Consider the following 72,089-nt stretch of genomic DNA (forward strand, 5'->3'; position numbering starts at 1 on the left):
TTTATATCATATTTAAAAAAAATTAAAATTATATAAACATATTTTTAATATAATATATATTATAATATATTAAAAATTTATATTATTATAAAGAAATGAACTTAATTTTTTTTATAAAATATAATGAATAATTAAATATATCGGTGATTTTATATATTTAATTGTGTTTATAATGTTCGAGAGTGAATCATGGTGAAATCGGAGCGGGGACACAAATATCATCTCGACCCATCCCCGATCAACTACCAGTCAAACCGGAAAAAAATCTCCCTAAATGGGATAATTCGATTTAGTTACCGCGGAACAGTTTCAAATTATCATCTTTAGGCCGGCCAAGGGTGAGATGAGCTATATTAGGCCCTAAAAAACGGTTTTACTTTAGAAACATTGATAAAATATTTAACCAATTAAATATATTATTTTTATTAATTTAAATACAAAATATTATATATTATTATATATTTTAATATAACATAGTTAAATAAAAAAATTTAATAGGAACCACAAACTTTGGGACCGGACTTGAATCTACCACAGTAAGAGTTATGAGTTATTTTTAAACAACAATTTAATGTGTTTGAAAATGAGTATCTATAAGTTTTATGTTATAACCAAAATAAATAAAACTAGCATTTAGCCCGTGCATTTGCACGAGTAATAATATAAAAAACCGTGAAAATAATTGCGGATAACATTTTTAATTTTATTTTTAACCGTTTTAAATTTATGGGTGAGTCAACACATAATCCGACCCAAGTATCCATTTACTCCACATTATTATATATTAGTTAGTTAAAAAGTTGAACTTATATTAATATTAAAACGTCCTGCATTTATCAAATTTGGTGTTTGAATTTAATATATAAAGTCTTTGTACCATAGTTGGTTAAAGAGTTGTACTTGTTTTGTTAGGTTGCAAGTTCGAAACATACCTCTAGCATTTTTTATTTTATTTTTAATCGTTTTAAATTTAAAAACGGGTAAACCCACAATCCGACCCAAGTATCCAAATTAACCACAGCTTTCGACCCGGCAATCCGGACACTTTAAAAATTAAGCATCATTATATATATATATAGATTAGTTAGTTGCAAAGTTGAACTTATATTAATGTTAAAACGTCCCGCGTTTATCAAATTTGGTGTTGAATTTAAAATATAAAGTCTTTGTAGCCTAGTTGGTTAAAGAGTTGTACTCGTTTTGTTAGGTTACAAGTTCGAAACATACCTCTAGCATTTTTAATTTTATTTTTAACCGTTTTAAATTTAAAAACGGGTAAACCCACAATCCGACCCAAGTATCCAAATTAACCACAGCTCTCGACCCGGCAATCCGGACACTTTAAAAATTAAGCATCATTATATATATATAGATTATAATATTAATAGTGTGATTATACTTCTTTATCATTTTAATATTCAATATTAATAGTGTTAATGACATGGTATGGGAAAGAGTTTGATTAATTGCCTTAAATTCTTTAATTAAGAAAATATTGATCTTATTTATTTAAGAAATAAAAGTATTTTATTTAAATAAATCAAAACATAAATATAAAAGTATAAAACTCATTAAGTAACTCAAATGATCAGAATAATTAATAAGATAAATATCAAATTTATATAAAACTTAAAATCAAACTAGCCTTATAACTTTAAGACTTTTAAATCATTACAAATCTATGAGTCTCAATTATATCAACTTCAATTATTGACACCCTCCTTATAAAATGATTGAATAGTATAAAGAATAATGTGCACAATTATTTTATAATTAAAGTATTTAAATCATCACCCTCACCCAAATCCATAACAATACAAATTATCAAATAAGTTTAATCTAATGACTAAATAACTTTAATGAACAAATAAAAATAAAAATAAATTTAACTATTAACCATATATATATATAATATAATGAGAAATGATTTACGCAATGAAAATATAATGAGTAAGATCACGAAATTTGACATGATCTGTAATAAATAAAAAAATTTATGTCTAAAAAGAATTGTAATAAAAAAAAGGTAATGTTCGGGAAAATGACCATATTCGAGAAATTTTTATCGAGAATATGACTATATTTTTTCTTTCTTTTTCATACACAAGTGATAAACGATGTCAGATTCGTGATTTTGTTTTTCAACTTCGTTACCCTGTAACACGACTCGTATAAATTAATACCTGGTTTCAACCAACCGAGTAACCATTGCTAAGAGTAAATGAATCGAGTTAGTAAAATAAACTAAATTAAGATCAATATTTTATTGCTGTGATTGACAAAAGCTAAATAGAGTATTATGAAGAAATGAATTAAAAAACTAACAGTGAAGGCGAATCCAAAGCTTCAAATCACTGAAAATGGTGATCCTGCCGCCATAGATCGATCCATCTCTCTGCTTGCTTGGGTCCATAGCACATTCTGTCTCAAGTAACTACCAAAACTACACAGTTCATCTATCTAGCCATGGAAAAATCATCAGATCTCTCTTTCTTTCTTTCATTCTCTCTCTTTCAGTGAGCTCAAATCCAGTATTGCTATGACCTAACCGGATCATTAATCATAACCTTATGTCTGGTGAGATTCTTTGTTATCGCTTCATTTGTATAATCGCACTCTCGAATTTCTTCATTAATCCGAAAACTGCATCATCTTCATTGTGATTTTTGCTCTGTTTATCATAAACTTATCTGAAACTCGTTTTTCAAGCCATTGATGAGCTTTAGAGGTAAAAATTAGAACAGACACTAGAATCGTAACTGTTGTCAACAAAAATCTGATTGTAATATGGATCTTAGAGTTGCTATTATAGAAATTTTGTTGAGTTTGTTTATGTAAGTATTTGATTTTGTGATATGATTAGGTTCATAGCTGGAAGTTTGATTCTATGACTGAACTTATTATATTGATTTGATTTGATTTATAATTTAACTAGAGGAGATTGAATTCAATAAGATTATTGATGAATATAGTTTTCTTTCTCTAAATGAAAAAATAACATAAACATTATCGTTTGTTATAGTTTCTATGAATGAGAAGTTTGATTCAGACTTCGATTCATCGTTCATGAATGCTGCTTAAGTTGTTCTTGTCATATTCCAGCATTGAGAGGCTTCTGCAAAGGAGGTAATTTTTACATGATTCTGTAACTGTTGTTGTTTGAAGTAAAAACAAAATTTCCCTCATTTGGCTCTTTTTACCCATTTTGTGAAATAGATTTTACCTTATAAAGCTGATTTTGAGATAAAGAAACTGATTTTGGATCAAACTAGAAATATCATAAGAGAAGAATCGCTTCAAAATCAGCTAATTAATCTATTTCTTTTCTCAGATCAACATTTTGAAGAATGATATATAGGAACAGCAAATAAGAAGTAGTCATGGTTCTTGAACAAACAAGCTGAATCTCAATGGGTTCATTTTCCCCTTCCTGTGAAATTGTTGAAGTCAATGATGAACAGATGCACCAAATTATTAAGCTTGGTTCCAATAAGAGCTTGGAAGATGATATCAATAAGATTTTTGAGGCAATCAGCCTCAAAGTTTCAACGAAGGATCAAATACTGAATCATTCCGTCTCGAGTCCCATAAGTAAAGATTCTTTACAGAAATCATTCAGATCAGGTTTCCCTCCTTCACCAGATACTAGGCCTTCTTTGAAACATGCACTTAGAAGGCAATGCATTTCTCAAGCATCAGAAATGGCTGCGATCAAACGGTTGTCAAGTCCAATATGTTCTCCTCGGATTTCAGAAGCCAGTAGGATTACAAGTTTATACAAGTCAGTTGTAGTTGAAGCTGATACATTATTATCAGAGACAAAACCGAAAAGTGAGGAAAACAATGTAGCAACTGAGAAGAACATGTCTGAATCAGTACCAGTTCAGAGTCTTCTAAAATCAAAGACAGATTCGAAGGAGAAAAAACATTTATCTGTTTCGTCAGTTCACACGAGCTTACCTCCAAAACCGAGGCAGAAAGGAAATTTACAAGAAGAGGCTAATGTTTCATCTACATTAATCAAGGCCAATAATAAGGGTAGTAGACCAGCCAGAAAGGTTTTACGTGTGGCTAGACCAGTCTCGGCAAAACGTCCTATCATCAAGAAAGATTTGAAACCGAAGATGATTACCACTAACCCCAATCCAAACAAAGGGGAATTGCTTTGCCAAAAATGCCAATGTGCCTTAGCAAATCAGAAGAAGGAAGATGTGAAACACTTGGGCTTGGAAGATCATAAGAAAGTGAACCAGAATGCAAGCATAGAAAATAGTGATGATTTCCATGATAACAACCGGGATGAAGAAGAAGAAGAGAGTAATATGAGCAGTTCAATTAACACAACAGGAAGGCCACACATGTCGAAAAACATAAAATGGGAAGCAATCAAGCATGTTAGAAAGCTGCGAGGAGGATTAGGACTGAAACACTTCAATCTCTTAAAGAAACTCGGTTCTGGAGATATTGGGACAGTTTATCTTGCTGAATTGATCGGTACTAACTGCTTGTTTGCTATAAAAGTCATGGATAATGATTATTTGGCTAGAAGAAAGAAAATGGTAAGGGCCATTAGTGAAAGAGAAATATTGAAGATGTTAGATCACCCGTTTCTTCCCACTCTGTATGCAGAGTTTGTTTCAGATAATCTATCCTGCTTAGTTATGGAGTACTGTCCCGGAGGTGATTTACATGTTCTAAGACAGAAGCAGCCTGGAAGATATTTTCCCGAAGCTTCTGCGAGGTAAATGATATCATTATTGAACATGAAACTTTTTCTTATAGACAAACATATACTTTTTTAAATCTAATGTCAATAATAAATCTAATCATTTTCAACAAATCATAGGATGTGTTTTGAATGATTCTAATTTCAAATCTCTATAAGAATTGACATTGAACTAGAATTCAAATCTCATTCTAAGCAATATATACTTGGTTGTAATTACATAAGCATTTAAAATCTTGATTCAATTCCTTGGTGTAAGTCTTTAAAAAATCAACATAATTGGAATTGCCCCCAACAATTCCAAACAATGTTAGTTCACCTCACACCAAACACTCCCTTATGATGTGTTTGTACAAGGAAAATTAGAATTGACATTAAATTACAATTTAATTCCTATATCTGGGAAAATCCTTGAATTCAAATCTCATTCTAAGCAATATATACTTGTTTTAACTACATAAGCATTTAAAATCTTGATTCAATTCCTTGGTTTAAGTCTTTAATAAATAACATAATTGGAATTGCCCCCAACAATTCCAACCAATGTTAGTTCACCTCAAACCAAACACCGGCTTTGTTTGCACAAGAAAAATTAGAATTGACATCGAATTATTACAATTAGAATTGACATTAAATTACAATTCAATTCCTATGTTTGGAAAATCTTAAAATTCAAATCTTATTCTAAGCAATTATACTTGTTTTAACTACATAAGCATTTAAAATATTGATTCAATTCCTTTCGTTTAAGTCTTTACAAAATAACATAATTGGAATTGCCCCCAACAATTCCAACCAATGTTAGTTCACCTCAAACCAAACACTTTTGGTTGTGTTTGGACAAGGAAATTAGAATTGACATTGAATTACAATTCAATTCCTATATTTGGAAATTTGGTAGAATTTAAGTGGAATTTAAAGTAAAATATATATAATTGTTTTAATCCATAATACTTCAAATTCTAAATTCAATCCCTTATTTTAAGTTCTTAAATAGACAACATAATTTGAATCGCTCCACCAATTCTAATTCCAATGTCAATTCACCTCTAATCAAACACACTTAAGATTTTTCATTGAATGGTTCTATAAACAATAAACTTATGAATGTTTTTTTTTGTTTTTTTTATCTCTTGGTTTGTATCAACTTTATCGTATTTTTCACAATGTCGCCATATTCGTCGATGGTGTGACTAGTTAAAAGTTATATAAAGAGATATTAAAGGATAACTTTTTATTCACTTCAATGATGTATTGCTTTACTAATAGTAATCCATTTGTAAGAAGATGAAAATTTTAACTATATTCTTCTTCACCAATTTTGGTTCAATTTAAAAATGTATTATTATTATTCATTGTTTTAATAAAACATTTTGTACTTGTCCAGGTTTTACGTTGCTGAGGTTCTCCTTGCTTTGGAATACCTCCATGTGCTTGGTGTCATCTACCGAGATTTAAAACCAGAAAATATATTAGTAAGTGAAGATGGTCACATAATGCTGACAGATTTCGATCTTTCGTTTAGATGTGAAGTGAACCCGACCCTCTTAGAGTTTCCTTCTTCATATAAACAACCCCCGAGAATCTCCAACGCATGCACCGGTTCCAACTGCATCGACCCATTCTGCGTAAGACCATCATGCGAAGTGTCATGCTTTGGTCCCTGGCTATTACCAAAATCCAACAAAGTAAAAAACTCAAAACCCGAGTTGCCACAGTTAGTGGCTGAGCCAACCGATGCTCGTTCTAACTCATTTGTAGGTACCCATGAATACTTAGCACCTGAAATCATCAAAGGAGATGGCCATGGAAGTGCAGTTGATTGGTGGACTTTTGGGATATTGATTTACGAGCTTTTATATGGGAAGACACCATTTAAAGGGCTGGGAAACGAAGAAACATTAGCTAATGTTGTTTTCGAGAGCCTCGAGTTTCCTGAAACTCCAATGGTGAGTTTTCATGCTAGGGAACTCATACGTGGGCTGTTAGTAAAGGAACCTGAGAATAGGCTTGGATTTGAGAGAGGAGCTGCAGAGTTGAAGAAACATCCTTTCTTTGATGGATTGAATTGGGCTTTAATAAGATGCGCTATACCACCTCAATTGCCCGAGTTCTATAATGTAGGAGTTGTGAATGTGACTACTACTTCTCAGGAAGGAAACTCGGAATTCGAGTTGTTTTAGGTGGAAAATGAATGCGATTTTGGAGGAGGATGAAAAGAGGTATCGAAAAAGGTATTCATTTTACCTTGTCATTGTAAGTTTCACATTTTCTATGAAGAAAGATTTGAGAAAATTTCATTGATCAAGTTTAACATCTAATTGGCTTGTGTCACAACTCACAATAGGAACCACCTCAAAATGCTTAAATTTTCGAGGTCAGGACGGTGAGATGTTATACTAGTCTTCTTCCGATAAAAATGTTTGGTCTCGAGAGAAAGAAAAGTCACTATTAAATTAATGTTTGTGTTCAAATTTTGTATATAAATCTATTGGTATGTTACCTTTTGGGTTTTGAGAATACGGTTTAGGAGGAGAAATAAATTGAGAGAAAAACATAGAAACTAGACAATATTTTAATCTTTTATTACTATTGCTTTAATTTGGTTAGCATATAAATTGATAATAATACACTCGTACTCTTTTATGTTTGGGAAATATTGATGTTTCTTTTATATATTTATTTTCCTATATTTCTACTTTTTTAAACTTTTTTTTCATCATTTTAATATATTTTTGACTGAAGTGGGTTAAGTTTTGAAAAAAAAAATATATTTATTTATTAGTACTTTTAAAAATATAATTTATTATTAAGTCTAATTTAATATTAAATTAAGTAACAAGTCTTCCAAATTTTAATTTCTTAATTTGTCTATTATAGATTGAATCTGGGATGGATATATGGAGAGAGTCCACTCAGAATTTATTTTTATTTAAAACATAAATGTTTCGTAATTTTTTTAGTTTAATACACTATTTTTTTATTTTTTTTAAAAGATAAACTTACCTTTATCTATTTTCATTTTATACATAATTTTATCGTTATGATTTTAAGTCCAACCTAACTCGGATTCCAATCCGTACCTAAATTTCCCAAAGAAAAAAATATCTACCCGATTTAATATAGAAGGTTTATTACTCTATATATATATATATATTTATTATATATTTTCACTTTATTTGTCAAAATATAAATTCATTTGAATAATATTTGTTTATTATTTAGAAACAAAAGAGTAATAATAATTAAATATCTATAATATATAATTTTATTAATACACAATTATAATATTGCAATGAATTATAATTAAAATGTTATAATTAAATATAAATATATAATAATAATAATAAATGTAAAAATATATTTGAAAAATAAGATTTAAGAGATATACATGAAATATTGTTGGTTAGCTTCAAGTTAATACCACATATAATTATATATTATTAGGGGTGTGTATTAGGGGTGTGTATTATCTCACATTTATACATGAGTAATTATATAAGTGGATTTTTTTTAAGAGAGTACGTGTCATGAATGGATTAAAAATAAAAAATAGAAAGGGAGAATTTCCAAATTTTTATTTACTCATAAAATGACCCATAAAACTTTATTTACTTTTTATTTATCTCTATTTTTTCTATTTAAAAAAAATCATTCTCAACAATGTTTTTTTTATATTTCTCATTTACTTATTTAAAAATGAAGTATAAATTATAGTTGTATATATATATTTTTCAAATTTTGTAGTTGACTTGTCTCTTCAAATTTTTTAATTCTCTTATTTATTTAGAGATTTAAATTGTTTTCACTTAATCATTTTTTATAATAAAAGTGTTCAAATTTTAAATTGTATTATGATTATCATTTTTTAAACTAATTTATCACATCTAAAAATAAAAATATTTACAAATGTTTTAGACATACTTTTTTTTAATTTAATAATTTTGTGAGATCTACTAATTTCAAATGGTCTAAGGTGACTGAATTGTGCGATGTTAAAGATTTGAGAAAATTAAAAAAATATAGATGATTTACAAAAATGTGTGATGTTAAAAGAAAGATTTGAAATAATAATAATAAAAAAAAGATAAATATGATATTTTTCATTAAAGAAAACTAAAAAAAAAATGAGTTTTTTAATTAAGCTAGACATGCCCTGTACTTGATTTTAAATAAAGGAAACACAATAATTAAAAAGACATTCATTTACATCTTTAATCTTTTAATGCGCTTTCAAAAAAGTTCAAGTAACTTCTTCCTATGAGATTTTTTGCAAAGACTCTAATTCTGTTCAGGGTTGCCGTCACAATATCCCTCAATACCTCGTATAGAGATATCTCTATAAGAAGCTCTCGCATCCTTCTCTGTTATAAAACGACCTAACTTTGTATACAATGTGTAAGAAAAAACAAAAAAATCATGAAAGATAATTAATTTTATTTATTTTTACAAATATATTAAATAAACTAAAAATAATCCTACTTCATAGTAAAAACAACTCAAGTACTTACCCCCCAAATAACAATGAGTTCATTTATCATTATACTCTACACTATAGTAAATTAAAACATTGATGGAGTATCTTATGATTATAGTAACAACAATAACATACCCTAACCAAATGAGGCCTAGAAACATACTAAGAGTTTGCAAGTCATTAGCTTAAGAACATTATCATTTACTACAAACAAACAACACCTTAATTGAGTTTGCATCCATCAACATACTATATATTAACACTTTTCTTCATCTTTAAAGTCACCATTAGCAATGTCACTTTCCCTCCAAATTAGGGACCTTTGGCCTTGGACTTTGACTTGAATACACCAAAATCTTATGAAGAGGCCTCTCAATGGTCATTTCTTTTCTAGCTTGCAGCCTGATATGTAGAGTCGACATAAGAATTTTATAGCAAAACAAGGTAAATATCGACCCGGATGAGGGAAAAAAAGTAAAAGTGTGTGAAGGATACATACACATTTTCACATTGTGTTGGGCTCCTTGGCCTTTTACCATTGTCGGCAGCAGTTTTGGTATTTGGCTCGCTCAGAACCGGTTCTTTGTTCTCTAGTTGTGTTTCACACATTATAGCTTTACCATTGTCGGCAGCAGTTTTGGTATTTGGCTCGCTCAGAACCGGTTCTTTGTTCTCTAATTGTGTTTCACACATTATAGCTTTACCATTGTCGGCAGCAGTTTGGGTATTTGGCTCGCTCAGAACTGGTTCTTTGTTCTCTAGTTGTGTTTCACACATTATAGCTTTACCATTATCGGCAGCAGTTTGGGTATTTGGCTCGCTCGGAACCGGTTCTTTGCTCTCTAGTTGTGTTTCACACTTTATAGCTTTACAAAATGAAAAAAGCAAGAACATCATTCATCTCATAATAATGCACACTTTATGATGACAAAAAACGATAAGATCTGTGAATAAATACCCATTTGAAGATTCTCCTCGGTGAGAGCTATAGGCTGATGTTGTTCATTTAAGTGCAATGCTCCTGTTGAAATTTAAATATAAATAACAACAAGTACAAATAGTTGGAAATTTTTCTTTCAAAACATTTATCTTCAGATAAGGAATAGTATCAAAACAGGGTCAATTTCAAAAAGAAAAAATAAATGAAAACTGACTTTTATGCAAGCAAATTGTTGGACTAATTCAACATGTTTATACTTTATACATGTATATGTTAATTAATTGTATACAAACCATTTGAAAACACTTTTTTGGAGCTGGGTCTGGCTTGATGATTGAATTCAGGTAATTTGTTCAACACTTAGTATAACAATATATATTTGAAGTCGCATTTGCGAAAACGCTATTAAAACAAACTTTAATATTTAAAAACAAAATTGTACAATGGCACATGGGGTTAGGTCACAAAACTATATAAATATTCTAGTATATCTCGTTATGCAATTAGAGACAAAATCTAAAGGGATTATAGGTATTGGCTTGGAAGACCTAAACCTCTACATCTTTACAAAACTGTTGGTCTGATTATGAATTTAGGTAAGCTTATGCAACTTTGGTTGTATTTCACATAAGCAACATGCTTGAAAATCCAGACTTGCTAAAAAAATAAACTCGTTTGCAACTATTTGAAAAATAATCTTACCATTTTTAAGTGAATCATATGCTGACTTTGCTGCGTTGACTTCAGCCTGTTTTTTGCTTTTCGCAGCTACCCCTTGATACATTTTTCCATCTACTAACACCGTTGCAAGGAAAGTAGGCGCGTGACCTGGACCACAACTTGTAGTCGTATAACTTGGACTCAAGAAGCCTCTTTTGTGAGCCAATTCTTGCAAGGCATTTTTATGAAGAACAAAATCATCCTGTAAATTCCACATCAAATAACTTAAAAGTAAGACAAGAACGTTACAAACTGTGTGATAGGAAATATCAAATCAATCTGAAAGAATAACCTTCTGATCTTCATTTAATGAAATTTGGTCGAAAGCAATCTTTGCTGCATCATTTTGAGCTTCTTTTAGAGTGACGAAAAAATTTGTACTCTCGTAACACTGTCCACCAACAGTAACCTTACACTTGAAACGACTAGCATGTTGAGGACCTTGACGCTCAAATGAATATCCAGGCAAATCTATATTTTTCTTTTGAGCATATATTTGTAGTCGATGTTTGTACCAATGGTGTCCATCTGTAATCAAAATGTTCAAATAAATCATATTACGGTTAGAAGAATGAGATGCAGTATAGCAATTAGTTAGAGTTTAAATCAAATAGGTAGAAGATTGAAAACAGTTTACTATTGGATTAAGAAATACAAGCTTTTACATTCTACACAATGCTCTTAATCAATAAAGAGTGAATAAAATAGATAATGGTTTCTAGATAGTTTTTGCAGTTCTAATAAATCATCACATATCCCAAGCCCGTGTATCAACTAGTGAATACATATATGTAAACAAACTGCAAATTGCTACAAGGAAATACATGAATTCATCACAACCTTGAGACTTCTTGTTGCGTTTTACTCCTGAAGGGATAAGAAGACTTTGAGTCACATTTCCCGTGTGTTCTTGTATAGTCAATTCAGCTTCCAATCCATTTTGTGAAGCAGGGAGAGCTGCAAAATTAATAATAAGGATAATGCCAAAATATGACCAGAAAAAATCTCCAATCTTAGCATTTTTCATTTAGCTTGTTAATGTTCACTCCAATGAAGACCACAAAGACAAACTAGGACTAAAACATATTATAAAGTATTATTATGTTAATTTTAAAAAACCTTTAACACAAATTTTGCAAACAAATAGAGTTATCGTGAAAAATAGAGTTACACAAAATGGAATTTTGTTGCATAAATCGTGATATACGAATCAAATATACACAGTGCAAGAAATGAGCTAAGCCAAATGTATTACAAAAGATACATAAAAGTAAAATTGTGCAAAAAAAAGTTAATTATTATAAACAAATATCCCAATCTCAAATATCATTAAACTTTTACCTTCTACAGAATGCTCTTAACCAATAAATCTTGAATAAAATAGATGGTTTATGGATAGTTTTTTCAATTTTATTAAATCATCATATATCTCAAACCCGAGTATCAAACTACAGAATACCACGCAATATGTAAACAAGCTGCAAATTGCTACAAGGAAAGACGTGAATTCATTCAAATATTCTAACCTAGAGACTTTTTGTTGTATTTTACTCCTGAAGGGGTTAAGAGGAATTTGCATCACATTTCCCGTGTATGCTTGTATATTCATTCAATTCAGCTTCCAATCTATATTGTGAAGCAGTGAGAAATGCAAAAACAATACAAAGGAAATCGTAAAGATGTCAAAATATAACCATAAAAAATCTCCAACCTTATCTATTATGTAAATTTTGAGACGAGTTATCATAAGAATCAGTTAATAATTTATTACAAACTCAGTTCTTCTAGGCTTAACATATGAATTTATTTCATATTATCAATAGAACAACCATATACAAGAGTAACAAAACTAATCAAGAATACCAATTGTACCCTTAATTTAAGCGTGTGTATTTGATTCATCTCCTAACTAATGCATAACAGGATACTTTGCATCTTCAAGAAAATTTCGACTCAATTTTATCCACCATTAAGTCACATTACATCTCCATTAATTAACCATGGAACAAGAACTAACTCCCCAAACAAGTGATGACAGGTTTATTCGAGAAAAAAAAAGGATAGAGAAACTAACCATCTCATTCAAAATGCCAAGAAAATGATTAGCAAAATCTGGTATAAGGACTCAATAGTAATATTACTAGATTAGGGTTAGCCTGTTTTGCTGTTTCTAATTGAACCTTGGAAAAGAGGTATTTCTTCTACCTTCTTTGCTATCTTCTCTAACTTAATTCTTCAATTCTCCTTCTTCCAAGTAGAGTTCAAGTATACTACACAAAATTCATAATAAAAAACTAAACCCAGAATCAAATTCCTAAGATATCAATGGAAGACATGAATGGACATTTACTTGAATCAACAGAATAAGTGTATACCAGAAGACAAAGAATTATCATTCGCTTCAGAGTTAGAACCGGAATCAGATAAATGATTCAAAGCAACCTCAGCGGCGCTATCCTGAGCTGCTTTAATAGTTCGGCAAGGAGTGGAAGATTGAAAGCTAACGCCGTTAACGGTGATAGTGGTGGTGAAACACGAGTTGTGATCTGGACCATCCTTTGAATTCGAATACTCTGGAAGTTTCCATAGGTTCTGTTGACAGAATTGATGAAGCTTAGATTTGTACATTTTGGATTTCTTCTTCTTCTTATAGAACCAGTGAAAGTGATAATGAATGGCGAAAAAGAAACCCTTCACGGGTTGGTTGTAACATGATTTGTGGCTGTGTGAAAAAAATAAATAAATTAAATTTACAATTAAGTAAAGAGAAATTAAAAGTATTGTAGATTTCAACTTTTATATAATGGTTTTTTATTTTAAAAATGTTTTTTTTAAGGTTTATAAATGAATTCTTTTATGTTGTTTATGTGATGTGGTGATAGAACTTGGCCTGTTAATCATTATTATTAATTATTATTTGAGTTACATTTAATGAATACAAATTTATTAATTATTATTTGAGTTACATTTAATGAATACAAATTTATTTGAGCATCCGCAGTGCAGACCTCTGCCCTCTTATTTTGTCAAATCTATATTCCACCTCAACAAAAAGCGGGCACATATTGTACTTGGGCAAAACACTCCAATGCTTCTGCCCGCCCTCTTATCTAAATAATTTAAAGGTGTTTTAAATAAATAACTAATTTATACTATTATATTATATGAAAATTTAAGAATTTAAACTTTAAAACGTGTTAATATAATTAATAAAAAAATATTAATTTATTTAAAATATATATTTATTAATTAAATATATAAGTAATTTAATTTAAAATATTTTTATAATTTAAAATATATAAATTTGAAAATATATAACTAATATTCCTATATTATTGGAAAATTTGAAAATATATAATTAATATTTCTATATTATACTAAAATATTTTTATAATTTAAAATATATTATAATATTATTATAATTTAATATATAATTAATATTATTATAATTTAATATATAATTAATATTCTATTTTATAGTAAAAGTTTAGAATATATATTTATTTAATGTTATTATAATGTTACTTAAAAAAAAATAGTAGAAAAAAATATTATAATTAAATATATAACTAATATTCCTATATTATATAATATATTATATTATATAATTATGAAAAAGTCAGAAAAGGGCATGACCGGCATAGAGGGCACTGCCTTCTTTTTCCTTTTATCTACAATTCAAAAAATAAAAAAAACCAATGACCTGCCATTTTCCACGCTGTCCGATGCGGGCACAGGTCATACGCTGGAGATGCTCTTAGTTCCTTAAGTGTGGTAATCATTCAAAAATTAATAAATTCATTACTTTTATAATCATTTTTAAATAGAAAGCGCGACTTGGGGTTGCAACTATCTGTCTCCGTCAGCGTGAAAAAATAAATTAAACGCGCGCATCTTTGACTTCAAACTCTAACATTCCCCTTTCTTTCTTACGTCATTCTTCATTCCGCTTATCCTAGCAGCCTTCCTTCAGTTCGTCTTCCTTTGTTCTCTGTTCACCGTTCATCTTTCTTTCGCTTCGCTCACGCAATTCATCTTACTTTCGTTTCAGTATGCCCGATCAAACCCTAACAACCTTCGGTTCGTCTTCCTTTCGTTCTCCGTTCTCCATTTGATTTCTGTTATTCGTTGGATTTCTGTTATCCCTTTCGCGCTTCAAAATGGTAAACTTATCATCCTTTACTTCAGTGCGATATTAAGTCTAAGTTGTCAAGTTAACTTGAAGTAGTCTAACTTAAGACTATGTGATTTTAGGATTCATATAAACAAATAGTCACATATAATGCTAACAAAATACAAAGCTAATGAAAAAAAAACGGATCGAAAAAGAAAGCGAACTTATTCGTTTCGTTTTCTTTGCATTAGCTTCGTTTTTCTTAGCATCATATGTGACTATTTGTTTATCTGAATCATAAAATCATATAGTTGCAAGTTAGACTATATCAAGTTAACCTGACAAGTTAGACTCAATGTCGCACTAAAATAAGAATGACGAGTTTACCATTTTGAAGCGCACAGAACGGAGAATGAAAATTGAACGGAAAAAGGAAAATGGAGAATGAAAATTGAACGGAAAAAAGGAGAATAGGGAATGGAAGGAAGACAAACTTAAGGTTGTTAGGGTTTGATCGGGCAGGCTGAAGCTGAAGGAAGATGAATCGTACGGGTTGAAGCAGAAGGAAGATGAACGGAGAATAGAGAACAGAAGAAAGACGACCTGAAGGCTGTTAGGGTTGTATCCGATGTTGTTCTAAAAAAATATACTAAGAAAAAATAATAATATAATTTTCTTTGCTCTCCATGTAAGTATTATCATTCCTAGGGATGGAAAAATTACCGATATTAAATGTATATCGAAAATACTGTACCGTAAAATATCGATATTTTTGGTATACCGAAAAAAGGTAAGGTATGGTACCGATATCGAAATTATTGGTAAGATAAATGTATGAAATTTTTAAAATTTTGGTATATCGAAATATGCCGAAATACCAAAATAATATTTATAAATTAAAAAACATATATTATATATTAGGAAATAAATAAAATTGATATTAATTTAATTACCTAATCATAATATTTGGAAATCAAATCAAAATATAATTATATTGTAATATAATTTAATATATGCAATCTCTATATATTATATTTTATAATTTATAAAAATAATTTTATTTCACTGTAAAGTGTGATTTTTTTCAAAACAAACCTAATAGAGTCTAATATGTTGTCGAGTTCATTATAAAATACAAAATATGACTCGAAAAAGAGTAAGAATAACTTTAAAACCAAAACTCCTAAACAAAGTAAGAGTATATTTTGGGAATACTGTGAAAATAAGACAAGAGAGTTGGTTGATGGAAGAATACAACCAATCGAGGTATGCAAGTACTGTCAAGTTGAGATTTCATCCATTTTTGAAAGTATTAGTGGGTTGAAAAACCACTTATTAAAAATGTGTAAGTTGAGTGCACTATATAAAACAAGTAGAGCATGTAGATGTGATAAAAGTCAAACTATATTTATGAACGAGACGATAGTGATAAAAGTCAAACTATATGAGAAGATGCTTTGTGTTTTGTGCTATATTTCCTAAGGATGCTGAAATTGGAAAGGAGATGTTAATCCAATTGTGGATGGCCCATGGTTTAATTCCTACAGATAAGAACCAAGAAGTGGAAGATGTTGGGAATACAATTTGAAGCACCTGTGTTGGAGATCCTTTTTTCAAGACGAGAAATTAAATTGGTCAGGATGTTATGAAATATGTAAGATGCACGATCTTGTCCAATTTGTTATGAAAGATGAATATTATAGTTTGGATGCTAATAGCTCAAATGATGGTTTAAAACGAGAAATTCGTCATGTAACGACAATGTTTGATGAATTTGTCAAAACACCAGTTCGTTCTCTTAAGAAAATTGGAGGGTTGCAAACGCTAATGTTCAATGACAGAGATGTTGATGAAAATGTGCAGATTTCTTTGAGTGTCTTGAAGAAGGAACATCCGACTTTACGCGTCCTTGAACTGAGCTACTATGCGCAATATCAAGATTTGCATTACCTGGGATGTCTAAAACATCTGAGATATTTAGACATTTTCGGTAATGATATTGAACATTGCATCTCATTTTAAGGACACGTAAAGTCGAAAGTTCCTTCAAGAGACTCAAACAAATCTGCTTTCCATAAACATTTCCACCATTGAGCATTAGTGATTGCAACCCTCCAATTTTCTTAAGAGAACAAACTGATATTTTGAAAAATTCAACAACCCTTGCCGATATATGACGAATTTCTCGCTTTAAACCATAACTTGAGTTATTAGCATTCAACGTATAACATTCATCTTTCATAATAGATTGGGCAACATCGTGCATATTACATATTTCATAACATTCAGACCAATTTAATTTCTCTCCATCATACACTGATTAGAGCTGCTTCAGCCATGGTGGTTTCTCTCTCAAATGAAATCTGAGAATCAAAGTTGAAATCAATCCATACAAAATGGCCGCACTTTGTGACAAAAATAAAATAAAATAAAATAAGATCTATTTGCAAGTGGCTTGTAGATTAAACGAAAATTATATTGCAATGTATAAAAATTTGAAATCCGGACATATAATCAATTTACTTAAATGCTCCGTTCATAAAATAAAAATGAAATCATTTAAGCAAAAGAAAAGCAAATCCCCTTTCTAAGACTCATATGGTTCGAAATTCGTCTTCCATTATAATCAAATATATCCCTAAATACATGCAATTCAAAAACTATTAATTACAAAAATAATTTGAATGAAATGAGTAATCCATTAAGGTAACTAATGTGTAAGGTGAGTCCAAAAGTCAAGAATAAATGGAATAGGTCGATACATTATTTTTGTTTAATTTGTTAAGGTAAAAAGTTAAAATTACCCTATTAACTCGTTAACTGGTTAAATACTTTTTTTTTTTTTTAAGAAAATTAGGTTTACAATAATGTAAGACATCAATTTTTTCAATACATTAATTTTCACGTGTACATTTGTGTTTAGTTCAATTTGTTCACTAAACTTGTATAATTGTCTCAAATAACTTTTTTTCACAAAGAAAATATTTCACAATCATATATTAATTTTATCTTTTATTAATTATTTCATTTTTATTTTCATTGTGTCTAATGAAATACCTATAATTTAGGTAAAAATAAAATGATTACAATTGACTTGTAACAACCAAATAACTATAAATGTTATTCTTTGAATTTAAGTGGGAACCATGGGTATCATGCAAGTTTTTTTTAATTAAAAAAAACTATAAATGTTATCGTATATAGTTAACCTTTGTATATGATGTTAAACATTTCTTGTGACTTACAAAAACAATGTTACTAATATGTAGCACATTTTGTAAATCAAATTGAAATGGAGTTTAGGGACCAAATTTATAATTTGTATGATTAGTCATTTTGCAATAGGTTTTAACAATTACAAATAAAATTAATACGAATTTTACAACTTTTCTTTACAACCTTGTTTTTTTTTTTTTTTTTTTTTTTTTTTTTATAAAAATGGCCTTGGTGTAAAGTTATTTTGAACCCATGAATCTATTGGCTTAAGTTTTTGCGCTCCACCAAGAGTTTCTTGGTCATCTTTCATTTCATTTCATTTCTAGTTACTTTTCATGTGGACAAATATTAGTCTAAACTAAAGTTTTCTAACTCACAATAAAACTTTAAGGACCTAACTGAATATAAAAATAAATTTTAGAAACATGTAAAAAAACGAGATTTTGTTTTAACGATTTCAAACGTGTTATTAACTTATTATCGTCATTCATAACTAAATAAATAAAAGATTCACGTCACTAATTTAATATCTTTTATCATCAGGTTTCCACTTATATTCCATTATATATATTCACAGTATAATAACATATGTTATATAATCTTTTGCATCAGGAATCTTCGGTTAAAAGATTTGTTCGCAACAGTTAAAAGTCAAATGTTCTATAAAAGGATTTGAGCTAACCAGGTCAAGAAGTGGGTATCAAACGAGGTCTGAGAAGAATTAATTTACTAACATATACATTAGGTGAAGGCTAAATCAATTAAAACATGGAAGACCCAATCCGCTAATTACTTTTTCATTTGGAGAAGTCCAATAGCAAGCTAGTGATTGACGATTTTCAGAAGAAAAAAAACATAAAAAAATGTCAGGTGACCACGAATCTACGAGGAATATAACTATAACAACCTCAAGAGACATAACCAAAGGTGAAATTCCAATTTTAAAATTATTTCTAAGCTCTCGGAAAATTTAAGAGAATTAACTAGAGTTATTTTAAAAGGTAAAGTTGCTTCCATTAGCTCCTAAGCATTGTAAGAGTGTGAGTTGATGGGTATAAAAGAAAAAGTGATGTTGTCATTTCTCATGTGTAACCAATCCTTTAATCTTGATCGAAATCTCTTTTATTCGCGTTCGAAAATGCACAATATTTTCTTTTCCCGGTTTCTTAAAGATAAAATTGGGTGCCAACTCTAAAAAGGTCAAAGATAGTTTAATTGATACCATTTTAAATTTTATTTCGGTTCCTCAAATCATTTCATACAAGACGAATTTTAAGAAAGTCATACTCTCGTTTTGTTTTACGAGGTTCAAGAGGAAGGTGAAACCACATGATTTAATGAAATCAACATTAAATTAGACTTTAGTTTAGCCTATCATTTTGGTTCTTCATCCCAATCGGGATTCGAGAGGAAAGATAAGTTATGAGGCGAAAACTATTTAATCGAATAAACGTTTTAAGAAGTCGACCATTTTTAGACGTTATAATGGTAAATAAAAGTAAATCAAAAAGTTGGCTTAACCAAAATGGAACCAATTCATTTGTAACTTTCCTTCAATATGTGTTTTTAGGTAAAAAAAACTTCGAATATTTAACTATATTTTCAAGGTTGTTCGCATTTTTCTTTTATCTCCATGGTGTTGTGTTCATGTTAGTGTTGTGTTCATGTTTGAGAACGTTTGACCTTAATAGCATAACTTTAATATCTTAGTCAAATTCACTGCTAGTTTGAAATCACCATGAAATGTCACGATAATCTGGTCCGCAAGCCGTCCATGCGAAACTTTGTTATGGGAGTCTATTGGAACCTGCAACACAACACAATTCAGTTTTACAGAATAACTCAAGATCTTAGAGGTTGATCAATATAAATATTCAACTCAAGCTCCAACTAAAATGGAATCCAATTCATTTGTATCTTTTTTTCCATCTATGTTTTCACTTGTATGGAAAGGTTTTAAAAATAATTGAGTGATCTTGAGTACTTAAAAACACATAAAAAATTAAAAAATACAAGTTAATAGAACTAAAAAATATTGGTAAGCTCTCTTATTGGTAACATTAGAAAAGCTCTCTTATGAGTTCCTGGCTTCAGACCTACTTTCTGTTCTAGCAACGGCGACACGTGTTTCCCAATCCTGAAACAGACAATTCGGAACACATGGGCTAGTCAACGACGAAGTTGAAGTCATTGTTTCCGGAAATTGAAGACATACTCTAATCCAGTTCTTCTACCAAACTTAGTTGAAATGGACTAGAATTTGATAAAAATGTGAAATAATTTTAGATTAAAAAACTGATTGAAATTTGAGTTTTTCTCTATTACGAGTTGAAAAGATGAGTATACCCTTGATAGAGTATTCAAGAAAAACTGTAATTTTTTACATTTGAAGTTATTTAAAAGCTCAAATTTCCTGATTTTCAAACTATTGTATAGCTGAAATGAAAACTGAAATAATATATGACTCTTGTTTTAAAATCAAAATTGAGAATTATGTGTAACTCATGGAAAATATTTTATTGGATGATATTTTGAATTTACACACTTAAAGTTAGATGATAGAAGTTTGGTTTATGTTTAGAATGAAAATCAAATTTAAAATGACAAAAAAACTTCAATGCTTTTTCTTTACAACTATCATGTTTTTCTTAAAAAATACCAAACATCCTTATTCATTTGTAGCTGAAAAGATGTAAAAAATTAGGGTAACTTATAAATACTAAATTGAAGAAAATTATATTAAAAAAACCCTAATATCAGTATGCTGTCTTGTTGATGTTCAACAACAAGACAGCCTGCTGTGATATTTTGTTTAAGAAAAAAGCTTAACAATCTTTTGTTATTTGGAGCTAAAATTTTGTTATATTGCAGTTAAAATATCAAAGAATATTATGTAAATAATTATGGTCACTTACTTGTTAAGGCCAAATTGAATAAAATGAGTTGCAAATTTGACAAAATACTAAAATTTCATATTTTTTGGAATTTCAAAAAATTGATTTTTCTTTGTCTTTTCTTGATCACTTTCATCTATCTTACCTAATAATAGGATATTAGAAATGTCTATGGAAATACTTTTTGATTCCCATTTTAATTTAGGTATAAAAATGATGTGGATGTATTTTCATATATTTTTGTTCACACCAATCGTTGCTTCCACTAAATACTTCTCATTATAAAACAATGAGATGAAAACGCAGAGAGTAGCAAAGGAGAAAACAGAGGACTAACAATGAGATGAAAACGGAATGATATTGCCTACTCAACTTTTACTCTTCAATATTCCAAATTTGCTTTCTTGATTTGAATTGGAGCTTGCTTGATGTTTATTTGAAAACTTCTTATTTTATTTTGGGAAAAAACTTATTTTGTGTTAAAAGTGATTTATTTGGATTAAGAGAGTGCATTATATGTTTTTTTTTGTCTGTGTTTTGAACTACACAATAGATAGCTAAGAATATTCAACATCGGACACTAAATATATTGCATTTAAATATAAATAATTGTGCAGCTCAAAGGAGGATTAGTGTTACGTGAAAATGATTATTTCTAAGGTATTACCCTACATGTCTATAGATACTCCCTCCAGACTACCATTTGCTGATTATCACTTCCTGAAATTGACTCTTCTTCTCCTTCTTCTATTCCTCCTTACATAACTAGGGTTCAAATGAATCATCTCGCCTTTGTTTTAGGGATAAAAAAAGAATGAATATTGTGTACAAGCCTTTAACGATTTGTTTAGTTGCATTTAAGCTTCTCCCCTTCGAGTTCTTGCTTCAGTGTTTCAACCCTTTTCCAACATATCCATGTCCTCCTGTTAGTTTGATCATACACACATACATACCATATTAACAAAACAACAAATAAGATCAAAACAAGTTGATTGAATATTGAAGAATCAATCACCTTCTGAAGCAATTCCAGCCTCTTTTTCATCTGCGAAAACATGAATTGTAATACTCTAATGAGGATCTATTAAGCTTGAACTATTAATTAATGGATGATATATATGTTTAACTAATAACCTAACAAGCAATGGGAATGAGAAAATCAAATGAACAGAAGAATTGAGAAGATTAATTCTCACCTTGTTTAATTCCTTGTTTAAGATCTTTTGCTCTACATACCAAATTTGGTTATGTGGCCAGTAAGCTCCGCTCTCTTCGTGTTTATTTTCCAATAGATTATTTACTCTGAACATCAAGTAAACAAGAAATAAGAAACCAATAGATTACAAAACGAATATAATTATTTAGGTACTACCTCTTTGATGAGTCTTCTACTCCTTTAAGTTATCACTGTATGCTTGACCCTGAAATAGGATAAATTCTTCCAACTCTCTCTCTATATATATATACCATTCAAAAAAACAAATAAACAATTGAAAGTCACAATCAAATTGATGAAAGAGGAGAAGAAAACATACATTGCAGTAACAGTAACGAGTCCGTATTGGAGGAGCTGCAGAATAGCCTACTGACTGCGAAAAGCAATATCACGGTCAAATCGAATTCAATTAAAAAACTATCACGGATTCGAATTTAAGTAATAATAGATTAAAATAATTATTATTTTTATACGTACCTTCTAATTCACTCTTCTATTCCTCTTCCAATACAATATTTACAAAGAAGTTCTCAGGACCAAGTTTGGTTCGAAGGGAACGCAGGAGTATGATAACATCGTCCGCTTCTTCTGAAGACACCAACTTAGGACAATTCCAGATAGTCAATCTCTGTAGTGAATTATTATTAATACGGAGGTTTCCAACAAATTCCTCAACTGATATCATCAACTCCGGACATTTGTAAATATACAAATGCGTGAGAGAGTTGATGAAGTGTTTGTTCTGGCAGCCACTAATCTTTGATATCATTCCCTCGTCAAACAAACGCCTTAACTTCTTGCAACAATCAATTCTCAGATATTGAAGAGATTGGAAAGTTGAGCGTACTCCTCCTAATTGTGCTTCATCATCAAACATTAATGCCATATAACCAGCTCCAAATAAAATACTTCTTTCATTCATATTTTCAATGCCAAGATGAGTGAGAGCACTAAGATTTGAGATGCTATATAACAACTCATCCGAACATTCACCCCAAACACTTACATCTTTGAGTGATTTGAGATGCGGTGGCAAGGCCCCCAGCTTTGGGCAATTCTCTATGTTCAGCTTGCATAGATTAGGGAATGCTCCGGCACTAGGAATAGTAGGAGACACCAATTCCCTCAAATTATCCATGTCGATAATATTAAGTTACTCTAACAAAGGGAATAGTACTATCATTTCATTGTCATCGCGACTACTAGCAGTAGTATTCACATTGCTCACCCATTTAGGGGGATTCACACCTTTGTAATCCCTCATTTTCAAAATCTTCAACCTCGCAGTTGAAACCTCTAGAGCTTCACCAATTTTCTCATCTCTAGCACTCTTGCTCTCATTATCATCAACTTCATCACTAGATCTCCATGACAACTCCAACTCATTGATACTCGACATTTTAGTCATACTTACCCCTCTTGCAATAGATGCATCACTAACTCTCCCAAGATTCTTAATTATCAATGATCCGCAGATATCCAATTCTTTTAATTCATCTAGTTGACCGTCTTTCTCCTTCATGCCTATCACAAACAAGCTTAACGTCTTCAGATGTTTCAATTGCCCCATCTCTCTAGGCATATATTTTAATCTATCACACTCCTCCAAATAAAGATGCCGCAGACTAATAAGGTCTTTCGTATTTCTGGACAAACTTTCAAGATTAGAACACATATTGAGTTTCAAAGTCTGTAAGTTCAGGAGATCACAAATACTATCCGGTAATGTTTTTATCTTCTTATTACCGGAAATATCTAAATATCTAAGATGTTTTAGACATCCCACATATTCTAAACGCAAATATTGATATTGCACATTGTAGCTCAGTTCAAGGACACGTAAAGCCGAAATTTCCTTCAAGACACTCAAACAAATCTGCTGTCTGACATTTCCATAAACATTTATGTCATTAAGCATTAGTGATTGCAACCCTCCAATTTTCTTAAGAGAAGGAACTGATATTTTGACAAATTCATCAAACATTGCCGTTACATGACGAATTTCTCGTTTTAAACCATCATTTGAGCTGTTAGCATCCAACCTATAACATTCATCTTTCATAACAGATTGGGCAAGATCGTGCATAAGATCGTGCATCTTACATATTTCTTTTTCAAAATAATCTAATTTCTCGTCTTGAAAAAAGGATCTCCAACACAACTCTTTCCAAATTGTATTCCCAATATCTTCCACTTCTTGGTTTTTAACTGTAGAAATTAAACCATGAGCATTCCATAATTGGATTAATCTCTCCTTTTCAATTAAAGAATCCTTGGGAAATATAGCACAAAACACAAAGCATCTTCTCAAATGATAAGGGAGTTCATAGTAACTCAACCTTAGAATAGGCAAGAGATCAGATTCTTCATTTTGAGTCTCCCATATCTCATTATCTCTTATTTTACCCCATTCATTTATATCACTTTTAAAGCCCAATTGTCCTCCAAATGTCTTGGCAACTAAGGGAACTCCTTTACATTTTTTAGCTATTTCTTTTCCAATATCAACAAAGTTTGGAGTTTTGGGTGTCCCACACATAAATGCACGCTCTTCAAAGAGTAGCCAACAATCCTCGTCAGAGAGCAATGGTATCTGAATATGTTGAATCGTTTCCATAATTGTTGCCACATTTCTTTTCCGTGTTGTGGTAAGGACAAACGCACCATTTGATCCACAATCTAAGATAGATCTCAACTGATCCCATGCCTCAAGGTTTTCATTCCAAACATCATCCAATACAATCAAATATCTTTTCCCTTGCAATCTATCTTGAATCATTTTCTGCAATATCTCTAAGGAAGTTTCATTTGTTGCTCCTATGATAGCTTTGATCACTAATTTAATATCAAATTCGTCAGAAACACAAACCCAAATTTTGGTTTCAAAGTAATTAGCAATCTCCTCGTCGTTGAAGACCATTTGGGCAAGTGTTGTTTTACCAAGACCCCCAATTCCAACAATGGGTAGAACAGATAACTTTTTGGCACTAGATGTATTGACCAGAATATCAATAATCTGTTTCTTTTCCTTATATCTCCCATAAACTTGATTACAACTAGAAAGAGACGTGGTTTCACGCCAACTACTAGTAAACTTGTCTATTTTTGAATCATGAATAGATTCACGCAAATGTAACGTTTGGCGCACTGAAGAAATTTGGTTAAGCTTCTCTTGAACATTCTTAATTTTGTGACCAACTTTTAGACGTGTCCAAGTACTGATAAAAGGATGGGTTATTGAGTTGGTTACCTTGATCCGGGTTGAAGAGGAGGCATTACGCCTGTTGACTTGAAGACGAAGATCTTCATAGGTGCAGTCATCCATGATGTCTCGAACCTCATACGCCACATCTTTGAGCTTCCGCAACCAATCTTCCGTTTGTTTGTCCTTGTCCTTCTTTCTCTCTGCATCCTCAAGAACGGCACTAATCGAAGATAGCGTGCTGGATAGCTTTTGAACCTCCTTCTTAAAACTCCAAAACAACGAGAATTCATCCTGAATCAGAGGTGCCAAGTTTGAAAGCAATCCACTGATTAGAGCTGCTTCAGCCATGGTGGTTTCTCTCTCAATGATCAATCTGATGAATAAACTTCTCACAAATGTTATCTTGTGTCTACTGAAGAACAGTCATTGAAGTTAATCACATACAAAATGGATTTTCCTTTCCGTGTGGACCATACAAATACTTATTATTTTATATTTGATTGTAATTATTATATAATTAGAAAGTGACATCTAATATAAATTAGGAGATACTACCGAACATAAATTGAAATTAATCACATACAAAATGGACCACACTTTCCTTTCCGTGTGGACCATACATACAATAATACACACTTTTCTTTTGAAATTTCTGAAAATGAAGGATTAATAATAAAGTTACTTTAATATTGGTATTCAAGTTATAATCCTAAATTTTTGAAAAGAGCTCATTGGTATCCTACTAGTTGGCTTGCATATAGAATTATGTTAACAATTCCAGTGACAGTGCCGTCAGCTGAAAGAAGCTTTTCAAAGCTAAAAATATTGAAATCTTACTTGCGTTCGACCATGTCACAAGAAAAACTAAATGCTTTGGCTTTGATTTCTATTGAACATGAGTTCTTGGAAAAACTTGACTATGATAGGTTAATTAATGATTTCGCCACTAACAATGATTTCGCATCTAAGAGTGCAAGAAGATCAATTTTTAGAAAATAGTATTGCATTGGCTGATTCAAATTGGTAAAATTTTAGTAGAATTGTATTGCATGTCGTGTCTTTGTAATAGATTTCAGACTTTTGGTCATTCCTTTTGAAGACAATGTAACAAGAGCATTTGTTATTGAAGTAAATTCAATAAACTTTACCATAAAATTTGTCTTGATTTTTTTTATCTTTGTAGATATTTATTTATGATATTATGTTTGTAGTTCGGTGTTTTTCTTCTTTTGGAGTACTTAGGGCTGCATTTGATATCTCGCATAAAGCCTTCAAACATATTGGGTCGGCGCTAAAATTAATATTGACTTATAATTTTCTTTCGTACCAAATCTCAACAACTTATAATGCAAAAAACACTCTCAATTTCATTATAATGAAGAGAAATAACCAAGTCACAATTTCATTATTCATTTAAATAAAAAAAAGTCTAGTCAAAAAAATAAAATAATTGACTACTTTAAATAACTACAAAATTTTCATATTCCAGTTCGGTTAAATATTAAATGATCTAAGAGATGTTTAAAATAACTTAAAAAATATAACACTATATCTATTGTAAACGAGTCAAATACTTATATTACTTTTTTTTTCATATTAAATATTGAGGAGGCACCTCTTTGTTGACTATTTCAAATTTAATTAGGTATACCATGCCCCTGTCAATAAGAATTATTTTTTCAATATTATTAGTTTTCGCATTACATTTATGTTCAGCTTAATTTGTCCAATAAACTTGTGTCATTGTCTCAAATAATTTATTTTCACAAATAAAATATTTCACAATCATATATAAACTTCATCTTTTATTGATTGTTTCCTTTTTTATTTTCATAGTATCTAACTAAATAAGAAAATAGTTTACATAACAATAAAATAAATATAACTAACTTATAACCACCAAATAACTATAAAATAACTATAATTGTTACACTATAAATAACATTTGTAACTATGTTACAACATTTCTTGAGCGTCTTACACAGCCATGTTACTAATATGTAGCTGATTTTGCGCATCAAATTACAATGAATTTTATGGACCAAATTTGTAACTAGTATGATTAAGTCATTTTGCAACCAATTTAAAGGATGGCAGATAGAACTAGTATGAATTTTTCAACCTTTATTTAAAACATTTTTTTTATATAAAAATGGTCGGGGTGTAAAACTATTTCAAACCTATTAATTTCTGGGCATTATTTTTTTTAAGTTGTACCAATAGTCTTCTCTCATCATCATTCGACTCTAACTCTCTTAATCTTTATGAGAATAAATATTAGTTTAAACTAAAGTTTTATAATTCACAATAAAACTTTAATAGTCTAAATTATAAAAATAAAGTTTAAAAACTTGTATAATATTATTTTTTACCTATATGTAGTTTTCCCTCCATTCAATGCAACGAATGTCGTGTGTGATAGAAAATAGACAATACTCTTTGTAGAAAAATTAAATTTCAATATATAAAGCGTTTGAAATATTAGTCTAAATCAAACTTTTCTAATTCGCAATAAAACTTTAAGGGTTTACATACAAAACAAAATTTAAGAACTTGTATAATAGAAAATACTTATTTATATTTTCTCTCAATTCAATTCAACAACATGCATCGTGTGGACTACTAAGAACAATCTTTATAGAAAAATTAAATTGCAATATACATATAAGTGTTTGTTAGAGACAAATATTAATCTAAATTAAAGTTTTTTAATTCTTAATTGTACTTTTTCCTCAATTTAATAAAATCACATGCCAGGCCTAGTGTGGACCAAAAAATGGACAATATAATGTTTATAGAATAATTAAATTTCAATGTATAAAAGTTTGATAAATCCATCATTGTGTCACACAAGCTGTGTGCGATGATATACATTGTTAAAAAGTGGATGGTCATCACTCATCACTTTATATTTGTTTAATGAGTGATATAAATGGAACAATACAAGATTCTTTTGAAACAAAATGAAAGCTTTTCAAAATATTTGAGAACAAAATCTCATCCAAGGAGACTAGTTCACTAATAAGTCTCATTGATCTTAAAAAAATTAGCATGTAGCTTGTGCATTTGTACGAATAATGATATAAAATACCGTGAAAAATAATTATGGTAAAAATGTGATATCATTTTAAATTTTATTTATAACCGTTTTAAATTTATGGGCGGATCAACCCAAAATCTGATCCAAGTATTCATTTACTCTCACATATATATCCAAATTAATTACAGCTCTCGACCCGACAACCTCTTATACCTTTTAGTCTTTTGTTGGATAGGAATCAAACTATCAAACTATAGGTAATGTATCAAATTTCTTTTTCATTTACATTATTATTGTGAAATATTCTCTCATCATGTCTTGTTTTTCACAACATGTTAATGAAATTGTTTTATCTGTTTCTTTAAAAAAAAAATATGCATCCTTTAGAAATATAACATTATAAACAAAATTTTGATATGGAAGATCATAATAACTTAACCCTTAGGCAGTTATTATCTTTTATTTTTTCATATGAGATATCTCCCATTTATTGATCTTTTATTTGGATCATTATGGATTCAAAATTAAAAGAACAATTACATTTTCTAGCTAGTTTTTTGTGTGCCCTCTTATATTTACTTTAGCACCACTAGTTCAACAAAATTAAGTGTGTCACCCATTTGTTTAAATTCAAAAGAAAAACAAATATTCGTTTAAGCCAAAGTAAACAACAAAATCCAAGTGTATTAGCAAAAAACAATTTTTTTAAAAGAATGAAAAGTATATTACATTAAGAATCTCATATTATTTTCCAATGTAATGGAATAGTTCATCATTAAAGAAAAAACAATTAGGTGTTTATCACGGTAGAAGTTTGAAAGAAAACCATGGCGATTTCTCTCTAAAATGAAATCTGAGAATCAAAGTTGTAAGCATGATGCTGCATTTGAGAACAAAAATAAAATAAAATAAAATAAGATCTATTTGCAAGTGGCTTGTTGACCAAACGAAAATTATATTGTAATGTATAAAAATTTGAAATCCGGACATATGATCAATTTATTTAAATGGTCTATTCATAAAATAGGAATGAAGTCATTTAAGCAAAAGAAAAGCAAATCCAAGAATAAATGGAATAGGTCGATACATTATTTTTGTTTAATTTGTTAAGGTAAGAAGTTAAAATCACTGGTAAAATACTTTTTTTTTTTAGGAAATTAGGTTTACCATATTGTAAGACATCAATTTTTTCGATACATTAATTTTCACCGTGTACAATTATGTTTAGTTCAATTTGTTCACTAAAATTGTATAATTGTCTCAAATAACTTATTTTCACAAAGAAATTTTTTTGCAATCATACATTAACTTTATCTTTTATGAATTATTTCATTTTTTACTTTCATAGTGTCTAACGAAATAACTATAATTTATCCAACAATAAAATGACTACAATTGACTTGTAACAACCAAATAACTATAAATGTTATCTTTGAATTTGAGTGGGACCATGACGGTGAATGTCATTCTAGTTATTCTTTAATTAAAAAATAAATATAAATGTTATCATATATATATAGTTACCATTTGTATATGATGTTAAACATTTCTTGAGACTTACATCAAATTACTAATATGTAGCGCATTTTGTAAATCAAATTGAAATGGAGTTTAGGGATCAAATTTATAATTTGTATGATTAATCATTTCGCAATAGGTTTTAACCATTGCAAATAGAAGTAATACAATTTTACATTTTTTCTTTACAACCTTTTTTGGTATAAAAATGGCCTCCTGTAAAGTTGTTTTGAACCCATGCATTTCTTGGCATAAGTTTTTTTTGGCTCACAAGAGTTTCTCCCATCATCTTTCATTTCATTTCTATTTGACTTGAGCTCTCTCACGCTTTATGTGGACAAATATTAGTCTAAGCTAAAGTTTTCTAACTTAGAATAAAGCTTTAACTGAAATATAAAAATAAAGTTTAGGAACTTGTATAATAAATATATAAGCCGAATTGTCAAATTAGGACTCCTTATTGGGTCCAATTGGGATTTCGGTCCTCTTCTTCTAAACTTCATAATTTAGGTTCCTTATTGTTAAAGTTATAAATAACGAGATTTTTGTCTTAACGATTTCAAATGTTCTTAACTTATTATCTATATTCATTCATAAGTAAATAAATAAAAGATTCATGTAATTACTCACAAACTCAAGACATGATTAAAAAAAGAATACATCTTTATTTCAGTTAATCTTCTTTCTGCAAATACAACTATTCTAATAATAGGAAAAAACTCTTAAATTTTAAAAACTTTCACGGTCAGAATTAATGAAAATTAAGACACCTATAAAACAAAAGATAATAACGTCTAATTTTTAATTAATTAATTTTATTTTCAACACTCACATGTATAATTAATTCTTCTTTGTTAATTTTAAAAAACCTATTAACACAAATTTTGCAACCAATTAAGTTATTGTGAAAAATAGAGTTACACAAAATGGAATTTTGTTGCATAAATTGTGATATGCGAATCAAATATACACGGTCTAAGAAATGAGCTAAGATAAATGTATTAGAAAAGATTCATAAAAGTAAAATTATGCAAAAAAAAAAAAATTATTATAAACAAGTATCTCAATCTTTTACCTTCTACACAATGCAATAAATCTTGAATAAAATTGAAAATAGTTTGTGGATAGTTTTTTCAATTTTATTAAATCATCATATATCCCAAACACGAGTATCAAACTACATAATAGCACACATTATGTAAACAAGTTGCAAATTGCTACAAGGAACGGCGTGAATTCATCCCACTAGTAAAAAAAAGTATTTTTAACGACCAACATTAACCATGACGACCATACGCCGTGATTAATAATATTTATTAGTGTCGGAAATCGAATTGTCGTTGATAATAATAATATTTATTAGTGTCGTCCATGTAACGTCGATACTAATAAATATTATTAACCACGACTTTCATTGTATTTGTCGTGGCTAATGTTTTAGCTTTCCCGCCACACTCCTGGCATTATTATTAGCCATGGTTTTGTGGTGAATGTCGTGGCTAAAAGTCATATTTTCTCGTGCTTTCCCGCCTATTTTAGAGAATATTAATAACCACGACGATATCATATTTTCGTGGTTAATAAAAAGTTTATTAATCACGACTTTATGATAACATCGTCAATCGTCCACTAAACAATTCTATATCATTGATTATTAAGGACAACGTTATCATAAAGTCGTGGTTAATTAATAGTTTATTAACCACGACTTTATGATAACGCTGTCCTTAATAATTGTCCGCTGACAAATTCCAGATTATTGATTATTAAGGACAGCATTATCATAAAGTCGTGGTTAATAAACTATCCATTAACCAAAACTTTATGATAACGCTGTCCTTAATAATCGTCCACTAATAAATTCTAGATTATTGATTATTAAGGACGAAGTTATCATAAAATCGTGGTTAATAAATAATTTATTAACCACGGCTTTATGATAACGTCATCCTTAATAATCAATATTTACACTATTAACGACCCACCGATAAATTTCGTCATTGATAATCTTTGCCAAATCATTTTCGGGCCTATAAAATGAATGCTTTTGTTTATCTCCATAAGAAATTTGAGATAGATTCTCCTAAACTACCGATTTCCTTCAAACGAATCTGCAATCCATGTTCATTTGAGATATTCTTCAATTTGTTAAAAGGAAATTGAAGATATCTAAGAACAGACGCAGTTGTATATTGGTTAGAAGCTCATTGGTTAAAGATTATAATGAAAAATCAATTCCTGTAGTCACTTAACACGTTTCTTATAGAATTTTCTCAATGATCATCAATCTCTTTCTCGAAATTTTCATTATCTTTAATTAGTTAGAATGATTAATTCAAGATGGAGATTTCGAAGAAGAGTCAGATTTTCTATTGATGAAACAACTTCTTCTTAACTACTAATTTCCTTAAACCAATATACAATCTGTGTTCGATCATTTGAGATATTCTTCAATTTGTTAAAAGGAAATTGAAGATATCTAATAACGGACACGATTGCATATTGGTTAGAAGCTCATTGGTTGAAGATCACAAGGAGAAATCAATTACTACAGTCACTTAGCACGTTCCGTACAAAATTTTCTCAAAGATTATCAATCTTTCTCGAAAGTTCCATCATCTTTAATTAGTTAGAATGATTAATTCAAGATGAATATTTCGAATAATAGTCAGATTGTCTATTGATGAAACCACTTCTCCTAAACTACTATTTTCCTTCAAACCAATATGCAGTCCGTGTTCGATTATTTGAGATATTCTTCAATTTTTAGAAGTAAATTGAAGATATCTATTAACGGACACAGTTGCATATTGGTTAGAAGCTCATTGGTTGAAGATCACAAGGAGAAATCAATTATTGCAGTCACTTAGCAACGTTCCTTACAAAATTTTCTCAATGATCATCAATCTCTTCTATGTTACACATTTGGAGATTGATTTTTTTTTTGTAAAACACATAATTAACAAGATAATAAAAAAAATGATATGATATGGTGTAGGATTAAATGTTTTTTTTATTGATTCATAAGATGTAACCATTTAGGGTGGAGTGGTACCTTTAGATTTTGGCCATTGAAAAAAAAAGGTCTCTTTAAATGAACCATTTTCATGGTTCACATTTAAGACGAGTATTTATAGGATTGGTTAATGATTAGGTAAAAAATCTTTAAGTCCAAGCCCATGCTAATTTACTTGACCAATTCTTAGGGAGTTTGTTGAAAACCACCTCTAAGTAGCTAGACAATTTGAGTGAATGTGGTGTTACACGTTTGAAGATTAATTTTTTTGTAACACATAATTAGCAAGTTAACATTCCTTAATCAAACATTATTAACTACATCATTAAGTAATTTTGTGATTAATATGTACACATTAACCATTGAATTAGGTAATACCGTGGTTAATATGTTTACACCAAAATACATTAACCATGACATTATGTAAGGCCGTGGTTATTGTATTTATTTATTAACCACAATTTTAACTTAACGTCGTGGTTAATAATGCAAACCTAGTGGAAATCAAAACGTTTTCTAGGTTCATATTATTAACCACGATGTTAGGGTAAAGTTGTTGTTATTGTGTTTATTTATTAACCACAGTTTTACCTAATGCCATGGTTAATAATGTGAACTTACTGGAAAACAAAACGATTTTCATTGTTCATATTATTAACCACAACGTTAGGGTAAAATCGTGGTTAATAAAAATCACATTAACCACAGTTTTACCCTAACGCCGTGGTTAATAATGTGAATCTACTGGAAACGTTTTCTTGGTTCATATTATTAACCACGACTTTAGGTAAAGCCGTGGTTAATGTGTATTTTATTAACCACAGTTTTCCTCCTAAAGTCGACGTTAATAAATGATTATTAACGTCGGAACATGATAACACCGTGGTTAATATCTTTTTAATATAAAACCGAAACTTCTTTTTTTCCCTTCTTCTTTCCCTCTTCTCTGATTGCGTTGTTCTCCGATTGCTCGCTGATTGTTCCATTCTCTTCGCTAAAAGCTGTTGTCATCGATTTTGTCCTCAATAACAATAAGATTCCAACTCTACCACTCTTCCTCTATCAAGGTATGTATGTTTTCTCTAGATTCTAGCAAATTTAGCGATACGAGCTTCTTGTAGTTTGTTGTGAATCACTAATTTATTTCTCAATTGAAGAGGTTATTGTTATGGTATTGTGTTGTTATGTTACCGAGAAAGTAGATTTTGACTAGGATTCAAAGCTGATTTAAAGAAATGATTGAATTAAACCATGTTTCAATCCTAGGTTTTTTTTTTTTTTTATATTACTCTTATCTTGTTGCAGTTTGTGGATCATTTTAGAAGATATTCTTTATGATCATTTTGGATGAGTATTTGTGTTCTATATTCAAACAATAATGATTATATGATATATCTTGATTTTAGTCAATCAAATGAACAAACTCTGTACTCAAGGAGCATATTTCTTGCACTTATATTTTTTTATTTGGCTTAATATTGATTTTGGAGTGGATTTGAGTATATCTTGAGCTCAAACATAGAAAGATAGATTGGTCTATTGATTTATAGTTCATTTTGATTAACTTGTCCTGGTTCACTTTTAACTTTGTCCATTTCCACTTTTGAAAACATAAATTATATATTGATCGTTTATTTATGTTGTTTTATCTATGTTTGCTGATTGATTGTTGTTTTTTTTATTGCAGTTTTACTAGTCAGAATCAACTAAGTATTCAACATTTTAAATTATATATTAGGGTTGCATGTTTAGTGAAATGACTTACTTGGATTGTTAAGATTGCATGTTTAAAGAAATGACTTTCTTGGATTGTTAAGGTTGCATGTTTAGAGAAATGACTTACTTAGATTGGTAAATGTTAATTTCGTTATAATTGGTTGTTCATTTCTAGTTAAAATGGAAGTCCCTGATAAATATTGGATGACTCTACACCGATGTGATCCAAAATATATCGAAAGGGTTGAAATATTTATAGACTTCACGATTAGGTCTACTAATAGAACTTCAATTTCTTGTCCGTGTGTAAAATGTGCAAACCGAACCTACGAAAATAGAACAGTGGTGATAGATCATCTAATTGTGTTTGGAATCCTTCAAAATTACAATTTTTGGAGTTGTCATGGAGAAAGAAGATCTTCGAATGTAAGGGTCGACGGTGATGATGAAAATGATGAATTAGATGAACTTGGAGATGAAACTCAGGGTGGAGTAGTAGATAATGTCGCTAATGATGAAATGAATGAAGAAATTGATCAAAATATGATAAATTTATGGAAGACATCATAAATGATTTGTATTCAACCGCTGAAACCTCAAATAATGAACTCCATGTTGACGATGCTAAGGCATTTTACATGTTGTTGGATGATCAAGAAAGAGTGTTACATGAGTCATCGAAGGTTTCTTCCACCTACTCATCGTTGGCGTAAGGAAAAAGATTCTTTTGATGGTAACACAGAGTAAAGATTGACACCTAATCTTTTATCTGAAACCTAATTATTAATAATTATTAATGTAGGCAAGAGATACGAAAGGCATGTGTTTGACTAAATACCTTTCCAAGAAGGTAAAAGTTAATCATGAATCTCAAGGTGATAATTGTAATAAACTCAACATATTTTTCAAACTACCATATTAGAAAACGTTGTTATTGAGGCATAATTTGGATGTGATGCATATTGAGAAAAACATTTATGATAGCGTGTTGGACACTATAATGGATTTCAAAAAAAATGAAGGATGAACTCAAAGCTTGTAAAGATCTGAAATTATTGAACATAAAGCATTCATTACATCCCGTTTAGGTCAATGGTATTTTTCAATGTCTGGAAACCACATACACACATTCCTCAGATTAGAAGAAACAATTATATATGTTTCTTAAAGATGTAAAAATGTCAGAAGGGTTATGTTCTAATATTGGAGGGTGTGTAAACGTAATTGATAAGAAAATTTCCGGATTGAAGAGTCACGATTTTCACATCCTATTACAGTATTTGATTTCACTTTCCACACGTGCTTTACTTTCGGATAATGTGTACGATTCTCTAGGGCACTTGTCTAGGTTCTTTTGATTGTTGTTTCAAAAATCCTTAAATCAAGATGAATTGGAAGAATTACATGATGAAATTGTTTTGACCCTTTATAAATTTAGAAAAAATATTTCCATCTTCATTCTTTGATATAATGATACATTTGCTTGTACACTTGGCCTTTGAGACTTTGTTAGGGGGTCATGTACAGTATCGATGGATGTATCCAATTGAACAATACATAAGTACCTTGAAAAAGTACCTTCGGAAAAAAAAACTTTCCTAAAGGGTCAATTAGTGAGAGTTACCTTTTGCACGAGAATATGAGTTTATGTGCTCGATATTTAGAAGATCAAGAGTCAATAGAGACATCGATACAACCAACTTCAACACTTTTTATATTTTTGGCAACGGCCGATTTATCGATTGCGACACTTTACACATACGAAACGGGTGATCAAGAACGTGCTCACGTATTCATTTTAAGAAATTGTATCAAAATCGAACAATATTACAAGTAAGAGCTATAAGATGATTAATGACTAAGTGTGAATTTTATAATTAACAAATTACAATTACAATTAAATTTCATTATATGCAACGAATACACGCAAGAACTGACCGATACTGGGCGACTCAATCTTTCTAGTCTTGAACGCGATAAACTTTACATAAGTTTTTTCAAGACTAAAGTGGAGCAATTGAATGATGAATCAAATCGAACTTTAAGTCTGAATATTCTTGGAAGTGGCCTGATAATTTATGTTAAAAAATATAAATCCTATAAAATAAACGGGTATAAGTTCAACAATGAGTAGCATGACGAAGGGTTAAACACGCAAAATAGTGGTGTCTTTGTAATTGGCAACAATGGGGCCGAAACGATAAATTACTATGGAATACTCACAGATATCATAGAAGTTTAGTATTTTGGTGGTAACCGAGTGATTCTTTTCAAGTATAGATGGTTTTATGTACAAACCAAAGACCGTGGTATAAAAGTATATATAAATATGGGTTTGTAAGTGTTAATGTGAATAGGATATTGAGAACTCAAATTTATGATCCGTTTGTAATGGAAAATCAAGCACACCAGGTTTTTTATGTTACAGATATGGCATCTAGATATGGATGGAAAATTGTCACAAAGATAAATTCTCATTATTCAAATATTTAGACAGATTTTATTTATGTGTGTCAAGTATGATTGCTTATTTAAAATTTTAACGTTATTTTTTTTGCCGATATCAATGATTACTTATTTACGTGTGTCAACTTTTTTATTCTTTTCAACCGCAAGTTCTCTAAACCTAATCCTCTTTTTAATCTTTTAACATAATCAACCTCTTATTTTTTCCGCATCCGCCCACCTCCTTCCCTCATATCTTAATTCTTAACCTAATCAAATAAACCCTCCACTTCAGCCGCCACCTCCATCTCTCATTATGTCATCTCTTACCAAATCAAAATAATCTTTTCAACGCTACAATTTGAAGTTACCAAATCATTTTGATCGATATTTATTTATACAATTTTAAGGTAATTCTACAAATTATTCTTTCAACTTTACAAATATATTAATTAACATATGTTTTTGTTTTGTTCATCTATTAAATCTGTTATATTGTTATTTTGATGATATTCTTATGCTGCTGAATATTTTATATTGTTATTTGTATATTTTTCATTATTTAGGTAAATAAGATGTCTGAACAAAACGAAAGTGAGGGTTTGGAAGGAGAAGGTCAAGGATCTACTAGAGAAAGTGTTTATACTTTTCTTATCGGAAAGCGTAAAGATTATAACAAAAGGTCAGTAGTTTGGCAACATTTTTTAGAATTTGTTGATAGTGAAGGTATATAAAAGTGCAAGTGCAATTGTTGTAACAAAGAGTACAATTGTGCATCTAAATCATGTGAGACTTCTACTTTGTTAACCTATATGAAATCTTTTCTACTAAATCCTATGAATAAAACTTCAAGCCAAAGACATTTAACATTAAATACTTCAATAAAATTAGAAACTAGAGAAGAAAATGTTAATTTATTGGCTTGGAAGTTTGATCAACAAACTTCTAGGAATTCTATAATTGAGATGATTATTATTGATGAACTTCCATTTCAGTTTGTTGAAAATACTGGTTTTAGATGATGTATGAAAACTTGTGAACCTTCACTTGTTGTGCCATCTAGAAATACTGTGACTAAGGATTGTTATCAACTATTTATGGATGAAAAGTATAAACTTAAGGCTCAACTTAAACGGACAACTCTTAGAATTAGTTTGACGACAGATACATGAACATCTTTAAAAAAGATTAATTACATGTGTCTCACTACAAATTTTATTGACAATGATTGGAAATTGCATAAAAAGGTGTTAAATTTTCATCCTATATCAAGTCATAAGGGTCAAGATATTGGAATAACTATCGAATTATGCTTAGTTGATTGGGGTTTACGTAATGTGTTAACTGTTACAGTTGATAATGCAAGTTCTAATGATGTTGCAATTGAATATTTGAAAAGAAAATGTGCTAGTTGGAGGGACTTTGTGTTTTACAAGGAAAATGGTTGCATTTTAGATTTATTGCCCATATCATAAATTTAATAGTAGTAAATGACTTAAAAGAAGTTAATGACTCTATTGAAAGAGTTAGGGCATCAATTAAATATGTGAGGCAATCACCATCTAGACTGAAAAAATTTATGAGATTTGCAGATTTAAAAAAATGTGATTGTAAAAAATCATTGTGTTTGGATGTCCCAACAAGATGGAATTCTACTTATTTGATGATGAGTGTGGGGTTGATGTATGAGAAAGCTTTTGAGAGGTTATTTTTGGAGGATGATTGTTATAGAGATGATCTTGTCAAACATGGTCATGGGGTTCCAACTAGTTACGATTGGAAACATGTTAAGAGTCTCTCTATTTTCTTTCGAATTTTTTATCTTTTCACTTTAAAGGTTTCTGGTTCAAAATATATTACTGACAGTACATACTTGAATGATATTTCCAGGATTTATGGAGTATTGAAAGAATATTTATCACATGAAGATGATTACTTTAGACATATGGCAGTAAAGATGAAGAAAAAATTTGATAAATTTTGGGGGAATGTAGAGAAGTTTAATATGTTGGTTTTCATTGCTGGTGCATTTGATCTTAGGCATAAATTTGACTATTGTGAAATTTTTCTTTGCATTATGTATGGTGAAGAGGAAGGTAAAAGATTACTGAAATTTTGAAGAGTGCCTTATATGAATTATTTATTGATTATAAGAGAATTCATTCCAGAACTGTTGGATCTTCATCTTCTATTTTAGTTTCTGGATCTGCTTTAATTGCTCTAAATTCTTTTGAGGTTGGTAATGATGTTAATCCTATGATAAAAATGAGACAAATTTTTTTTGCTGAATTGTAAAGGAGAAAGACATCAAGTGGTGTAACTAGGGATACTAAGTCATAGTTGGATAGATATTTGACCGAGAAAGATTAAGAAGATAAATGTATACTTGAGAATTCATCCTTTATTGTCATTATTTGCTCGTAATATTTTATCTATTCTAGTTTCTACGGTTGCTTTGGAGTCGGTCTTTAGTACCGGAGGAAGAATTCTTGATGCATTAAGGAGTTCTTTAACTCCTAGAATTGTAAGCATTGATATGTGGACAAAATTGGATTCGTTCTTGTGAATCTCCAATAAACATAGAAGAAAACATGGAGGAGCTTGAAAAATTTGAACAAGATAATTTTTTATTATCTCTTATTTAATTATTAATACATTTTATAAGTTGAATAAGTTGTATAATATATTTTTTCAATTTATTACAGAATTGAATAAAGTGATATTGGAGTCTAGTGGGGTTGATTTTTAGTGAAACAACAAAATTTTGGTGGCCAAAGAATGATGATGTGATGATCTATGGCTGGTTGATATTTTATTTAATGATGGATTATATTTCAAATATGATAATTATGATATAATAATTTATGCAATTTTTTTATGTTAGTTTAACTTTTTTATAATTTAATTGAAAAAAATTCAAATTTATTTTAATTATAATAATTCTAATTCAAAATTTGGAAATAAATAAAAAAAATTGAATTCGGTTCGAATTCAAACCCAAAAAATCGAATTCGAATTCAGTTCGGTTTTGAAAGAATTTTTTTGAATTCGGTTCGGTTTTCAAATTGGCTAAAAATAATTCAAAGAACCCGAACCAGGGAACTCGAATAATCCGAAAACCGAACCGATGAACACACCTAGATATCATGCTACCTAAACGGTATACTAGACAAGCACTATAGAGAGAGTTGGACGTGCTCTGAGAGAGAAGACTATTGAGACATTTAGACGACCTACAAGCTCATACAATTGATGGAGCTCGTACAAATGATGTAGAGTTCGATGATCCTATGTAATTTATGGGATCTGAGCTTCATGATATTGAGAGACTAGATGATTCAGATTCCATCATTACTGAGGAGTCTGGCACCCTAGGGAAGGATTCTCCCATTCCCGAGACTGCAAGTATTAATAATAACTTATACGTGGTATTTAAAATCATTATATAAATTTTAACAAATGTCGTTTTAATGTTATTTTGCAGTAGCATCTTCATCGAAGAGGAGATGGGGGAAGAACAAAAACATGGTTTTTGTGAGAATAGGAACCGAAGAGAAGATGATGTTGGAGTTCAAGGACTTGGATGGAAGGTTTATATGCGATAACGCCCGTTATTAGTCTCGCCACATTGGCAGCGTTGTCCGAAAAGGCGAGTTGGTGCCACATCGTCTCAAAAACTGGTCTGATCTCTCCCAATCTCAATTGAACCATATATGTTTTTTAAAGTGTTATATTATATTTTTTAATGTGTTATCTTATAATTTGAAACTTTCAAAATCCTAAAATATGTTGTTATTTTCAGGGTCATTTCAAGAGTTCAACATACATTCCCATTGAAGCCTATAGAGATAAGACGAAGCCACAAGCAAAAGAAGGCATGGGATAGGTGGAGATATGCTAACATCAGGACTTACATCGACCCATATACTGATAATGAGGACATAATCAGAATAAACCCTCCTCGGGGGTTTTATTACGAATATTGGAATTATTTTCTTGACAATCACTACTTCACGCTTGAATTTAAGGTATAGTGCATAGTCATTTATATTTCATTATATGTGTTTTTCGACTATTAACTAACAACTAATATCTTATAATTGCAGAAAAAAAGTAAGATAAACGCTGACAATAGAAAAAAATTGATGTTCCCCCACCACACCGGCAACAAATTATTTTCGCAGAAGGAACGAGATATGGTAATTTTTAGTAAAAGTATTCAATTTACATAAATCTAACATATGATATATGTATGTTATTTTTACAGGAGATGGAGATGGGACACCCCCTAGTCAAGCAGAGTTCTTCCTACAAACACACACTAGGAGAGCGACTGTGGATGATTTGACTTCTGCGCATTCTCTGCTAATTCAGCCGACCATCGTAAGTTGTTATCATTTCTATCGTTTTAGTTTGAATGTTTAAGTTTAAAATTACTAACTTTAGTGTTCTAAATGACTGTAGACTGTGATGTGCGAGCGACTCGAAGCAAACCCTAATCTGTCGTTGCTTGAGGTGTTTGAGTCTGCTTTGGGACGACAAGGACACGGGAGGGTGATCGGGATGGAATCAGGAATACGTCACACTCACTCCATACCCGATCAAAGGGGAAGTTCTTCTTCTAATGTCAACTCACATGTGTCACAACAAATGCTGATGGAGGAGAACAAAATCCTGCGAGAAGAGGTGGAGATGTTGCGCACAAATCAGGAAGCACAAAATGACGCACATGAGCAGAGGATGAACAATATCCAGGCACAAGTGTGCGGACAACAAGAGTCTTTAGAGGCACATGTGTGCGCATAACAAGAGGCTTTAGAAGCGCTCATGTCTAGGATTCCCCCTCCTCCCCCCAATTAGTGATTAACATACAATTTGATTTGAGATTTTTGTAATACGATTTTAGATTTTTGTCGAAGTTGGAATTGAATTTGATTTATGAATTGTCTTTTCTTTGCGTAAAATCATTTGAAACGGGTTTTGTGAAATTCAAAAAATAACCAAAAACCAGGGAATGACAATTATTAACATCGGCATTAGGGAAGGTCGACGTTAATAAGTGAACCATAAAAACCAGAGAACAACAATTATTAACCACAACGTTATCCTAAAGTCGTGGTTAATAATGATACATTATTATGATGGGTTGATCGGCTAAGAAGTCTGCAAAAACGCCTTCTTTTGACAGATTTCTGAGCGGTATATGTTATGTCGTATACAGAAATCATCATCATCCATTTAGTGAGTTTAGGTGACAACAACGTTTGCTGGAATAGATAATGTATGAGATCTAGTCGGGATACCAACTTGATAGGATGGGCTTGAATATAGTATCTGAGTCTTTTAGTGACCCATGTAACTGCCCAACATACATTTTCAGGGTAGAGAATAGTTCGATTTGCATCCCGTCATTCTCTTACTAAGATACTAGACAACGACTTCAGGTTTTCTTGAGCCAACAGGCTGCCCATAGTCGAGTTTAAGTGGAGTGAATATTGGTTACTACAAATCGATATTGATTTTGATTTAATTTTTTCAAACAGACTTCAACAATTTAGTCGCAACCGAAACACTAAGAGATTATTATTAAAAAAATGAAGAGAAAGACAATCTTATGAACGAGCGTGTCGTCGCGAGATGCGATTGTGTCGTCGCGAGATGCAATCGTGTCATCGCGAGACGTGACCAACCGTGTTGCGACCGTGCCGCGACTGTGCCGCATCTTCTCTTTCCACGCTGCCACGATAATGACGCGACTGTACTGCCTCTTTGACTTCCATGCTGCTGCAACCGTGAAAAATGGTTGGTCGCCTTCCGTCTTCACCGTTCTCCATTTAGGGTTTGAGTTTAGAGAGAAGGAGGAGAAGAACGGGGAAGAAAGAAATGAAAAAATGGAAATTATAATAAATATTAAGTGTATTCTTGACTTTTCAAAGGCCATCACATTGCGTCACGCGACGTATTTTTGTCCAAAGGGTTATTTTGCCATGTTTATTGGACGCTGGTCATTTCCCAAAATAAGGGCATTATTAGGGTCATTTTATCAAATTTCTCGTTTGTTCACCTAACCAAGAAAATCAAATCCCGCATAGTAACAACTCATTTAGGTCCTAGATTATAATCAAATATATCCCTAAATACATGCACTTCAAAAATTATTAATTACAAAAATAATTTGAATGAAATGAGTAACCCATTAATGTAACTAATGTGTCAAGGTGAGTATAAAGGTCAAGAATAAATGGAATAGGTCGATACATTAATTTTGTTTAATTTGTTAAGGTAAGAAGTCTTATTTTTGTTTAATTTGTTAAGGTAAGAAGTCAAAATTACCCGGCTAACTCGTTAGCTGGTCAAATATTTTTTAATTCTTATTTTTTTCTATATTAGGAAATTAGGTTTACCATGCCCATTAGTAAGACATAAATTTTTTCAATACATTAATTTTCACAGTGTACATTTATGTTTAGTTCAATTTGTTCACTAAACTTGTATAATTGTCTCAAATAACTTATTTTCACAAAGAAAATATTTCACAATCAGATATTAACTTTATTTTTTATTAATTGTTTCATTTTTTACTTTCATATTATCTAACGAAATAACTATAATTTACGCAACAATAAAATGAATACAATAGACTTGTAACAACGAAATAACTATAAGTGTTATTTTTTGAATTTAAACGAAATAACAAAGAAAGCAATGGTGATCGGAGTCTATTGAGGGAAAATAGAATAGTACAATAAAATAGTAAAAGAAAACAATGGTGATCGGAGTCTTTTGAGGGAAAATATAATAATACAATAAAATAGTAAAAGAATAATAATGGTGATCGGAGTCTTTTGAGGTAATGGGATGGGCAGAATGATGATGAAAATGCTCCACCAAAACCCTAGCTACTTATTATTTTATATTTGATTGTCATATTGTCTTATTTTCATATACAACTTTTGACATTTCAACTTATATGTAATGATTATCTAATTAAAAAGAAAAAGTGGCATCTAATATAAATTAGGACCCCTACGAAACATAAATTGAAATTAATCACATACAAAATTGGACCACAATTTCCTTTCCGTGTGGACCATACATACAATAATACACACTTTTCTTTTGAAATTTCAGAAAATGAATGATTAACAATCTTAAGAAAATAAAGTTACTTTAAAATTAATTAATATTCAAGTTATAATCTTTTCTCATGAAGAATTAAGTATAAGTTAATATTGATTTATAATTTTATTTCATACAAAATCTTAACAGCAAAAAACAAACTCTCAATTTCATTATTCATTTAAATAAAATAAAAAAGTCTATGTCAAAACAATAAAATAATTAACTACTTTAAATAACTACTAAATTTTTATATTCCAATTCTGTTGAATATTAAATCATCTTCATATATAAGAAATGTTTAAATTAACTTAAAAAATATAACACTAAATATATTTTAAACGGGTCAAATACTTATTTTATCTTTTAAAAGATTAGTCTAAATCAAACTTTTCTAATTCATACATACACTAACAAAATTTAGGAACTTTTATAATAGAAAATACTTATTTATATTTTCTCTCAATTCAATGCAACAACATCGTTGTGTGGACCAAGATATGGATAACAATTAAGTATATTTACATATAAGGTTAAGGTGTTTGTTAGAGACAAAAATATTAGTCTAAATTAAAGTTTTTAATTCTCAATAAATTTTTAAGGACTAAACTGAATATTTAAATAAAAACGTGTTGGGTTTTGCAACAGTAAAACTACGGATCTTCTTAGAAATCAAAACCGGTAGCAAATCAGATTCCAAATCGTCTATGACGACAAACAGATTACCAAGAACTGAAATAGCACAAAACAATAACAACGCAATATATGTGGTTCGGTCAAAATCGACCTTCGTCCACGGGAGGGATAAGTTTCACTAAATCAAAGAATTGTCAATAGTAGAAACTTACATGCCCTGCTCTCAAACGAAAGAAGTGATTAAACTAGGAATGATTGGACTACTCCACAATCAAAAGCTCCCCCAATCTTTCTCTCTGGATCAGCCAAAGAATAAGAAGAAGAAGGAAACCAGAAAACCCTAGATCTGTAATTTACTCTCTCTCAACCTTACTCTCTATTATGAGAAAAATACCCCAAAAAAGTATTTATACTCTAAACCGTTTTCTAAAAAAAACCCCGACCCATTTACCCGGAATTTAAAACCCGCCCACAATGGCAAGGAACACCTTAACAATTCTCCCCTTCCGAGCCATGGGAGAATGTTGTTATAAACATTCATCATCGTGACGCTCCTGCCAGAACCATTCCGGCTTTGGCACAACATATCTCATGCTTACCTCTTGGAAAGCCATTTGTCATCATATCTGACCCCTTCTCATCTGTATGCACTTTCTCAAAGTATAACTCCTTCTTCTCGAGTACTTCACGGATCCAATGATACCTTCTTTGGATGTGTTTTGAACGTGAATGGAAACTTGGATTCTTGCTCACATGTATAACACTTTGTGAGTCACTAAACACCACAAACATGTCTTGTGTAATGCCTATTTCTTTCAACAATTATTTCATCCATCTCATTTCTTTACAACATTCAGTAATGGAAATATATTCAGTTTCTGTAGTAGATAAAGCAACACATTTCTGTAAACGAGACTTCCATGATACACCTCCTCCTCCAAAAGTAAACAAATACCCTGAAGTTGATCTCATTGTGTCAATATCACCACTCATATCTGAATCAGAAAACCCTTCAACATGTGGCTTTCTAGTACCATAACACAAAGCGTATTTGGAGGTCCCTCGAAGATATCTCATTAGCCACTTAACTGCTTCCTAGTGTGTCTTACCAGGATTTAAAAGGAAACGACTAACTACTCCAATCGCATAAGCTATATCTGGTCTTGTACTGACCATTGCATACATCAGACTGCATATTGCTGAAGCATATGGGACACTGCACATTTCTTGTCTTTCCTCTTCATCCTTGGGAGACATTGTCTTGTTTATTTTCAAGTGTGTAGCCAATGGACAAGCAACTGGCTTTGCCTTGTCCATACAGAATCGTTTTAGAATCTTCTCAATATATATCTCTGGAGATAGCCATAGCTTTTTCTTCACCCGATCACAAATGATCTGCATTCCAAGAATTTGTCTTACTTGACCCAAGTCTTTCATCTCAAAAGACTTAGCCAAATCCTTTTTCAACTTGGCAATCTTGAGTTTGTCTCTCCCAACAATCAGCATGTCATCAACATATAGGAGAAGTATAATAAAATCTTTAGAAGCAAACTTTTGCACAAAGACACAGTGATCTTTAGACGTCTTTATGTACCCATGGATGGTCATGAACGACTCAAACTTAAGATACAACTGCCTTGGTGCTTGCATCAAACCGTACAGACTTTTGACAAGTTTGCACACCTTGCTTTCATCACCTTTCTTGTTGCAACCTTCAGGTTGCTCCATATAAACATCTTCATCCAAATCACCATGGAGAAATGCAGTCTTATCATCAAGCTGTTCAACCTCAAGATCCATACAAGCAGCTAGACTTAACACCACCCGGATAGAAGTCATCTTCACTACCGGTGAGAAAATCTCATCATAATCGATTCCATACCTCTGGCCAAAACCTTTGACAACCAGCCTAGCCTTGTATCTTGTCTTAATATCATCACCTTCTTGCTTGATCTTGTACACCCATTTATTTTGTAATATTTTTTTGTTCTCTGGTCTTTCAACTAGATAATATGTGACATTTTTCAGTAATGACTTCATCTCTTCATCCATGGCAGCTAGCCATTCTTTCTTATGAGCATCCTCAAGAGCCTCCTTATAGCATATAGCCTCCCCACAATCAGTTAGAAGGACATACTCTGTAGCAGGGTACTTAGAACTTGATCTTTTCTCCCTAGTAGACCTCCTAAGTACCTCTGTTTGTTGATTTTGTTGATTTCCATCTTCTTGTTGAACTTCAAAATCAGCCTCAATATTATCACCAAGATCAGTTTCAGTATCATTTTCATGGCCTACAGCTTGACCCTGAAGAACATCATCATCACTATCTGAGTCTGAAGCTACATGTTGCCTTGTCTCCTCAACATCATGAGACATCTCAAGACCAGAAAGATCACGTATGTAGGCATCAAGCTTTTCACCATCTTCAAAATTATCAATAGTCTGATCTTCAAGGAATACCACATCTCGACTTCTCAAAACCTTCTTTTCAACTGGGTCATAACACATGTATCCCCACTTTTCATCACCATACCCCAAAAATATGCATTGCCTGGTTTTTGCATCTAGCTTAGACCTCTCGTCTTTTGGAACATGCACAAAAGCTTTGCAACCAAAAGCACGTAAATAGTCATAATTAACATCTTTACCTGACCAGACACTTTTTGTACACTTATTATTCAATGGCTTGGAGGGAAAACGATTGATCACATACACTACAGTGCTCATGGCTTCAGCCTAGAAATACTTAGCCAACTTGGCATGAGAGAGCATACTCCTCATCCGTTCCAGCATTGTTCTGTTCATCCTCTCTGCCACACCATTTTCTTGTGGAGTCTTGGACACATTCTATTCATGTCGAATACCCTGCTTTTTGCAATAATCATCAAATGAGCCTATGCACTCTCCCCCGTTATCTGACCGCACCCTCATCAGTTTTCTTCTTGTCTCTCTTTCAACCAGGTTGTGAAAGACCTCAAACCTTGCTGCAACCTCATCCTTGTACTTTATAGCATAGGCCCAAACCTTCTTAGATGCATCGTCTATGAAGGTTATAGAATATGAAGCACCACCTATGGATTTAATCTTCATAGGACCACAAACATCTGTATGGACCGGTTCAAGGACATTCTTTTTCAGTTCAACTTTTGACTTACTAAAGGAGACTCTGTTCTTCTTACCCTTCAAGCAATGCTCACAATTTTCAATATGACCATCCTTGAGATTCAACAACTCATTCCTCTTGATCAAAACATTCAGCCCCTTTTCACTGATGTGACCTAGTCTCTTGTGCCACAAATCAGAGGATGACTCCATCGCGACAGAATATGCTGCATCATAGACAATTTTCAAATTTGTCTTATATAAGGAACAGCATTTCTTACCTCGTGCAATAACCAATGAACCCTTGCTTAGCTTCCATGCTCCACCACTAAAAACATTATGGTAGCCTCCATCATCAAGCATACTTGCTGAAATCAAATTCATTCTCAAATCAGGAACATGTCTTACATCTCTCAATGTCAGGAAACAGCCCATGTTTGTCTCGATTCTAACATCACCAAGACCAAATATTTTGGATACACCACTGTTACCCATGCGAACCTCACCATAATTACCAGCTTTGTAGGACTGGAAGTAACCTTTGTGTGGAGTAATATGGAATGAGGCACCTGTGTCAACAATCCATGTTGTTTCATTTGAAGATGTGCTAAGACAGGAGTCTTGACAGTTAGAAGCATATGTCAGTTCACCATCTGAAGCATAAGCAAATGTATTTGCACTCTGTTCGTTCTTTTCTCTAGGCTTCACCGTACCCTTCGCTTTATCATTTTTGAATTTTCAGCACTCGTTTTTCCAGTGACCCATTTTGCCACAATAATGACAAGCACCATCCTTCTTTGGAGCTCTAGACTTGCTTCTAGATTTGCCCCTTCTTGAACCACTTCTATTATCCTTTGATCTTCCTCTATCAGCCACCAACATATCAAACTTAGAGGGTTTATCCCCCTTTCGATTCTCCTCATCAAGTAAGGAACTGGTGACAAATGCCATGTTGACTTTACCACTTGGTGCTGAGTTGCTGAGAGTGATAATAAATGTCTCCCAACTTGCAGACAAAGATCCAAGGACTAAAAGTGCTTGCACCTCATCATCAAAGTTTATCTTCATACTAATCAGCTGATTCAAAATATTTTGAAATTCATTCAAGTGCTCAACATTTGATTTATTATCAATATACTTCAGATTCACCAGCCTTTGTAGCAGTGCTGCTTTATTCCCTGCTGACCTCTCAGCGTAGAGAGCTTCAAGTTTGCTCCACACACCATACGATGTAGTCTCGTTCTCAACATGATGCACAACATTTACACCAACCTAGGAACGAATAAAGCTGCAGGCCTTTCTGTCTGTCTTTTTCCAATTAGTCTCTTTTGTAGTCTCAGGTCTAACACCCTCATTTTCAATTGCTTCATTCAAATCATCTGAAACTAATAGATCACTAATCATCAATTTCAATTGCCTATAGTTTGTACCATTCAGACTCACCATATAAGGTCTAGATTTCCCCATTATTACTATCTTAACAACTAACAAAAACCCTAGCAAAGAAACCAGTTGATCTCTTCTATGAATTTCGCCAAATAACCAGCATAGCACTCTACTCCAATGTTAAAACAGATAACCAATCAATACTGCTTTGATACCACTGTTGGGTTTTGCAACAGCAAAACTACGGATCTTCTTAGAAATCAAAACCTGTAGCAAATCAGATTCCAAATCGTCTATGACGACAAACATATTACCAAGAACTGAAATAGCACAAAGCAATAACAACGCAATATACGTGGTTCGGTCAAAATCGACCTACATCCACGTGAGGGATAAGTTTCACTAAATCAAAGAAATGTCAATAGTAGAAACTTACATGCTCTGCTCTCAAATGAAAGAAGTGATTACACTAGGAATGATTGGACTACTCCACAGTCAAAAGCTCCCCCAATCTTTCTCTCTGGATCAGCCAAAGAACAAGAAGAAGAAGGAAACTAGAAAACCCTAGATCTGTAATTTACTCTCTCTCAACCTTACTCTCTGTTATGAGAAAAATACCGAAAAAAAGTATTTATACTCTAACCCGTTTTCTAAAAGAAAACCCTGACCCATTTACCCGGAATTTAAAACCCGCCCATAATGACAAGGAACACCTTAACAAAACGCTTCATTAGCGACACAAATTTACCGACCATTATGGATTGTCGGTGATGTGCGACGGATTTTGCGACAGTATTTTCCACTCAAAGTATGATCCGTCGCAAATATTAATAAATAAATGAAACATTGTCCTAAATAATCAATACATGATTAGTCTTCGCTAAATTATGAGGTTTTGTAGCATGTTTCACTTAAAAAAGAGCTGTGATATATGCCCAAATTTACTCACAAAACAATGCTATAAGAAATTTGGACGAATTTAACCACAAATTTTATCATGAATAAAAGGTTGTCGCAAAATCTGACAAAATAAAATATTACATAATTTTATCTTTATCAAAAGTCGTCAGTAGTATTTTGAATCATCCCAAATTTCGTAGCATCTTTCATAAAATTATTTTCACATGAAATCATTTCCTAGGAAATCAGCCTTAATTTAGGTAGATATTTCAATCGTATAATAATTTTAGAAGTATAAAAATTTGAAGAACTTGTATGTTAAAATATTAAATACCGTCGAAAATTATGTCAGAAACATAGATATTACAATCCAAGTTGAAAGTTGAAGATAATAAATTTATAACTATAAAAACCATAAGTATATGTATTACAAAATATTATCGTCAAAAAATTTATCAAAAGATTTGGATAATATAGATCGCAGTGACCGATAGAAACATTTTATAAAATTATTTACTCTTACAATATTTCAGCATTCTCTGATTTTTCCTCCGATATAGTTCCTTTCTCCTCTGATATAGTTCTCTTCTCAATTTTATTAATTAGCACAAGTTAAGTAAGATCTGACATGTATCATCTGTATTTTTATTGATTTCAGTATCAGCTTGCAGATTAGAAGAAGATGGAAGTCAGTAATTAACACAACAAATACTTTTACATATTAAAATGAAAATATAATTAACTTATTTTCATCATCATTACAAAGTAATATCAAATTTATGCAGATTATAGCTCGGTCTATGTTATTTTCAGGTTATTCAATATTAGGCTTTCAATATGCTTAAAATGTTGTGATTTGTACATAATCATATGCACACCTATCTTAATATTGAATCAATTCGCTAGGTTATGTTAATAATAATGATGTATTGATTAGTTTGTTTGTTTATTATATGATGTATATACATTGAAGCAATATGTTATAACTTGTAGTCGTATAACTTGGACTCAAGAAGCCTCTTTTGTGAGCCAATTCTTGCAAGGCATTTTTATGAAGAACAAAATCATCCTGTAAATTCCACATCAAATAACTTAAAAGTAAGACAAGAACGTTACAAACTGTGTGATAGGAAATATCAAATCAATCTGAAAGAATAACCTTCTGATCTTCATTTAATGAAATTTGGTCGAAAGCAATCTTTGCTGCATCATTTTGAGCTTCTTTTAGAGTGACGAAAAAATTTGTACTCTCGTAACACTGTCCACCAACAGTAACCTTACACTTGAAACGACTAGCATGTTGAGGACCTTGACGCTCAAATGAATATCCAGGCAAATCTATATTTTTCTTTTGAGCATATATTTGTAGTCGATGTTTGTACCAATGGTGTCCATCTGTAATCAAAATGTTCAAATAAATCATATTACGGTTAGAAGAATGAGATGCAGTCTAGCAATTAGTTGGATTTTAAATCAAATAGGTAGAAGATTGAAAACAGTTTACTATTGGATTAAGAAATACAAGCTTTTACATTCTACACAATGCTCTTAATCAATAAAGAGTGAATAAAATAGATAATGGTTTCTAGATAGTTTTTGCAGTTCTAATAAATCATCACATATCCCAAGCCCGTGTATCAACTAGTGAATACATATATGTAAACAAACTGCAAATTGCTATAAGGAAATACATGAATTCATCACAACCTTGAGACTTCTTGTTGCGTTTTACTCCTGAAGGGATAAGAAGACTTTGAGTCACATTTCCTGTGTGTTCTTGTATAGTCAATTCAGCTTCCAATCCATTTTGTGAAGCAGGGAGAACTGCAAAATCAATAATAAGGAAATCATAAGGATAATGCCAAAATATGACCAGAAAAAATCTCCAATCTTAGCATTTTTCATTTAGCTTGTTAATGTTCACTCCAATGAAGACCACAAAGACAAACTAGGACTAAAACATATTATAAAGTATTATTATGTTAATTTTAAAAAACCTTTAACACAAATTTTGCAAACAAATAGAGTTATCGTGAAAAATAGAGTTACACAAAATGGAATTTTGTTGCATAAATCGTGATATACGAATCAAATATACACAGTGCAAGAAATGAGCTAAGCCAAATGTATTACAAAAGATACATAAAAGTAAAATTGTGCAAAAAAAAGTTAATTATTATAAACAAATATCCCAATCTCAAATATCATTAAACTTTTACCTTCTACAGAATGCTCTTAACCAATAAATCTTGAATAAAATAGAAAATGGTTTATGGATAGTTTTTGCAATTTTATTAAATCATCGTATATCTCAAACCCGAGTATCAAACTACAGAATACCACGCAATATGTAAACAAGCTGCAAATTGCTACAAGGAAAGACGTGAATTCATTCAAATATTCTAACCTAGAGACTTTTTGTTGTATTTTACTCCTGAAGGGGTTAAGAGGAATTTGCATCACATTTCCCGTGTATGCTTGTATATTCATTCAATTCAGCTTCCAATCTATATTGTGAAGCAGTGAGAAATGCAAAAACAATACAAAGGAAATCGTAAAGATGTCAAAATATAACCATAAAAAATCTCCAACCTTATCTATTATGTAAATTTTGAGACGAGTTATCATAAGAATCAGTTAATAATTTATTACAAACTCAGTTCTTCTAGGCTTAACATATGAATTTATTTCATATTATCAATAGAACAACCATATACAAGAGTAACAAAACTAATCAAGAATACCAATTGTACCCTTAATTTAAGCGTGTGTATTTGATTCATCTCCTAACTAATGCATAACAGGATACTTTGCATCTTCAAGAAAATTTCGACTCAATTTTATCCACCATTAAGTCACATTACATCTCCATTAATTAACCATGGAACAAGAACTAACTCCCCAAACAAGTGATGACAGGTTTATTCGAGAAAAAAAAAGGATAGAGAAACTAACCATCTCATTCAAAATGCCAAGAAAATGATTAGCAAAATCTGGTATAAGGACTCAATAGTAATATTACTAGATTAGGGTTAGCCTGTTTTGCTGTTTCTAATTGAACCTTGGAAAAGAGGTATTTCTTCTACCTTCTTTGCTATCTTCTCTAACCTAATTCTTCAATTATCCTTCTTAAAAGTAGAGTTCAAGTATACTACACAAAATTCATAATAAAAAAACTAAACCCAGAATCAAATTCCTAAGATATCAATGGAAGACATGAATGGACATTTACTTGAATCAACAGAATAAGTGTATACCAGAAGACAAAGAATTATCATTCGCTTCAGAGTTAGAACCGGAACCAGATAAATGATTCAAAGCAACCTCAGCAGCGCTATCCTGAGCTGCTTTAATAGTTCGGCAAGGATTGGAAGATTGAAAGCTAACGCCGTTAACGGTGATAGTGGTGGTGAAACACGAGTTGTGATCTGGACCATCCTTTGAATTCGAATACTCTGGAAGTTTCCATAGTTTCTGTTGACAGAATTGATGAAGCTTAGATTTGTGCATTTTGGATCTTCTTCTTCTTATAGAACCAGCGAAAGTGATGATGAATGGCGAAAAAGAAACCCTTCACTGGTTGGTTGTAACATGATTCGTGGCTGTGTGAAAAAAATAAATAAATTAAATTTACAATTAAGTAAAGAGAAATTAAAAGTTATAGATTTCAACTTTTATAATGGTTTTTTATTTTAAAAATGTTTTTTTAAGGTTTATAAATGAATTATTTATATTGTTTATGTGAGGGGTGATAGAACTTCGCTTCTTAATCATTATTATTAATTATTATTTGAGTTACATTTAATGAATACAAATTTATTAACTTAGTTCCTGAAATGTGGTAATCATTCAAAAATTAATAAATTCATTACTTTTATAATCATTTTTAAATAGAAAGCGCGACTTGAGGTTGCAATTGTCTCCGTCAGCGTGAAAAAACAAATTAAACGCGCGCATCTTTGATTTCAAACTCTAACATTCCCCTTTCTTTCTTACGTCATTCTTCATTCCGCTTATCCTAGCAGCCTTCCTTCAGTTCGTCTTTCTTTTTCTCTGTTCTTCGTTCATCTTTCTTTCGCTTCGCTCACGCGATTCATCTTACTTTCGTTTCAGTATGCCCGATCAAACCCTAACAATCTTCGGTTCGTCTTCTTTTCGTTCTCCGTTCTCCATTTGATTTCTGTTATTCGTTCGATTTTTGTTATCCCTTTTGCGCTTCAAAATGGTAAACTTATCATTCTTTACTTCAATGTGATATTGAGTCTAACTTGTCAAGTTAACTTGAAGTAGTCTAACTTAAGACTATGTGATTTTAGGATTCAGATAAACAAATAGTCACATATAATGCTAATAAGAACGAAGCTAATGAAAAAAAACGGATCGAAAAAGAAAGCGAACTTATTCGTTTCGTTTTCTTTGCATTTGCATTAGCTTCGTTTTTCTTAGCATAATATGTGACTATTTGTTTATCTGAATCATAAAATCACATAGTTGCAAGTTAGACTACATCAAGTTAACCTGACAAGTTAGACTCAATGTCGCACTAAAATAAGAATGACGAGTTTACCATTTTGAAGCGCACAAAACGGAGAATGGAAATCGAACGGAAAAAGGAAAACAGAGAATGAAAATTGAACGGAAAAAAGGAGAATAGGGAACGGAAGGAAGACGAACTTAAGGTTGTTAGGGTTTGATCGGGCAGGCTGAAGCGGAAGGAAGATGAATCGTACGGGTTGAAGTAGATAGAAGATGAACGGAGAATAGAGAACAGAAGAAAGACGACCTGAAGGCTGTTAGGGTTGTATCCGATGTTGTTCTAAAAAAATATACTAAGAAAAATAATAATATAATTTTATTTGCTCTCCATGTAAGTAGTATCATTCCTAGGGATGAAAAAATTACCGATATTAAATGTATATCGAAAATACTGTACCGTAAAATATCGATATTTTTGGTATACCGAAAAAATGTAAGGTATGGTACCGATATCGAAATTATTGGTAAGATAAAGGTATGGGATTTTTAAAATTTTGGTATATCGAAATATGCCGAAACACTAAAATAATATTTATAAATTAAAAAATATATATTATATAATACTTATAAGGAAGTAAATAAAACTGATATTAACTTAATTACATAATCATAATTTTTTGAAATAAATCAAAATATAATTATATTGTAATATAATTTAATATATGCAATCTCTATACATTCTATTTTATAATTTATAAAAATAATTTTATTTCACTATATAGTGTGATTTTTTTTTCAAAACAAACCTAATGGAGTCTAATATGTTGTCGAGTTCATTATAAAATACAAAATACGACTCGAAAAAGAGTAAGAATAACTTTAAAACCAAAACTCAACTCCTAAACAAAGTAAGAGTATATTTTGGGAATACTGTAAAAATAAGCAAAGAGAGTTGGTTGATGGAAGAATACAACCAATCGGGGTATGCAAGTACTGTCAAGTTGAGATTTCATCCATTTTTGAAAGTACTAGTGGGTTGAAAAACCACTTATTAAAAATGTGTAAGTTGAATCTACTATATGAAACAAAGTAGAGCATGTAGAGGTGATAAAAGTCAAACTATATTTATGAACGAGACGATAGTGATAAAAATCAAACTATATGAGAAGATGCTTTATGTTTGTGCTATATTTCCTAAGGATGCTGAAATTGAAAAAGAGATGTTAATTCAATTGTGATGACCCATGGTTTAATTCCTACAGATAAGAACCAAGAAGTGGAAGATGTTGGGAATACAATTTGGAAGCACCTGTGTTGGAGATCCTTTTTTCAAGACGAGAAATTAAATTGGTCTGGATGTTATGAAATATGTAAGATGCACGATCTTGCCCAATCTGTTATGAAAGATGAATGTTATAGGTTGGATGCTAGTAGCTCAAATGATGGTTTAAAACGAGAAATTCGTCATGTAACGACAATGTTTGATGAATTTGTCAAAACATCAGTTTGTTCTCTTAAGAAATTGGAGGGTTGCAAACGCTAATGTTCAATGATAGAGATGTTGATGAAAATGTGCAGATTTCTTTGAGTGTCTTGAAGAAGGAACTTCCGACTTTACGCGTCCTTGAACTGAGCTACTATGCGCAATATCAAGATTTGCATTACCTGGGATGTCTAAAACATCTGAGATATTTAGACATTTCCGGTAATGTACTTTAATCATTAAATGGCATCGGTGTACAGAACCGATGCCTCAATCAATCAATTAAGAACTACATTGGACAAGGGACAAGGATGTTACTTGATTAGCAAAGGGAAATGGAATAGAACGAAGAAACGAAACGAATTGGCCGGAATCGAAGGAGCTTCAGCCAAAGTTTCTGTCGTTCTTCACGTTCGTCGATCCAATAGTCGGAAGCAACGAGCTAAGGGACAAGTTCTTCTCTGCTCTTCCCAAAAACTGTCCTCCTCGATGATCTAACTGCTCTTTTCTCTAACTGGATTGGAACGAACTCAAAAACTGATCTGAAAAACTACCCATTTTCTCAATGGAGCGGTCCCCTTTTGTCTTTTGATTACATGAGTCTATTTGAAATTAAGGGATAAAGTCGAGGGTACACTTGGAATAAAACAAATATATATATGCTTTTCCCTTTTCCTTTTCCTTTCCGTTTTTTCCTTTTCCAGTTTTTTTCTTTGCACCTTCACCTTAAATGAATCACCCCGATCGCATCATGGATCCAATGGCCTTAAATTTTTATGAAAAATTCACAGCATAATAAGCATGAACCTCCTTTTTGAATCAGCCCAAATAGTAATTCGTATCTCGAGTTATGTGTTTTCAAAGTCTTCAGCTATTTATCATTTCGGTTCTTGTACCAGTTTTACTACGGGCGATCTGGGATGAGTTATGCAACGAAATGGAAGAGATACTTGATATTATTGGAGAGCTGATTCAAAGAGCTTTCTGACATAGCTCATACATTCGAAATGGATCATTGGTTCAAAAGTTATGATGTTTTAGAAGTGTGGCATAGTTTTAACTAGTTCCTAGGATTTGAATCGGTAGTACTACTTCCCTTGTACAGATCGAATGAGGGCCTTAATCTGTGAATCACGGTTCGGGGATGGTACCATTGGAAAGATATGCGAGTTATATTTTCAACCCAACTTGAATTATTCAAAACCATCAAGCACAAATCAAGTTACGAATTTTTAAGTGAAAGGGTGTTCGATTTAAACCTTTCAGGAACACCTTCCACTCATGACCGGATTTCGTCTAGGTAGAGGGAATCAATGGGAGATTGGGCTACACCATATGAAAGTGGACTAATTTCTCTTTTCAAAACATCTACGATCATAGAATTTCATCCAGTATTGAAGCCGGAATAAATTCATGAAATCTAGGGTTTCAATGGAAGCTCAATGGGGACTTCAAACTTAAGGATTCTTGATTTTCTTTTCCAATAATCCCCTTTTCAAATAACCCACTTTTCAAATATTCCAATTTTCCCACTTTAGAAGACCAGTCTACTCTTTTCCACTTCTTCTTGACACGTTTTTGATCCCTGTTTGACCCGGGTTGACTCGTCGGTTGGCAGGTTGACTCGAGTTGACCCGTTCTCTTGTTTTCCCTTTTTTTCGAGCATTTTCTGCACAAATTTGCAAATAGTAATATTACACTTAAAATTCAAGATTTTTCAAAACGTACAACATGAACGTGTCACGGGTTGGGAAAACAGAGTCGTTATGAAATTTGACCTTTGGATTGTTATCTTTTAAGCTTTTCTAGGTCGGTTTTTCACGAGGTGTTTCTATTTTTATTTTCCCGGTTCAATAAGCAAACATGAGTATTATTTCGGGCCGGGTCTTTTTTATTATGTATTTAGGGTGTAAAAATGGGGTGTCTACATATATGTTTAATTAAGTTCTATTTTAAATTAATATTAGGATGAATTTTGACAAAAATAAATATTTTCAATAAAATTTATCGAAGATTTTCCATCAAAACTAATGTTGAGTTTAAAAATTGTTTTCAAATGATCACGAGGTATGCTATGTATAAAAATTATTAGTCAAATGAAAATGTTGAAGAAGTTAGATACTTGATAATCATGTATTAACTAAGTTATATATATATATATATATATATATATATATATATATATATATATATATATATATATATATATATATATTTAAGAATATTAGTTGATCAACTAATAAGTATTTGTATAATTGCAATTTTAAATGATTCATCCAATGAGGTACATTTGTTGGGTTTCTCCCAATTAAATATGTACCACTTAAAATAAGACTATATTTTATTCAAATATCATTTTTATTGCTCTTCCTACTTTAAAAATTTCCAAAAACAGTATGATTCATGATTCAAATATATTTTACCGTATGTGAATCATGTATTCAGATGTTTGAATCTATTCGTCCATCGCATCTATCATGTCCCTAGTTTCGGGTCCATCATCTTTGTCGTCAATATGGTAATCCTTGTCAATTGAAATAGTCTATTAATATGTGCCCAATTTGGAATCTTTGTGGGGTTGTTCTAAATAATAATAATAATAATAATAATAATTTATCACACATGTATAATGTTATCATCTCGTCTCTTGTGAGCAAAAGTTGATCACAACTTTATCTAATTGATATATACAAGTCATCATATACACCTTTGCTATTTTGTCCCCTTTAAGATCATGTATTATAATGATATATTTCATATGACATATTCACTTTATTGTTTTTTAAGAGGTTGAATCTTGAAATTAGTATTTTGATTCACCAAGATCTTGATTTTTTTATTCAGTTTTATGTGTTATATAGGTATATTTGTCTGAAGTATATAATAATTTCATGTCAGTGGAATCCTCATAATTGAAAATAGCCTATTTATATATGTGTGTCCAAAAGGGTTTCAAATGTGACCTTTTGTGGATTGTTGTAAATAATAATTCTCAAGAGGTTTTCATGGGAAAAAAAATTACCCACTTATTATTTGTTAATAAAACTAATACTCCAAGATATTGTATAATTTAACTTATTCGTTAAAATCTTAAATACGTTTGATAATATTTAACTTATTCAAATCACAACTTATCTTTGTTATTTGATTTATATTTTTGTGATAATTTATTAGTTAAAATTATTATAATATTTTATCCTTATATCAAGGATTAGGGTTATATACTTATACTAGTCTAATGAGCCCACCTTAATTTGAATGTTTGTAAATAGAATCAACTTTATAAGCTTACTAACAAAAAAATAAAAATAAAAAAACAAAAGAGCTAATTAATAATTAATGTGGGGCCTATATATAGTGCAAGTTTCCATTTAGATAATATAAACTTAGCTTAGGCCTTAGGCCTTAGGGCCTTAGGCCTTAGGGCCTTGGGCCTTAGGTAGGGATGGCAATGGGGCGGTTCGGGGCGGGGAATGCAATTACCATCCCCGCCCCGTTTTAATTTCGGGGATTTTTTTAATACCATCCCCGCCCCGTTCGGTTTTTTTCGGTTTCGGGAAATCCCGCGGGGCACCGTTAATAATTTTTATTTTAAAAAAATAAATAAAAATTATACAATAAAATTATATAAACGAATTTTTTAATATAATATATATTGTAATATATTAAAATTTTATATTATTATAAAGAAATAATTTTAATACTCTTATAAAATATAGTAAATAAATAAATATATTGGTGATTTAATATATTTAATTATGTTTATGGTATTCGGGGCAAAATCGGGGTGAAAACGGGGTGAAATCGGGGCGGGGGACACAAATACCATCCCCGCCCCATTCGCGTTCGGTTTCGGGGAAAAACCGTCCCAAACGGGGCAATTCGGTTCGGTTTTCGCGGGGCAGTTTCAAATTGCCATCCTTAGCCTTAGGGCCTCAGGGCCTTGGGCCTCAGGGCCTTGGGCCTCAGGGCCTTATGGCCTAGGGTCTTAGGGCCTAGGGCCTAGAGCCTTAGGGCCTTAGCCTGTTTCTTTTTGGGTATTTAAAAAAATTCATTCAAAATCAATTTTCCAATCAATCACTTCTCAACAATCACATCACTTGTTTCATTAACCAAAATACTAAAATACTCTCTATTTTAAATTATTATTTTTTTTATTTTATTCATATATATCAATACCCTTTAAGTCTTTTTATCAAAAATAATCATCAACTCCTCAAAATCATCACCAATCATTACTTTTTTCCCTCTCTAGGTTTTTTCAAAAACCCCAATACGAACAAGCTCTTAGTTAGCAATGTGAATGTTCATACTCTAAGTCTTAAAATAAGTAGTGGAAATACAAAATTTGTATTTAAATTCCAAAACGACAACTATTTGTAGAAGTTTGGCAAACCAATATTATTAGTTTTTATACAAGTGGTAAGAACAAGTTGTCATAAAAATATCAATAATCAAAATTGGTAATTAATTAGATTACAAAACAAGGAATTATGTATAACTCAAAAGGGAATAATTTTGAATAACCAAAATTGAGATATTTAATATATTAGATGACTTTTTTCACTCAAATTGCATTGACATGTGGTTAATGATGTCGTTATCGAGATGTTATTATATAAAATGAAATTATTCTAAAAAAAAAATTATTAGAAGCTTATAATAAAAAGAAGGAAAAAAAAGAGAAAATGATGCTAGAAAATTGATATTTTTTATTTATTTATACCAAACATTTAAACTTGCATTATAAATTCCGGATTTCGAATCATGATATCTTAATTGGTGTTCCCACTCTTTACAATAACTTTTTCTATACATTTTCTTTTAAAGAAAAAACATATTATTTCATAATTATACTTTCAAATAATTTATCTCTTTATATTTTTACACATTATTCTTTGTCTCGTTTATCACCACTCCGCAAGTTTAGGTCTTGTTTGAATTGAAATTATTTATGTAAAAGGTCAAATATTTAGGGCCGATAATTATTGACCCAACACGAAAATACGATCCAAATTGAACAAAAAATTCAGATTATGGTCATTTATTTTTTAGTGTCAAAATCATGTCGACATGTTTAACCTGATTAATAAACAGGTCAAAATCGGGTCGACCTGAAATGACCTTAAATAGACCTGTCAACTCATTTATAATTTTCTTTTGTAATTTTTGTGTTTGTCATTTCCCATTTACTCACTCATATTTTATTTTTTTATAAATAGTTTTTTGATTTGGTTTCAATATTCTTTTGTGTTGATATCATTTTAATCTGAAAAAGAGATGTGTAATATTAATTACATCAGGTTAAATCGGTTTGAGTTCGAGTTGAGTTGTGTTAAGTCAATCGAGTTGGGTTCAAATTAATTACAAATTAATCGAGTTCGAGTTCGGTTTCAATTTCTTGAGACTTACAAAAACAATGTTACTAATATGTAGCACATATTGTAAATCAAATTGAAATGAAGTTTAGGGACCAAATTTATAATTTGTAAGATTAGTCATTTTGCAACAGGTTTTAACAATTCAAATAAAACTAATACGAATTTTACAACTTTTCTTTACAACCCTTTTTTTTTTTAAAAATGGCCTCAGTGTAAAGTTATTTTGAACCCATGAATTTTTTGACTTAAGTTTTTGCGCTCCACCAAGAGTTTCTCTCGTCATCTTTCATTTCTAGTTGACTCTAGCTCTATTACTCTTCATGTGGACAAATATTAGTTTAAACTAAAGTTTTCTAACTTACAATAAAACTTTAAGGACCTAACTGAATATAAAAATAAATTTTAGGAACATGTAAAAAAACGAGATTTTATTTTAACGATTTCAAACGTTATTAACTTATTATCTATGTGTTATTCATAATTAAATAAATAAAAGATTCACGTCACTAATTTAATATCTTTTATCCACTTCTATTCCATTATATATATTCACAGTATAATAACATATGTTATATAATCTTTTGCATCAGGAATCTTCGGTTAAAAATTTTGTCGCAACAGTTAAAAGCCAAATGTTGTATAAAAGGATTTGAGCTAACCAGGTCAAGAAGTGGGTATCAAACGAGGTCTTAGAAGAATTAATTAAGTAACATATATATACATTAGGTGAAGGCTAAATCAATTAAAACATGGAAGACCCAATCCGCCGCTAATCATTTTTCATTTGGAGAAGTCCAATAGCAAGCTAGTGATTGACGATTTTCAGAAAAAAAAAAACTAAAAAAATGTTAGGTGACCACGAATCTTTGAGGAATATAACTATAACAACCTCAAGCCACGTAATCAAAGGTGAAATTCCAATTTTAAAATTATTTCTAAGCTCTCAGAAAATTTAGGAGAATTGACTAGAGATATTTTAAAAGGTAACGTTGATTTCATTAGCTCCTAAGCATTGTAAGAGTGTGAGTTGATGGGTATAAAAGAAATAGTGATGTTGTCATTTCTCACGTGTAACAAATCCTTAAATCTTGATCTAAATCTCTTTTATTCGCGTTCGAAAATGCACAATATTTTCTTTTCTACGTTTTTTAAAGATAAAATTGGGTAGCGACTCTAAAAAGTCAAAGATAGTCTAATCGATACCATTTTAAATTTTATTTTGGTTCCTCACATCATTTCATACGAGACGAATTTTAAGAAAGTCATAATCTCGTTTTGTTTTATAAGGTTCAAGAGGAAGGTAAACCAAGTGATTTAATGAAATCAACATTAAATTAGACTTTAGTTTAGCCTATCATTTTGGTTCTTCATCCCAATCCCGATTCGAGAGGAAAGATAAGTTATGAAATGAAAACTATTGAATCGAATAAACGTTTTAAGAGGTCGACCGTTTTTAGACGTTATAATGGTAAATAAAAGTAAATCAAAAAGTTGGCTTAACCAAAATGGAATCTAATTCATTTGTAACTTTCCTTCAATATGTGTTTTTAGGTAAAAAAAACTTCGAATTTTAGTTGCTTAACTATATTTAACTATATTTTCAAGGTTGTTCGCATTTTTCTTCTATCTCCATGGTGTTGTGTTCATGTTTGAGAAAGCTTGACCTTAATAACATCTTAGTCAAATTCACTGCTAGTTTGTAATCACCATGAAATGTCACGGTAATCTGGTCCACAAGCCGTGCATGCAAAACTTTGTTATGGGAGTCGATTGGAACCTGCAACACAACACAATTCAGTTTTACAGAATAACTCAAGATCTTAGAGGTTGATCAATATAAATATTCAACTCAAGATCCAACTAAAATGGAATCCAATTCATTTTTATCTTTTCTTCCATCTATGTTTTCACTTGTATGGAAAGGTTTTAAAAATAATTGAGAGATCTTGAGTACTTATAAACACATAAAAATTAAAATAAACAAAAAATTAGTTAAAGTACAAGTTAATAGAACTAAAAAATATTGGTAAGCTCTCTTATTTGTAACATTAGAAAAGCTCTCTTATGAGTTCCTGGCTTCGGCCCTACTTTCTGTTCTAGCAACGGCGACACATGTTTCCCAATCCTGAAACAGACAATTGGGAACACATGGGCTAGTCAACGACGAAGTTGAAGTCATTGTTTCCGGAAATTGAAGACATACTCTAATCCAGTTCTTCACCAGCAACATCATTTCAGACTCTTCAATTGTTAATAAAAGATGCAATTAATCGATGAATATCTTTATACGTACAGTACCTTCTAATTGACTCTCCTTCTTCTATTCATCCTTTATGATATTTACAATGAACTTCGAATGAAAACACAACATAACTAGGGTTCGAATGAATCATCTCGCCTTTGTTCTAGGTATAAAAAAAATAATGAATATTGTGTACAAGCCTTTAACGATTTGTTTAGTTGCATTTAAGCTTCTCCCCTTCGAGTTCTTGCTTCAGTGTTTCAACCCTTTTCCAACATATCCATGTCCTCCTGTTAGTTTGATTGTACACACATACATACCATATTAACAAAACAACAAATAAGATCAAAACAAGTTGATTGAATATAAAAGAATCAATCACCTTCTGAAGCAATTCCAGCCTCTTGTTCAAGTAGTTATTTGCACCATTTTCCTCCATCATCCTTTTTTTCATCTGCCAAAACATGAATTTGTATACTCTATTCAGCTTGAACTATTAATTAATGGATGATATATATGTTTAACTAATAACCTAACAAGCAATGGGAATGAGAAAATCAAATGAACAGAAGAATTGAGAAGATTAATTCTCACCTTGTTTAATTCCATAATGCACAAGGTGAGTATAAAGGTCAAGAATAAAGGGAATAGGTCGATACATTATTTTTGTTTAATTTGTTAAGGTAAGAAGTCAAAATTACCCGGCTAACTCGTTAACTGGTTAAATATTTTTTAATTTTTTTTTTCTATATTAGGAAATTAGGTTTACCATGCCCATTAGTAAGACATAAATTTTTTCAATACATTAATTTTTACATTTATGTTTAGTTCAATTTGTTCACTAAACTTGTATAATTGTCTCAAATAACTTATTTTCACAAAGAAAATATTTCACAATCAGATATTAACTTTATCTTTTATTAATTGTTTCATTTTTTACTTTCATATTATCTAACGAAATAACTATAATTTACGTAACAATAAAATGAAAACAATAGACTTATAACAACGAAATAACTATAAGTTTTTTTTTAAAATTTAAACGAAATGATCGGAGTCTTTTGAGGGAAAATAGAATAGTACAATAAAATAGTAAAAGAAAACAATGGTGATCGGAGTCTTTTGAGGGAAAATATAATAATACAATAAAATAGTAAAAGAATAATAATGGTGATCGGTGTCTTTTGAGGTAATGGGATGGTAATGAAAATGCTCCACCAAAAACCTAGCTACTTATTATTTTATATTTGATTGTCATATTGTCTTATTTTCATATACAACTTTTGACATTTCAACTTATATGTAATGATTATCTAATTAAAAAGAAAAAGTGGCATCTAATATAAATTAGGACCCCTACAAAACATAAATTGAAATTAATCACATACAAAATTGGACCACAATTTCCTTTTCTAATATAAATTAGGACCCCTACAAAACATAAATTGACATTAATCACATACAAAATTGGACCACAATTTCCTTTCCGTGTGGACCATACATACAATAATACACGCTTTTCTTTTGAAATTTCAGAAAATGAATGATTAACAATCTTAAGAAAATAAAGTTACTTTAAAATTAATTAATATTCAAGTTATAATCTTTTCTCATGAAGAATTATGTATAAGTTAATATTGATTTATAATTTTATTTCATACCAAATCTTAACGGGAAAAAACAAACTCTCAATTTCATTCTAATGAAGAGAAATAACCAAGTCACAATATCATTATTCATTTAAATAAAAAAAAATTCTATGTCAAAACAATAAAATAATTAACTACTAAATTTTTAATATTCCAATTCTGTTGGATATTAAATCATCTTCATATATAAGAAATGTTTAAATTAACTTAAAAAATATAACACTAAATCTATTGTAAACGGGTCAAATACTTATTTTACCTTTTGAAATATTAGTCTAAATCAAACTTTTCTAATTCATACATACACTAACAAAATTTAGGAACTTTTATAATAGAAAATACTTATTTATATTTTCTCTCATTGTGTGGACCAAGATATGGAGAACAATTAAGTATATTTACATATAAGGTTAAGGTGTTTGTTAGAGACAAAAATATTAGTCTAAATTAAAGTTTTTAATTCTCAATAAATTTTTAAGGACTAGACTGAATATCTAAATAAAAAACGCTTCATTAGCGGCACAAATTTACCGACCATTATGGATTGTTGGTGATGTGCGACGGATTTTGCGACAGTATTTTTCACTCAAAATATGATCCGTCGCAAATATTAATAAATAAATGAAACATTGTCCTAAATAATCAATACATGATTAGTCTTCGCTAAATTATGAGGTTTTGTAGCATGTTTCAATTAGAAAAGAGTTGTGATATATGCCCAAATTTACTCACAAAACAATATTGTAAGAATTTTGGACGGATTTAACAACGAATTTTAACTGAATAAAAGGTTATCGTTAGCAAAAAGTCATCAATAGTATTTTGAATCATCCCAAATTTCGTAGCATCTTTCATAAAATTCTTTTCACATGAAATCATTTCCTAGAAAATCAACCTTAATTTAGGTAGATATTTCAATCAAAGTTTAGTATAATAATTTTAGAAGTATAAAAATTTGAAGAACTTGTATGTTAAAATATTAAATACCGTCGAAAATTATGTCAGAAACATAGATATTACAATCCCAGTTGAAAGTTGAAGATAATAAATTTATAACTATAAAAACCATAAATATATGTATTACAAAATATTATCGTCAAAAAATTTATCAAAAGATTTGGATAATATAGATCGTAGTGACCGATCGAAACATTTTATAAAATTATTTACTCTTACAATATTTCTTCAATTCTTCACATTTGATTCTGCGATATTTCTTCAGCATTCTCTGATTTTTCCTCCGATATAGTTCTTTTCTCCATTTTATTAGTTAAGTAAGATCTAACATGTATCATCTGTATTTTTATTGATTTCAGTATCGGCTTGCAGATTAGAAGAAGATGGAAGTCAGTAATTAACACATCAAATACTTTTACAAATGAAAATGAAAATATAATTAACTTATTTTCATCATCATTACAAAGTAATATCAAATTTATGCAGATTATAGCTCTATGTTATTTTCAGGTTATTCAATATTAGGCTTTCAATATGCTTAAATTGTTGTGATTTGTACATAATCATATGCACACCTATCTTAATATTGAATCAATTCGCTAGGTTATGTTAATGATAATGATGTATTGATTAATTTGTTTGTTTATTATATGATGTATATACATTGAAGCAATCTGTTATTTGACTTTAGGATGTTCAATTCCTTAAGTGTTTTATATGACTATGTTTCACTATCTATTGGTTCCTCATTAATTTGTTTGGTTGACTATGTTGCCATAATCAGGTACCAATTGAATCTAATGTGCATAACGTTTTATTTGAAAACAAATATTTCATGCATTGTATGATTAATAAAGAGACAACATATTGGAGATGGAAGATATCAAGATTTTTCACCAATATTTAGATCCTTTGTATTGCTTGTGACGTCATCCTTTTTTTAGCTTATTTTAGTTATCATGGGAGTAATATTTTTCCAATGTGATGTTTTATAAACAATACAATGAAATTCTCATTGTGGGGATGATTCAATAATTTGTCAAATAAAGGTGTTGATGACTTATTTATGACAATGATTTAAATGAGTTGTATATGTTTTGTGTTGTTTCAGGAAATTGAAATTTTATCGGAGATGACTAAAAGATATTGGACAACAATGGTGTAGTTTACTTGGACAACATCCTGATTCATTAGTAATATAATTTTTTAGACATTGTTTGTAGTAGTAATATTTGGATATATGTAAGAGTGAATTTGATACTTCTTATGTGTCTTTTATATTTAATTTAAAGGTACTTTGTTTAGGTTAGGAATTTTTGAAAACATGTATTGTTTTGTTGTTTTGTATGAAATTTAATAAATATAAAATTATGTTTTAATTAATTTAGATTGAAAATAAATTTATTTCATATTATATTATTAATAAACTTGATATAAAGACAAACTCTAAAAGCTGAATAATTAATTAATAAAAAAAATTGAAATAGTTTGTTTTCCGTCGGATTGTACAACAAATAATGTTCCAACATAATATATAATGTAGGTAAAATAGTAGGAATATTTTAAATCATATGTCAAAATATATATGGAAAAATTCGTCATAAATACTATCGCAACATTCGTCGCAAAAACTATGGGAAAATATCCACATGAGTTTTTTATCGACGCATATATAAGACGTCGAACAGTTACCGACACCTATATTTGCAAAGTTTTCTAGCTAACAAAATGACAGTCGCAAATTACTTATACGTGGGAATACCAATCGCAAATGAGCGTCACAAATCTTCCATTTTCTTGTAGTATGTAAAAACAAAGTTTAGGGGTTGTATTATAAAATATACTTAAGTGTACTTTTTCCTCAATTTAATAAAACCACATGTCATGTTGTGTGGACCAAGAAATGGACAATAATCTTTATATATACTTTATATATAGAAAAATTAAATTACAATGTATAAAAGTTTGATAAATCAATCGTTATGTCACAAAAGTTATGTGCAATAATAAATCTAGCTAAAAAGTGAATAATCATCTCTTTATATTTTTTTTCAAAATGAGTGGTAAGGAAAAAAATGATACGTCGCTATATCACTAATTTGAAAAATAAATTATTTTTTCACCCCCTTTATTTTATTTAATAAATAATTTTATTTATAAATAAAAAATTGAATCATTCAACTATTTTTTTTAAAGTATTTAAATATATATATATATATAATTAATATAATAAAATATTAAATATTTATATTTTATTAAAATAGGACACACTTCAATATTTTATATATTTTAAAGAATTATAATATAAAAACAATAATATTTTATATTTTTAATTAAATAAATAAAATAGAAGAAAATATATTAAAAATTGATTAATTAATTATATTTAATGATAATAAAATTTTATAATTAAATAAAATTAAATAAAATTAAATAAATAAAATAAGAAAAGTAAATATTTAAAAGTAGTTGGGATAAATATGTAATTTTGGGGAGGGAGGGAGTGAGGGGTGGGACCAGAGGGTGAGAGTGGGAAAAACACCCATTTGAAAAATGATAAAGAGTGAAGAGAGAAGATAGATAAATTTTTTTATTTTTGTTTCTATCAATCAATTGCGCCACGTTATTCCCTCCTCCATTCTTTCTTCCCATCATTTTTCATTTTTTTTAATGGGTGATTTAAATGGAACCAATACCATAATCTTTAAAAACAAAATGAAAACTTTTCAAAATATTTGAGAACCAAATCTTATCCAAGAAGAATATCTTTAATTCTAGTTTTGTTTCCAACATTCTACCATTTTAGTCTTTAGTTGGTAAGATTCAAACTATAGGTAATGTATCAATTTTTTTTTTCATTTACTTTATTATTGTGAAATATTCTCTCTTGTTATCTTGTTTTTCACGAACATGTTAATGAAATTGTTTTATCTGTTTCCTTTAAAAATATAACATTATAAACAAAATTTTCATATGGGAGACCATAATAACTTAGCCTATATGCAGTTATTATCTTTCATTTTTTTTCATATGAGATATCTCCCATTTATTGATCATTCATTCGCATCATTATGGATTCAAAATAAAAGAACATTTACATTTTCTAGTTAGTTTTTTTTGTGCCTTCTTATATTTACATTTCCACTAGTTTCCTCAATCTATCATCCTCTTTAAAGTTGAACTCCTTTGCATCTGCCACCCATTTTTTTTTAAATTAAAAAAGGAAAACAAATGTTCGTTTAAGCCAAAATAAACAACAAAATCCAAGTGTATTAGTAAAAAAAAATTAAATGAATGAAAGGAGTAAAAAAAAACATTTATTAATGGATGATATATATGTTTAACTAATAACCTAACAAGCAATGGGACTGAGATAATCAAATGAATTAGGGCTAAATTGAGAAGATTAATTCTCACCTTGTATAATTCCTTAATGCACATAGAAGATTAAAAATAAAATCATAGAAACAGAGCTGCTCTACATACCAAATTTGGTTATCTATCTACTCCGAACTTCAAGTAAATAGGAATTAAGAAACCAATAGATTACAAAACGAATATAACTATTTAGGTACTACATCTTTGATGAGTCTTCTACTCCTTTAAGTTATCACTGTATGCTTGACCCTGAAATAGGATAAATGCTTCCAACTCTATATATATATATATATATATACCATTCAAACAAACAAACAAATAAACAATTGAAAGTCACAATCAAATTGATGAAACAGAGAAAGAGGAGAAGAAAACATACATTGCAGTAACAGTAATAATGTAAGTAGCTGGAGAATATCTGTGTGGCTTTAATCTTCCGCAACAACAACATGAACCAAAATATAGCAACTATGATTGGAGGAGCTGCAGAATATCCTACTGACTGCCGAAAAGCAATATCACGTTCAAATCGAATTCAATTAGAAAACTATCACGGATTCGAATTTAAGTAATAATAGATGAATATAATTATTATTTTTATACGTACCTTCTAATTCACTCTTCTATTCATCTGCCAATCCAATCGAATATCTACTCCGAACTTCTCTCGACCAAGTCTGGTTCGAAGGGAACGCAGGAGTGCGATAACATCGTCCGCTTCTTCTGAAGACACCAACTTAGGACAATTCACAAGATACAATCTCTGTAGTGAATTATTATTAATATTGAGGTTTCCAACAAATTCCTCAACTGATATCATCAACTCCGGGCAATACCGGATACTCAATTCCGTGAGAGAGTTGATGAAGTGTTTGTTCTGGCAGCCACTAATCTTTGATATCATTCTCTCATCAAACAAACGCTTTAACTTGTTGCAATCCCAAATATTTAGACATTGAAGAGATTGGAAAGTTGAGCGTCCTCCTCCTCCTAAATGTGCTTCATTATTATCATCAAACATTAATGCCATATAACCAGCTCCAAATAAAACACTTCTTTCACCCAATCCAATAAGAAATAGACGAGTGAGAGCACTAAGATTTGAGATGCTATATAACAACTCATCCGAACATTCACCCACAACTTCTACATGTTTGAGTGATTTGAGATGCGGTGGCAAGGCCCCTAGCTTTGGGCAATTAGATATCATCAGCATGGATAGATTAGGAAATACTCCGGCACTAGGAATAGTAGGAGACACCAATTTTGAGAGATTCACACCTTTGTAACCTCGTATTTTCAAAATCTTCAACCTCGCAGTTGAAACCTCTAGAGCTTCACCAATTTTCTCATCTCTAGTATTCTTGCCCTCTTCATCTTCATAATCAGATCTCCATTCCAACTCCAATTCATTGATATTCGTCTTTCTAGCCATACTTATCCCTCTTTTCATAGATGTATCGCTAACTCTTCCAAGGTTCTTCAATTTCAATGATCCGCCAATATCCAATTCTTTTAATTCATCTAATTGGCAGTATCTCTCCTTCATGCCTATCACAAACCGACTTAACGTCTTCAGATGTTTCAATTGCCCCATCCCTCTTGGCATATATTTTAATCCATCACACTCCTCCAAATAAAGATGCCGCAGACTAATAAGGTCTTTCGTATTTCTAGGCAAACTTTCAAGATTAGAACAATAGTTGAGTTTCAAAGTCTGTAAGTTCAAGAGATCACAAATACTATCCGGTAATGTTTTTATCTCATCATTATCGGAAATGTCTAAATATCTCAGATGTTTTAGACATCCCAGGTAATGCAAATCTTGATATTGCGCATAGTCACACCCCAGTTCAAGGACGCGTAAAGTCGGAAGTTCCTTGTTCAATACACTCAAAGAAATCTGCTGCTCTATGACATTTTTAACATCTCTGTCATCGATGAATATTAGCGTTTGCAACTCTCCAATTTTCTTAAGAGAATGAGCTGATATTTTGACAAATTCATCAAACATTGCCGTTACATGACGAATTTCTCGTTTTAAACCATCATTTGAGCTGTTAGCATTCAACATATAACATTCATCTTTCATAACAGATTGGGCAAGATCGTGCATAAGATCGTGCATCTTACATGT

The 72,089-nt window shown here is 30.7% G+C and overlaps 5 protein-coding genes across 9 annotated transcripts in view; 1 reads left to right on the forward strand and 4 right to left on the reverse strand.

The window, feature by feature from the left end:
• The first annotated feature begins 2,280 nt into the window (after nucleotides 1-2,280).
• LOC124942223 (serine/threonine-protein kinase KIPK2-like) lies at nucleotides 2,281-7,399 on the forward strand. Of its 3 annotated transcripts, XR_007099667.1 has the most exons (5): nucleotides 2,281-2,577; nucleotides 3,023-3,126; nucleotides 3,332-4,741; nucleotides 6,114-6,960; nucleotides 7,074-7,399. XR_007099667.1 is itself a non-coding variant. In XM_047482684.1 (4 exons), the coding sequence occupies exons 3-4, from the start codon at nucleotides 3,411-3,413 to the stop codon at nucleotides 6,907-6,909; spliced, it is 2,127 nt and encodes a 708-aa protein (XP_047338640.1). In that variant the 5' UTR covers nucleotides 2,281-2,577; nucleotides 3,023-3,126; nucleotides 3,332-3,410; the 3' UTR covers nucleotides 6,910-7,399. The 3 variants fall into 3 exon arrangements, 2 of the variants coding, with proteins under 2 accessions (XP_047338640.1, XP_047338641.1); XM_047482684.1 differs by having other exon boundaries at nucleotides 6,114-7,399; XM_047482685.1 differs by lacking the exon at nucleotides 3,023-3,126 and having other exon boundaries at nucleotides 6,114-7,399.
• Nucleotides 7,400-9,245: 1,846 nt separating this feature from the next.
• LOC124942353 (double-stranded RNA-binding protein 1-like) lies at nucleotides 9,246-13,542 on the reverse strand. Its single transcript, XM_047482834.1, has 7 exons — nucleotides 13,239-13,542; nucleotides 11,704-11,820; nucleotides 11,156-11,391; nucleotides 10,846-11,065; nucleotides 10,162-10,224; nucleotides 9,703-10,069; nucleotides 9,246-9,605 (listed from the first exon to the last, which is right to left on the reverse strand). Exons 1-7 carry the CDS (start codon nucleotides 13,489-13,491, stop codon nucleotides 9,500-9,502), a joined length of 1,362 nt encoding a protein of 453 aa, XP_047338790.1. The 5' UTR covers nucleotides 13,492-13,542; the 3' UTR covers nucleotides 9,246-9,499.
• Nucleotides 13,543-21,651: 8,109 nt separating this feature from the next.
• On the reverse strand, nucleotides 21,652-25,924 carry LOC124941143 (putative disease resistance protein RGA3). 2 transcript variants are annotated; one of them, XM_047481408.1, is made up of 6 exons: nucleotides 22,781-25,924; nucleotides 22,623-22,676; nucleotides 22,460-22,540; nucleotides 22,284-22,389; nucleotides 22,103-22,132; nucleotides 21,652-22,010 (listed from the first exon to the last, which is right to left on the reverse strand). In XM_047481408.1, exon 1 carries the CDS (start codon nucleotides 25,854-25,856, stop codon nucleotides 23,457-23,459), a length of 2,400 nt encoding a protein of 799 aa, XP_047337364.1. In that variant the 5' UTR covers nucleotides 25,857-25,924; the 3' UTR covers nucleotides 21,652-22,010; nucleotides 22,103-22,132; nucleotides 22,284-22,389; nucleotides 22,460-22,540; nucleotides 22,623-22,676; nucleotides 22,781-23,456. The 2 variants fall into 2 exon arrangements, with proteins under 2 accessions (XP_047337364.1, XP_047337365.1); XM_047481409.1 differs by lacking the exon at nucleotides 22,284-22,389.
• A 25,388-nt stretch (nucleotides 25,925-51,312) lies between these two features.
• Nucleotides 51,313-53,929, reverse strand: LOC124942617 (double-stranded RNA-binding protein 1-like). 2 transcript variants are annotated; one of them, XM_047483151.1, is made up of 5 exons: nucleotides 53,644-53,929; nucleotides 52,794-52,820; nucleotides 52,094-52,210; nucleotides 51,546-51,781; nucleotides 51,313-51,455 (listed from the first exon to the last, which is right to left on the reverse strand). In XM_047483151.1, exons 1-5 carry the CDS (start codon nucleotides 53,894-53,896, stop codon nucleotides 51,336-51,338), a joined length of 753 nt encoding a protein of 250 aa, XP_047339107.1. In that variant the 5' UTR covers nucleotides 53,897-53,929; the 3' UTR covers nucleotides 51,313-51,335. The 2 variants fall into 2 exon arrangements, with proteins under 2 accessions (XP_047339107.1, XP_047339108.1); XM_047483152.1 differs by lacking the exon at nucleotides 52,794-52,820.
• A 16,014-nt stretch (nucleotides 53,930-69,943) lies between these two features.
• LOC124941182 (putative disease resistance protein RGA1) overlaps nucleotides 69,944-72,089 on the reverse strand; it is a 3,650-nt gene continuing 1,504 nt past the window's right edge. Inside the window, exons 1-2 of the mRNA XM_047481468.1 lie at nucleotides 70,560-72,089; nucleotides 69,944-70,454 (exon numbers count right to left, since the gene is read on the reverse strand). The exon at nucleotides 70,560-72,089 is cut by the window's right edge and continues 1,504 nt beyond it. Of these exons, the coding sequence (XP_047337424.1) occupies nucleotides 70,563-72,089 (1,527 nt within the window). The 3' untranslated portion in view covers nucleotides 69,944-70,454; nucleotides 70,560-70,562. The remainder of the gene's footprint in view (nucleotides 70,455-70,559) is intronic.

This window comes from Impatiens glandulifera, chromosome 6 (genome assembly GCF_907164915.1).
Source record: "Impatiens glandulifera chromosome 6, dImpGla2.1, whole genome shotgun sequence".
Classification (NCBI taxonomy): domain Eukaryota; kingdom Viridiplantae; phylum Streptophyta; class Magnoliopsida; order Ericales; family Balsaminaceae; genus Impatiens; species Impatiens glandulifera.

What these genes read in the sequence shown, in the direction of transcription:
- LOC124942353 (XM_047482834.1), bottom strand. Translation starts at nt 13,491, where the DNA reads ATGTACAAATCTAAGCTTCATCAATTCTGTCAACAGAACCTATGGAAA. An exon ending in ACGCAACAAGAAGTCTCAAG is followed by an intron (nt 11,392 to 11,703) that starts GTTGTGATGAAT and finishes TTTTGATTACAG; the next exon opens with ATGGACACCATTGGTACAAA. An exon ending in CATTAAATGAAGATCAGAAG is followed by an intron (nt 11,066 to 11,155) that starts GTTATTCTTTCA and finishes TGGAATTTACAG; the next exon opens with GATGATTTTGTTCTTCATAA.
- LOC124942223 (XM_047482684.1), top strand. Translation starts at nt 3,411, where the DNA reads ATGGGTTCATTTTCCCCTTCCTGTGAAATTGTTGAAGTCAATGATGAA. An exon ending in TTTCCCGAAGCTTCTGCGAG is followed by an intron (nt 4,742 to 6,113) that starts GTAAATGATATC and finishes GTACTTGTCCAG; the next exon opens with GTTTTACGTTGCTGAGGTTC.
- LOC124942617 (XM_047483151.1), bottom strand. Translation starts at nt 53,896, where the DNA reads ATGCACAAATCTAAGCTTCATCAATTCTGTCAACAGAAACTATGGAAA. An exon ending in ACGCAACAAGAAGTCTCAAG is followed by an intron (nt 51,782 to 52,093) that starts GTTGTGATGAAT and finishes TTTTGATTACAG; the next exon opens with ATGGACACCATTGGTACAAA. An exon ending in CATTAAATGAAGATCAGAAG is followed by an intron (nt 51,456 to 51,545) that starts GTTATTCTTTCA and finishes TGGAATTTACAG; the next exon opens with GATGATTTTGTTCTTCATAA.
- LOC124941143 (XM_047481409.1), bottom strand. Translation starts at nt 25,856, where the DNA reads ATGGCTGAAGCAGCTCTAATCAGTGGATTGCTTTCAAACTTGGCACCT.